The sequence below is a fragment of the Amphiura filiformis genome, chromosome 2 (genome assembly GCF_039555335.1).
Source record: "Amphiura filiformis chromosome 2, Afil_fr2py, whole genome shotgun sequence".
Classification (NCBI taxonomy): domain Eukaryota; kingdom Metazoa; phylum Echinodermata; class Ophiuroidea; order Amphilepidida; family Amphiuridae; genus Amphiura; species Amphiura filiformis.
In genome coordinates this window covers 55,207,602-55,279,690 of record NC_092629.1, presented here as the reverse complement: position 1 = coordinate 55,279,690, position 72,089 = coordinate 55,207,602, and the positions used below count along the sequence as shown (strand labels likewise).

General features: G+C 38.2%; 2 protein-coding genes and 1 long non-coding RNA gene across 3 annotated transcripts in view; 1 reads left to right on the top strand and 2 right to left on the bottom strand.

The window, feature by feature from the left end:
- LOC140136299 (uncharacterized) overlaps positions 1 to 7,435 on the bottom strand; it is an 11,667-nt gene extending 4,232 nt beyond the window's left edge. Inside the window, exons 1-2 of the mRNA XM_072158026.1 lie at positions 7,323 to 7,435; positions 1,039 to 1,136 (exon numbers count right to left, since the gene is read on the bottom strand). Of these exons, the coding sequence (XP_072014127.1) occupies positions 1,039 to 1,136; positions 7,323 to 7,397 (173 nt within the window). The 5' untranslated portion in view covers positions 7,398 to 7,435. The remainder of the gene's footprint in view (positions 1 to 1,038; positions 1,137 to 7,322) is intronic.
- A 5,835-nt stretch (positions 7,436 to 13,270) lies between these two features.
- On the bottom strand, positions 13,271 to 15,283 carry LOC140136290 (uncharacterized). The gene is made up of 3 exons (XR_011856640.1): positions 15,168 to 15,283; positions 14,278 to 14,391; positions 13,271 to 13,399 (listed from the first exon to the last, which is right to left on the bottom strand). It is a non-coding gene; the product is annotated as an uncharacterized lncRNA (long non-coding RNA).
- Positions 15,284 to 28,553: 13,270 nt separating this feature from the next.
- Positions 28,554 to 69,884, top strand: LOC140146407 (myomesin-1-like). Its single transcript, XM_072168247.1, has 6 exons — positions 28,554 to 28,769; positions 61,593 to 61,765; positions 63,269 to 63,565; positions 64,836 to 65,111; positions 65,571 to 65,716; positions 67,619 to 69,884. The coding sequence occupies exons 2-6, from the start codon at positions 61,693 to 61,695 to the stop codon at positions 68,336 to 68,338; spliced, it is 1,512 nt and encodes a 503-aa protein (XP_072024348.1). The 5' UTR covers positions 28,554 to 28,769; positions 61,593 to 61,692; the 3' UTR covers positions 68,339 to 69,884.
- Positions 69,885 to 72,089: the final 2,205 nt, after the last annotated feature.

Genomic DNA, 72,089 nt, shown 5'->3' with positions numbered 1-72,089 from the left:
ATGAAAAAAGTGTTTTAGGGTGAAGTGTTAGCTTTCGTTTGATGTAAAAAAATCTGATTGGATGAAAGGAGCACTTGAGGTTTTGACAAAAACCAATCACAGAAACCTATTTTCCACTAGATCTCTCACAGCTCTTATGATGCTGTGCACCCAACCGTGTAGTATAACACAGACTGCGTAGATACTAGACTCGCTGTGCTTGGAATTTTTTTGTGTGCTCGGGTGTATCGAGGCGGAAACTGTGCGTAGATGCATTAATAAGAGAATCGTTTTTGTAGTCAAACTTTTTCACATGGAGCGAATGGTTTATAGGGAAATGAAAAAATGGTTGGCCTCACCCCCCCCCCCAATCTATGGTCATTTTTTATGACTTTTATTACTAAAATTAGCGCAAAGGATGGATCTACGATTAGCTTAGGTCGTTTGGGCGTAAACACGTGCGTTTTTTGTGACGGATAAAACATCTTGGGCGGGGCTGCCCTTCGTAGTTCTAGGTTTAATGGTGTGAATAACCAACTACCGGTATTCTATCAGCAGTGGCTAAACATTAATGGTGGCAAAACCAACATGACATTAGTGGGCTATCATTTTCTTCGAAAGGGGGTCCCAAATATTCCAAAAGTCGGCGTCAATAAAATTGCGACTGCCCCTTATTTCGGCAACAAAAGTTTATGACACCCCCTATATAAACAGGCTAAAATTTTAAAGTGTTTTTTTAATAAAATAAACATATTATCTATTGTCATCTTGTAGGTGACTCCCTACATTTTGGTTATCAAAAATTGTATGACCCCCGTATTTTTCTTTCCAAAAACTTTTGACCCCCCCCATCCGAAGAAAATGATATGCCCCTTAATCGATAACAGGGATGTCAAAACAACACACTACACGACAATTACAAAAATCACGGTGTCCAAGATCTCGGAACAAAATGAGTAAAGTTGCATGTAGATCATTTGACTCACCCTGCACAATAATATGGGGATTATATATCTAATTTACATGTCTAATATTGGAACCGGAAATATATAAACGTACTTGATGTTACATTCATTGAGGTAATTACCAACTCCCAGTCCAAACGTTGTCCCTGCGCCTGTACAACTCACTACGATATCACTGAAAGAGTTAACACCCTGTATAATAGGAATAATAATAATAATAATAATAATAATAATAATAATAATAATAATAATAATAACAATAACAATAACAATAATAATAATAATAATGATAATAACAATAACAATAATAATAATAGACTTAGCTGTGGTCTAAGACCACGAACACAGCCTTGTTATGACCCCTTAATGACCTTTGACCTCAAAATATATGAAAGCCCCATAGACATTGGCTAATGTCAATGCATGGGTGCATGTGGCATCACTTTGCTATGTTATTTGTGCAGAAGAGGCATTTTGAAGGTTTTTCGTCTCAGACCGGAAATGACCCCTTAATGACCTTTGACCAGAAATAAAAAAATACCACATATACATTGGAAAAACATAATTCATGTGTGAACATACCATCACTCTCCTATGTTTTTCTTGGCTGATAAATTTTTTTGAAGATATTTCAATTTATACCGAAAGTGACCCCTTAATGACCTTTGACCCCAAATCTGTGTACACCACATTGGCACTGGGTAATAACAATGCATGTGTGCAAGTGGCGTCAATGTCCTACGTAATTTGTGGGAGAAGATGCATTTTAAAGGTATTTCGTTTTATACCGGAAGTGACCCCTTAATGACCTTTGACCCCAAATCTGTGTACACCACATTGGCACTGGGTAATAACAATGCATGTGTGCAAGTGGCGTCAATGTCCTACGTAATTTGTGGGAGAAGATGCATTTTAAAGGTATTTCGTTTTATACCGGAAGTGACCCCTTAATGACATTTGACCCCAAATATGTGTACACCACATTGGCACTGGGTAATAACAATGCATGTGTGCAAGTGGCGTCAATGTCCTACGTAATTTGTGGAAGAAGAAGCATTTTAAAGGTATTTCGTTTTATACCGGAAGTGACCCCTTAATGACCTTTGACCCCAAATAAAATAATACCACATATAAACTGGGTATCCACAATTCATGTGTGAACATACCGTAACTGTCCTATGTTTTTCTTAGCAAATAAAAAAAATTGAAGGTTTTTCGTTTTATACCGGAAGTGACCCCTTAATGACCTTTGACTCCAAATCTGTGTACACCCCATAGACACTGGGTAATAACAATGCATGTGTGCAAGTGGCGTCTCTGTCCTACAGAATCTGTGGAAGAAGATGCATTTTAAAGGTATTTCGTTTTATACCGGAAGTGACCCCTTAATGAGATTTGACCCCAAATAAAAAAATACCACATATACATTGGGTGACTGCAGATCACGTGTGAACATACCGTTACTGTCCCATGTTTTACTTAGCTAATAAAAATTGTTGAAGGTATTTCGTTTTATACCGGAAGTGACCCCTTAATGACCTTTGACCCCAAATCTGTGTACACCATATATACACTGGGTAATAACAATGCATGTGTGCAAGTGGCGTCTCTGTCCCACATAATTTGTGGAAGAAGATGCATTTTAAAGGTATTTCTTTTTATACCGGAAGTGACCCCTTAATGAGCTTTGACCCCAAATAAAAAAAATACCACATATACATTGGGTGACTGCAGATCATATGTGAACATACCGTTACTGTGCTTTGTTTTATTTAGCTAATAAAATTTTTTGAAGGTATTTCGTTTTATACCGGAAGTGACCCCTTAATGACCTTTGACCCCAAATCTGTGTACACCCCATATACACTGGGTAATAACAATGCATGTGTGCAAGTGGCGTCTCTGTCCCACATAATTTGTGGAAGAAGATGCATTTTAAAGGTATTTCTTTTTATACCGGAAGTGACCCCTTAATGAGCTTTGACCCCAAATAAAAAATACCACATATACATTGGGTGACTGCAGATCATATGTGAACATACCGTTACTGTGCTATGTTTTATTTAGCTAATAAAAAATTTTGAAGGTTTTTCGTTTTATACCGGAAGTGACCCCTTAATGACCTTTGACCCCAAATCTGTGTACACCACATAGACACTGGGTAATAGCAATACAAGTGTTCAAGTGGGTTGCTGTCCTACGTACGTTGTGGGAGAAGATGCATTTTTAGTTGAAATCACGTTTTTGACCCCTGTGACCCCTGCGTGACCTTTGACCCCGCGAGTTTCATGTGACATGTAGGGGCATGGTCAATGATTATTGTGACCAAGTTAGGTTAAAATCGATGTAAGCATGTGAGTGCTAGAGCAAATGTAATGGTTGACATAAGAAAGAAAGAAAGAAGAAAGAACCTGTAAGAAAAAAGACACAGCCGTGACTAACGTCACGGCTGTGTAAAGAAAGCACCTGTAAGAAAAAAGACACAGCCGTGACTAACGTCACGGCTGTGTAAAGAAAGAAAGAACTAGACTTAGCTGTGGTCTAAGACCACGAACACAGCCGTGTTGTGACCCCTTACTGACCTTTGACAACACAATATATGAAAACCCCATAGGCATTGGCTAATGTCAATGTATGCGTGCACGTGGCATTACTTTGCCATGTTATTTGTGGCAGAAGGGACATTTTGAATGTTTTTCGTCTCAGACCGGAAGTGACCCTTTAATGACCTTTGACCCCAAATCTGTGTACACCCCATGGACGCTGGGTAATAACAATGCATGTGTGTAAGTGGCATCACTGTCCTGCGTAATTTGTGGGAGAAGATGCATTTTCAAGGTATTTCGTTTTATACCGGAAATGACCCCTTAATGACCTTTGACCCCAAATAAAAATACCATATATACATTGGTTAAAAACAATTCATGTGTGAACATACCATCACTGTCCTATGTTTTTCTTAGCTGATAAAATTTTTTGAAGATATTTCGATTTATACCGGAAGTGGCCTCTTAATGACCTTTGACCCCAAATCTGTGTACACCACATTGACACTGGGTAATAACAATGCATATGTGCAAGTGGTGTCACTGCCCTACGTAATTTGTGGGAGAAGATGCATTTTAAAGGTATTTCGTTTTATTCCGGAAGTGACCCCTTAATGACCTTTGACCCCAAACAAAAAAATACAACATATACATTGGGTAACTGCAACTCATATGTGAACATACCGTTACTGTCCTATGTTTTCATTAGCTAATAAAATAATTTGAAAGTATTTCGTTTTAGACCGGATGTGACCCTTTAATGACCTTTGACCCCAAATCTGTGTACACCATATAGACACTGGATAATAACAATGGATGTGTGCAAGTGGCGTCACTGTCCTACGTAATTTGTAGGAGAAGATGTATTTTGAGTTGAAATCACGTTTTGACCCCTATGACCCTGCGTGACCTTTGACCCCACAAGTTTCATGTGACATGTAGGGGCACGGTCAATGATCATTGTGACCAAGTTAAGTCAAAATCGATGTAAGCATGTGAGTGCTAGAGCAAATGTAATGGTTGACAGAAAGAAGAAAGAAGAAGAAGAACCTGTAAGAAAAAAGACACAGCCGTGACTAACGTCACGGCTGTGTAAAGAACCTGTAAGAAAAAAGACACAGCCGTGACTAACGTCACGGCTGTGTAAGAAAGAACTAGACTTAGCTGTGGTCTAAGACCACGAACACAGCCGTGTTGTGACCCCTATTGACCTTTGACCCCAAAATATATGAAAATGCCCATAGACATTGGCTAATGTCAATGCATGGGTGCACGTGGCACCACTTTGCTATGTTACTTGTGGCAGAAGGTGCATTTTGAAGGTTTTTCGTCTCAGACCGGAAGTGACCCCTTAATGACCTTTGACCCCAAATAAAAAATACCACATATGAATTGGGTAACCACTATTCATGTGTGAACATACCGTTACTGTCTTGGCAAATAAAAATTTTTGAAGGTTTTTCGCTTTATACCGGAAGTGACCCCTTAATGACCTTTGACCCCAAATCTGTGTACACCCCGTAGACACTGGGTAATGACAATGCATGTGTGCAAGTGACGTCACTGTCCTACGTAATTTGTGGGAGAAGATGCATTTTAAAGGTATTTCGTTTTATACCGGAAGTGACCCCTTAATGACCTTTGACCCAAAATAAAAAAATACCACATATACACTGGGGTAAACCACAATTCATGTGTGAACATTCCGTTACTGTCCTATGTTTTGTTTAGCTAATCGAAATTTTTGAAGGTATTTCGTTTTATACCGGAAGTGACCCCTTAATGACCTTTAACCCCAAAGCTGTGTACACCACATAAACACTGGATAATAACAATTCATGTGTGCAAGTGGCGTCGCTGTCATACGTAAGTTGTGGTTGAAGATGCATTTTAGTTGAAATGACGTTTTTGACCCCTATGACCCCTGCGTGACCTTTGACCCCACGAGTTTCATGTGAAAACATTCCGTTACTGTCCTATGTTTTTCTTAGCAAATAAAAAATTTTGAAGGTTTTTCGTTTTATACCGGAAGTGACCCCTTAATGACCTTTGACCCCAAATCTGTGTACACCCTATAGACACTGGGTAATAACAATGCATGTGTGCAAGTGGCGTCACTGTCCTACATAATCTGTGGAAGAAGATGCATTTTAAAGGTATTTCGTTTTATACCGGAAGTGACCCTTAATGAGATTTGACCCCAAATAAAAAAATACCACATATACATTGGGTGACTGCAGATCATGTGTGGACATACCGTTACTGTGCTGTTTTACTTAGCTAATAAAAATTTTTGAAGGTATTTCGTTTTATATCGGAAGTGACCCCTTAATGACCTTTGACCCCAAATCTGTGTACACCACATAGACACTGGGTAATAACAATGCATGTGTGCAAGTGGGGTTGCTGTCCTACATAAGTTGTGGGAGAAGATGCATTTTTAGTTGAAATCATGTTTTTGACCCCTATGTAACATGTATGGCACGGTCAATGATCATTGTGACCAAGTTAGGTCAAAATCGATGTAAGCATGTGAGTGCTAGAGCAATGTAAAGATTGACAGAAGAAAGAACCTGTAAGAAAAAAGACACAGCCGTGACTAACGTCACGGCTGTGTAATAATAATAATGATAATAATAATAACAATAATAATAATAACAACACTAATAATAATATAAGTAACAGCTTTCCGGGGCTGTGGAAGTAGCTTTCTGCTCAAGCCACTCCATAAAGATATTACAAGGGGCTGAGGTGGCTACCCAGGCCCGTACGCAGGATTTCATTTGGGGGTGCTGATTTTGAAAAAGTGGACTTTTTTTTCCAAATTTTGTGAAAAGTGGACTTTCTTCCTAAAATTTTGACCTTTTTGTCCAAAAAGCGTAAAACCCTGATTTTGACTGCGCTCGCAAATTCTGATAATTTTGGACTTTTTGTATACTTTTCCAAATTTGGGGGGTGCGACCGCACCCCCCGCACCCCCCTGCGTACGGGCCTGGGGCTAACCATGGCCATGCCGAAACATTGGTGATAATTCTGACCGGGCTAGCTGAAGTACGCAACCGTAGCGAGGCAAACTTTTGTAAGTTCTATATTAATGTCATCAGTAGTGAGGAGGGTTCTGTTTTTGAGATCTTTGTCCTCTTGAAGTCTTTCTCTGAGTTTAAGAAGAGTGAGATCAATGGGAGTAATGGTAAAAAGCGACACCACATCGTGCGGGTTAAGAATCTCATCTTCCTCAAGGGTAACATCTTTGAGATTTTCCGCTAGACTTTTAGAGTTTAGAACATGGTGCTCAGATTGGCCAACTATAGGGCTCAGAATATCAGCAAGAGATTTGGCCACATTATAACCTATGGAGCCTGTAAAGTCGAAGCGAGGTACCGTCCTTGTGAGTTTTTGGACTACCATAAATTCGAGGTACATTTTCCGAGGTGGGGGTACAGAAATTGTTTGTCCGCTTTTTTGATCTTGTGTTCTGTTTCGAGCCTATGAGGGATTGAAACCAGCTCTCTTGTGTTTTGGAGTGGGGTAGCGATCTAATTTTTCATAGGTCTTAGAGTCACTGAGGAGGGTACACATTTTTGTTGGTACTCAATTTTGTCCATGACAACCGTTGCCCGTCCTTTATCAGCTCCCAGGACCATGATGGACTCCTCTTTTTGAAGCTGATTAATCGCGACTCGCTCATCTTTACTGATATTTGAGTGACAATTTACTACTATTTCTGCACGTAATTGTGCTGCTTCAGGTTTGGGAAGCTTCCAACACGCTCTCTCACACGCAACGATATGCTCATCGACAATGGACGAGTGAGGCAGAAATCAGGACTTACCACGTATCCAAGGCCGCGAGCTAACACTCTATTTTGAGCTTCTGACAGTTTGTATTTTGACAGGTTTTTACCCATCGCTTCAGTTGAGTGCCACTCAAGTCCGGTTGCGTGTGTTGTTCTTATTGGCATTATTATTCATCGCTTTCCCCTGTTTTTCCGCTAGCTCTTTCAACTTCCGGGTTTGACGGACGCGGACATATTGGAATTCGTTCTCGCGAGAGTTTTCAACATGGCGCGAGATTTGAATTGACAATTCTTTGTTTACATCGCGGGACTTTAAATCGGCGTTAAGTCGGGTTTTTTCTTCCTCTAAATACCTGATTTTGTTTGAAATTACGCGAATTTTCTCATTCAACAAAGCTTTCTCTGCTTTTTTTCACGATATCACGTGCTCGTATTGATCGGACATTTGAGCTTTAAACTGGTTAGAATCAAACCACTGTTTTGCTTGTAATGAGAATACTCTATGACATCTGAATCGCAATATTTTCTGTTCAGTGTTTTCAAGCGATCGGATGTCTCTCACTGCATTACGTCCGTAATTCTCTCTCAAATCTTTGAACAAGTTCATTTGGATTGTTAGATTTAACTGTTAACATTGTTCGTTTTATGCAAATCCAAGAAAAAATGAAGATGTTAAACTCACATTTTAGTAACGTTTCACCACTACACTAGTGGTTTCATCAGACTGGCAACTCATCACATCTGACTGCTTCCTTTTATAGACAACAGGAACCGACATAGAGGGCGTGATGAGTTGGTCAAAGATGTTGTTGAGTCAGTAGGCCCCCTCGCCAAATTGGTCGATCAAAAAAGTCAAACAAAATAGAGCCACTCCAAAAACAAAGACTACCTTAAAGAATAAAGACAGTGACAGTGAAAAGTCTAAAGGCATGGTTATAATTCCCTATGTAGAGGGCCTCAATGAGTTTTCAAAAAACATGGCTTTTCTACCGCTCGCTATGAAACCTCACCGCACCATCCGCAGTATGCTTGTTCACCGTAAGGACAAACTTCTCCCTCAACAAATCAAAAAGCAGAGGCGATATATTATGAAATCCCCTGCGGAGATTGTGCCAGTACCTACATCGGAGAAACCGGGCGCCCTTTCGGCGTTCGCCTGAAAGATCACCAAAAAGAGGTGGAGAAATTTGAAACGAAGCCCTACACTAGAGCCAGCCGCACGTCATCTATCACAGACATTCATAAGTCAGCTATCACTGATCATGTTGTATCTACTAATCATTTCATCAATTGGGAGGGCTCAAAGGTCATCGATAGAGAAGCTGACAAGACCTCTAGGTGGCTGAAAGTAGCCATCTGGATACGCCGAAAAGGAAAAGACACTCTAAACAAGGACGAGAGGGGCTACTCACTCAACAACATCTTTGACCAACTCATCACGCCCTCTATGTCGGTTGCTGTTGCCTATAAAAGGAAGCAGTCAGATGTGATGAGTTGCCACTCTGATGAAACCACTAGTGTAGTGGTGAAACGTCACTAAAATGTGAGTTTAACATCTCCAATTTTCTTGGATTTGCATAAAACGAACAATGTTAACAGTTCCACGTTTGCTATTGTTAGCAGTATCAAATTGTCAAAAATAAAACATATTTGACCATGCATTTTAAATCAAATTGTCAAAAATAAAACATATTTGACCATGCATTTTAAATAAATTAAAAGCCTCACAGCCCATCAAACATGGTTTAATTAACTGGAAGTTTGTGTTACTGTTACTGTTCCAAAAGGCAGCATTCTCCATACTTTAATTCCCGAGAAAATATAACACAACAATACCTCATTTCAGCCTCTTATTTCCCTTAATAAAAACGACTCATTTTCAGCCAGTGACTCTAGACCATTGATTTTATGCTAATGCTCTTACGTAATCATTTGTGTAATATAATTTTTCCATTCGTTGTTTGAAAGACAAAGGTACAGTGTTTATGTGATCATTGAGAAATGCCATGAAAACAATCCATATATGGCATCACAAGTCAACTCTTATTACACACTGATCGACCCTCGTATGTTTACCTGGCTCAGTAACTCGTCGAATACTTTCAAATATCCAAAGATGTACGAACTGTTGCCACCAAATTTGTATATATACACACTTTCCCCGGTGTCCTTCCTGATATATTGCAAATAATAATAATAATAAAAATAATAATAATAATAATAATAATAATTATAATAAAAATAATAATAATAATAATAATAATAATAATAATGATAATAATAGTAATAATAATAATAATAATAACACTAATAATATAAGTATTATCCCTTCCCTGCTTTAGTATCCCTGCATGCTTAGCATGAGTTGACATTTGCCGATTAGCAACAATGGCGGATTTAAGCTGTCAGCAAGTAGGCAGTATCTGACAAGCCCCCCCTTTCCTTTATTGCACTACGGGTCCCCTACCGGTATTTTTTTCCAACTTCTTATAGATAAATAAAACTGACTTTTACCAATTTTGGGCCAGATATCCAAGGTCAAGGGCTCTCAGGGGCCCAAGTGTCAAAAGAAAGGGCCGGTCGTTTCTAAGTAGTTCTTCTGACATTATTGAGCATTTCATCTTTGCATGGGTACATAAGCTCCAAAGGTCAAATATTATGGCCCCCATGGTCATTTGTTTTAAGGTACGCTGCCCCTAGGCTCAAATCAATCAGCTTCAAGGGGCCTCCACCCCTGGACCCTGCCGGGGCTTTGCCATTGGATCCCAAACGAGGCCCTAAGGTGGGCCCTTGGACCACACCCCGTATACGGCTTCGCGCCACGCAGCTCATGATTGAACCAGTTGTGTGTCTGACAGTTTACACTCCTGACAACTCAAAGAAAAACAATTATTCCTTGTTCTTAGTACTTTGGTAAACACCTTGATTTGGGTATAGAATAGAGAGATGCAAATTTTCCCGAGCAAAACCCAATGTGTATCAACTTTTACTTCAACTAGTATGAAACGGAAAATGTTCAGGCACACCACTGAATTGAACTCTTTACTATTGGCACCCGGACTATTTTGATGACAGGGCCCTTTTCCGCCACTTATTGGCAATATGCCTTATGATGTTGAAAACAATGTAGTGCTGTATTGTGTTGAAATGCGGGATTGCATGTAAAAGTTACCTTATCTTCTCCGCAAGCTGTTTTACTTTGGTCCAAACTTCTTCTTCGAAGTTTAATCCATCAATTTTTGGTATCAAATATCGATGAGCCCCGGCCATAAGTTGCAAAAGATTATTGCCCTGTTTGTTATCCTGGGGATATGGATCAGGTTAGAGCCAGAATAAAAATATATCAAAATGATAAAAACTGATGTTAATTTATGCTTTTCTCATTTCTTGACAACAAAACACTATGAACTGAGAAAAACAGTAACATCAAATCAATTTCTTTGCATCACCTGCTAATAATTAATTAATTTAGGGACCGTCCATTATTTCTACCGGAGGGGGGGCCGGGAGCAGACAGAAAGTCACTGCCGAAAACTATATGACCCCCTCTTCTCCAATAATAAAAACCATATGACCCCCTCCGAGCTACATGAAAATCATATGACCCCCCCAACAAAAAAGAAAGGGTATTGGTGTGGAGTAGTGGGGTCTTTGTAATTTTGGTTTACAGGGATGTGCCACACAGACCTTTGAATGCTGACTTCTTTGTACCATTTTTCACCATGTAGCAGTGATTTCATTTCATTAGGCACAGTAGCTAGTGGATAGACGCTTAAAAGTGCTGCCGTATGCACACAAAGTCATGTAATGATGCGCAGTAGATGCGTGCATGTCGGATCAGCTGCCTCAACGCATTACGTCACTGCCACACCCCAGGCTGAAAAATTATGCCTTTACTTCTTGCTGTTTTTGCCACCCGGCTATCAATTTTTCACAAAAAGCACCTAAATTTACCCTAATAGCAGTAATACATGTAGGGCACTTTTCCCCAAATATTGGTCTCTACTGAATAGCCACCCATCAATATACCATTATCACTGAAAAGGACCCCAAAATCATGGCACATCCTCATATACCTTCAGTTAAAACTCTTCTTTGGAGTATTCAGGAGGAAGCACTACCAAGTACCAAGTACCTTCAACCAGGTAGACAGGGGCGTAGCCAGCTTTTTTTCTTTGGTCAGGGAGGGCAAAATAAAAAATTTCGGGGGGCACAGACGAAAAAAATTACAGTTGCATCATACAATACTTACAGACTGTATGTCTTCGAGCTTTAAAACAGCTAGGCTCTATTGGGACGCGCAGAAAATTTGGTATTTTACACTATTTTCGGCCATTTTCAGGATTATGATGATGATGTTATTTTTCTATTTAATGTATTTGAATACATTGCTCTTCGTGTACATGTATGCTGGCACATGCAAACTAGTGACACATTATATAATTAGCTTACAATATAATATGCCAAGTGGGTGTAACTGTGAACTTAACACAGAAATACATCCAAATCATGTAGTTTTGGTGCAAATTTATGTCAATTGACACTGTGGCAGGTGAAAAACAAGCAGATTCCTCCGAGGCCAGACTTAAGTCCGCACTAGGACCAAAGTGTCGGCCGACATGCAAAGCGCAAATCTAATGGTCAGGGGTCCTGGGGCAATGTTCCAGATGGGGTTCAGAAGGATTTTTGAGGTGCAAAACCATCTGACCCCCCTTTCAATAACTAAAAACCATCTGACCCCCCTTTTGCCTGACCAAAACCATCTGACCCCCATGTATTCTCCCGGCCCCCCTCCGGTGGAAATAATGAACGGTCCCTTAAGCCTTCTGCAGTTTGATCTTTACAGTCATATAATTAAGACGATTGAGATATGAACAAACTGCGGATGCATTTTATTTGTTGCAATAAGAAAGAAAAGTTTACCAACCCAAAGTGTTACAATTAAACAAGACAAATAAACACAAATCCCGACCGGCACATAACTTAACTTGGACAAAAAGCAAGGGAATGTTGTCTTTGATCAATGATATGGGTGAATGGAGCGATTTTGCTGAAATGTCCAAATCATCTCGATGATATGGACACTGTCGAGTTTATATAAGAGAAATGCATGATGGAACAAAAGAAATATGCCTAGATAGATGGAGTTTATCAGATAATCACTCTTACATAAATTCTAGCCAGATTTTTGGTTTTTATCAAGGAGCTTGTATATAGATGATTTGACCTCAATGTTTATCAACAAAGGCAAGGGACTGGAATATCGATATGCTTGGGCGAACTGCATACAGCCACGACACTGTTCAATAGACGTCTTATGATGCGCGCGCATACTACCAGGCAAAAACAATGAAAATTGTGATGATGCGTACGCATACTGCCAGGCAATGACGTCAGAAGCCAACTCATCTATATAACATGGAGAAGTAATAGATTACGTAACGCATTGTTCCATTGTGCCGATTTGATTTGCTGACAAGCTATTCATCGTGTGGTACCTTTTGTTCAGGGTTCCTCCCGATAAATCGGTAACTGACATGAGAGCATATTAACGCTTTACCAGGCAGGCGAGTGCAATTCGCCGACGAAGTGACGTAATAATCGGATTAACTACCATAGCAATAGATGAAAACAATTTTTGAATATATCGCCCGGTACTACAAGCAGGTTGCACTGTTCTTTGACATCTATGGTTCAATGAATAGGTACCGCGTGAACGTTGTAGTGCAGGGCGATATATTCAAAATTGCATTCATCTATTGCTATGGTAGTTGATCCGATTAATTACGTCACTTCTACGGCGCCGGCGAATAGCTTGTCGGCAAATCAAATCGGCTCAAAGGCACAATGCGTTATGTAATCTATTGCCCCTCCGTTTTTATTAAAAATATCCTTGGATTACCATCATAGTGTTGCGCCGTACTATAGTGACACGCATTCGCCATTATTTATGTTACCTTATCAGCGTATATCACGTTGTGCGATGGCATTCCTAATGAACTAGCCATCAAAGCCAGTGTCCGCAATAAATTTGATTGAGTCGGACCAGCGCTACAAATTGCTGTGCAGCCTTGCTCTATTGCTTCTGCGAAGATGAACTCAAAACCTCTGACCTGGAAATAGTTAAAGGTTGAAAGGCGTGACTAAAATAAGCAGAAAAGGGTCATATTACTTCGTCGGCCGCATTATATACTGACGTATTTGCAAAAGACGCATTTCGACAAAATCGAAATTTGAAAATTTAGCGATTTTCATTTGCTGCCATATATTCAATGCAATTCCCTTAACACATATCATAGCATAACTTACTCTGCAGAAATCAATTTTAAATAAAATACGTCTTGCAATACGTCACTATGTGAAACAGTTCCGCAAATACGTCACTATGTGAAACGGCAAATTCTTCAAATTGCAGATACGACATACCGGGCTTGCGCAGTATAGGTGATCGGCAAATACGTCGTTATGTGATACACACATTTCAAGGTTTTGCAAATACGAGATACTTAAATTAATTCATATATTACTAATTAAGCCACTTTGTGGCATGGGTTTTGGTGAATAGGGTCAATATGAAGGATATTTTGAACATGTATCGGTTTTCTTGTGCAAAAGACACTATACTCAGTAAAATAGGCAAGCATTATAATATATTGATTAAATAATGTTGATAAAATAATTTTCAGAAGTTGCGGGTTCGAACCCTGGCGGTACCTATAGTACGCTCTCGTGGAACAATTGAGTTAGCATGAAATTCCCCTGGACAAGGAACTCAATGCTAATTTATCTCTTTGTAACCCGTACGAAACTCGGGGAGCTGATCCTGGTTGCGAAGGATATTTGTGGAATGTCTAGGGTGTGTGCTCTTGAAGCAGCAAAGTCCCTGAATTGTTGTTTCATGGTTAATGGAATGATGTAGGCCGTAGCGCACTATAAATCACTGCGGTTTTTTTTTTTTTTTTTTTGTTTTTGTTTTTTATTGAATACTAACCTTATTTCCAGAAAGCACACATCCTGTCAAATCTTCCCGTTTTATATAGACTTCGAATTCTTTAGGAATTCCTGGTAAATACCATCGCTCGATAGGGGTGTTTTCAATCGACGCCTGTTTTAAAACACAGAATTGATTTCTTTAACTGTAAATCCACGAGGTAGTGCTACAACTGTCATTTGCCACGTAGGCCTATTTTTAACATATTGTAAATAACAAAAATAGACACTAAATGTGATAAACCATGCTAATCAGCATTGTCAGCTTTCAGCATTTTAACAAGTGGTCAAATTACAATGGTTGCTACCTTTGATTTCTAGAGGTGAGAGGGAGGAAGAGAGATATAGACTGAGAGGGAGAGGGAAGAGACCGGGGGAGAGAGAAACACAGGGAAGTAAATAATACACTTTAAATCCCTAGCTGTATAACACTTTTTAACACGTTAGGCGTTTAGCCCAATTGTTATATTATTATCTACATGTACCTTTTCCAGAAAAAAAAATCAGATTTTGAAACCTATTCTCTTATACATCACAAATCCAAAATAAAATCCACAGCGTCCTTTTGGTTTACAAGATATCACAATTTGAATTTGTATCTAAACGCATCCTAAACACTTATATCCGTCCGTTCACTGTACCCACGTAGTTTCATGCCCATATGACAGTTTTTACTAATTTGACCTCAGATGACACCTGGATGACATTGGGTGACCGTGATCCACTAACCAAAACAAACTTGTTCCGTCTCATACCAAGCTGCACTCTTCCACCAAGTTTGACGACCGTACGATCCCTAGTCTCCGAGAAAAGCGCCGGACAGACACCTAAACAGACAGATTCCGGTGAATTAAGTATGGGATTGAACACGACATATAAACGAAAACTCACCTTAATCCTATGTGTAGGTATATTGCTCAGGGTTTGCATCCATTCGGGTGCGTCATATTCCACCAGTAATTCTTTCCGCGCCTTGGTATCCATCGTAACCCCTGGCTCTTTGTTTTAATTCACTACAGTGAAAATTTATAATGAGAATGCTTTCAAAAGCGGACAAGAATTAGACAAAACCAGCTAAAACTATAGGAATTGACAATTTTCTCATGTAATTTTTTATGAAACTTTCAATTTCTCATCCAAATGAATGAATGCGAGTATTTTATTTTTGGGGGACATACTGCAGTTACTGTCCGTTTTCCTATACACAATACACAGTGCTCTCACCATTGACGCGTGACCCCTACAAATGATCTACGTTGGAACATGGAAGAAAGAGATAAGAAGGAACCACAACGACTTCGATCGGCCAAGTTTTAATCCGCTTATCTATTGACGCATGAAAAGAAAAGCTATCAATGGTACTTCCTTTCATGTATGATCCATTTACCGCGATCGATGCTTGGCGAAATCATTACTGGAAAAAATTTATAACAAACCCATCCACGAACAAACAAACGCTACCCAGAAGTAAGATTATGGAATTTCACTGATGCTCTGAACATGTATAGTAGCTTTGTTTTGGGATCTACAGTCAAACTGTTTTCTTGATCGTGTTGTGTAGAAAATGTCCTATAAAACATCGAAAAGGTAATCAAAATCGGCCGTTTTTTGCTGAGTTTCATCTTTAGCAAATAAGGTAAGATTTTGGTGACTTTTTCGATGAAAAATAGATGTAAAATGTTCTTAAATAATGCACAATGTTCCGGTTGAGTCCGGTACATAAAACCTGTTTAATTTAATAGTTTATATGTGTATAATCGTAACTAGCTAACTCGTTTCAGTGCCAAAGACTGCCAACTCTGAGAAAAAAGTCATCAAAGTTCGGAAAAATTGGGCAAAATGGAAGAAAAAGATGTAGGCCATCAATGACCGATGATCACGTCACCAGAGAAAATCCTATAGGGTGCTTGCACGGAAGGTCATTACTCTGGTCATTAGTTCAAATCATCCTTCACACACGCTCCAGAAGACATGCAAATACATGGAATACAATACCAATCACCTATTTAACGCGGGGTATTGATCAAAGTAAATCCTCATGAATAACAATGTCAACTAAATGTCGGTAAAGGGAGTGGACAAAGTGAATGCGTTCGTTGTGGTTCCTTCTTATCTCTTTCTTCCATGGTTGGAAGAATGGGCACTTGGCTAGTTAACATCACTGTGTGAAAAATAACCAGCCAATATGTTAGGTATTCTCCAAACTTCTAGCAAATATATTTCTCTAACATGACCTAAAATTACAGCTAGGTTAGATGTTCAGAAATAGTCGCACTTTTGTAAAATATGAGTGAGGGCAAGGCATAGCTAGCCAACTCCCCGTGTTAATTGAATGGAGATTTTACCGAAAATATTGGTATCGGACCGCTCACTTCTGAAGGATGCCACAAAAAAACGGTACAAGCTACATTTTAACTATTCTCTGGCAATCATCATGATGAGTTTCTTATATAGTATGCCGAAATTGGGTACTGTAGGTGATTGACAAATGGTCGCACTTTTCTGATAAATAAGTGACAGTGAACATGAAATATCAGCGCCCATAAACCCAAGTTAGTAGCTAGTTAGTGGAGGCCGTCACGGGACTGATTATTGATTATTGAAGTGCCTTATTAATAGATACGCACGATTTAGGGCAAGAAAAACAAACCGGGATACTTTTGGAGACATCATCATCATCATCATCATCATCATCATCATCATCATCATCATCATCATCATCGACATCATCATCATCATCACTTTCTACATTTTTTCTAAACAACATAGGGCCTACCGTTTTAATAAGATTTTTTCTTGAAATGCATGTAACTATAATTATTGTTTAGAGCGTGATGAAATAAAACATCACGATTTTCATCACAAAACAAAGTAATAGGCCTACAAAGAAATACATTTTTCAAGAGTGATTGAATAAAACATCACGATTTTCATCACGGAACAAAGTAATACATAAGACATTGTTTGTTTGATTGCAATCAACCGCGACAGTTCGTCTCACACACATAACAATGCACTGCGATCAAATAGGTTGATGACAACATTTGATTGAATGGACTGCACTGCGCCATGATTACGTGCACCGGTTCAAATCCTTTGTTTGGAGCCAATCAATAATTTCACGTACAGCCTCTATGCAAATTAGAGTTTACACACGCTGCAGCTGGGGTAATCGACCGAAGCTTGTTGCCGTTAGTGATCGAATGCATGAGCTTATTTGCTTTACTGAATCGATTTACTGGATTAATTTCCTGTTAACTGGGTTTAATGCCCCAAAGGTCGAATCGCCTTTGCCATGGACCATGACTGCATCATGAGGGGGTTTGGGCGCGAGCCTCCCAGGGTAAAAGCAGGGTGCGGCAAAAAAAGAATGGGCAGCGGAAGAAGAAGTGGCGGCAAGAAGAGATGTTAAATAAAAAGGGCGAGGCAGAAGGGGCGGCAAGAAGAAATAATATTGAAAAAGGGCGGAGAAATTATGGAAAAGGTTCAAAAAAATTATGAAACGAATGAAACTATACCTCCAAATTTTGCTCTTGGTCGCCAGCAGCGTCGCCATTAAGGACCGTTCACAAACACTTGTCGGGGACCTGATGCAAAAAGGGGGCCCTGAAAATGTTGGACCCCCTAAGGGGGGCCCTGAAAGAAATGACCACAAATTTCCGGGGAAAATTGAGTTAATATGCGTTTCTATGGGGTTGACCCATAATGTTCATGTCAAAAAGGGGGGGGGGCCTGAAATTTTTGAGGTCTGTAAAGATGGGGGGGCCGAAATTTTTTCGCGCTGAAATTTTTTTGCATCAGGCCCCCCTAACAAGTGTTTGTGAACGGTCCCTTACAGGGAAAAATAGTAACTAATGAAAAAAAATTGTGAGAAATTTATTTTTTGAAGGTGGTGGTCTTGAGAAGCAAAATACTAATGGCATTTCAGGCTCTCATGGATTCCGCTCACACTGTTAAGAGGGGCACGCCGTTATTTTGTTTTTAAAGCCATATGCATATTGTAACATTTCCATAAAATATAGATGAGGTAAGTCTTTATTTTCCTTAAAATGTTAGCTTTTACTGTCAGATATGTCCCCTTTTAATTTTGAGCCGAACAACTGAGGTAAAGCGAAGAAAATTGGAATTTACTACCAGTACCGATGTCGCCAATGCATATCACTACGGCACACACCGACACCGCCTGGCTAATAAATATTTGGTGGAGCAGGGACATTAAAATGAATACACGGGATCGATGGATCGATACACGTGAATTGCTATGCACGATTTTGATATCAGACGAAAATCTTCGAATACTGGGTTAGAAATTGATGAATATCTCCCGCAAATGAATTTTTCTCAAGAAACCAGATGTGGTCTCATACACCTGAAAATACGTGTTGAACAGATATGATAGTCGCTAGAATGCGCTTTGAAAATTGGCCGTGCGCTTTGAACTCAAAATCTGACCATTTTATATTGCGTTGGTCCTGTAATACCCTGTATAGACTACAGCGTGTAGTACAGCTGCACTCACTGTAGGCAGTATAAAAGTCGATGACCATTGACCTCAATGGGGTATACAAGCTTATTCACGCACAACCAAGATCAATTACCCGCCTATTGTGAATAGCCTTAGTTATGTCCTCGACTAATTATTAGTTCTAAAGAGCTTTAAATGTTTGAACCAAATGGCTAATCGTGGCTGTGGATTCAACCTACCATGGCGATTCCTGCCATGAAGATATAGGGTCGATGACACTGTGCATCGTACGTTCTCAATTTTTCTCCAAAAATAGTAATCGGGAGTTTTTTCAAGAGTTTTCGTAGCCCGCTCCTACCGCGATTGTTTTCTTTTAGGCTTTCGGCTTCCCCATTGTATTACTCTAGGTTCCCACTGCATTGTTTGTACAAGTAGAGTAAGAAAAAGATTCACAATTATTATAATAATTGTGCCTGCTCTCATTGAGCTCACGATTCGCTGTGGCCGGTGCAAATAAATACCAACACAACGCAAGCTTGTATTAAAAAGTGTTTTATTGGCGGGCATTGGTGTCGTTCTTTGGGAGTATAGTGGAGAACGTACTGTGTTATCATGGTTATATGAACATCGCGTACACGTTCGATAATATTTCAATCGTAATAATTAAGGTTAAATACAATTGATTTTCAAGGCTTGATTCCAGAGGGGCGTAAGTTAATGCAGAAAAGAATGAACTCACGCGTACAATAGTGTATCGATCTGAACTAGGGCCACGGACAAACCGCGGCTCGTGTATGGCAAGCTAAAAGGCTCATTACGTATTGCGACAACGCGTTGCTTTCGAAAGCAACGCGTTGCTAAGCCAGCCAATAGATATAGAGCTTTTAGCAACACGTTGCTTTCCCCAAAGCAACGCGTTGCTTTCGCCTTCTGAAAGCAACGCGTTGCTTTCGCAAACAACACGTTGTTGTCATTATTTACGTCTTGTGGCGACAACCAATCACAGCGACTCTTACAGGATACACACACGCATGCAAGAAACTCTTTATAAGCTTATTTATTGTTCTCATAATATCTGTGAAATTTTACGCCTGAAATGGATTTCGTTTGATGATATGAACAAATTAATATTGTTGCTCAAGGAATTTCTCAGACTGAGTATTTAGGTCTACAATTGAGTGTACAATTATAGTGTGATACACGCAAAACACAAAACATGTAACAACTAGTACCACTAAGGCGGGATGGACATATAACCAACAGCTCTTCAAAGCGCCGATATGATTGGCTAATCAAAAACTCGGCTTGGGCGCCCCTGAATTGAGTATGTAAGCAACGCGTTGCTTTGGGAAAGCAACGCGTTGCTTCTGAAAGCAACGCGTTGCTAAAAGCTCTATTTCTATTGGCTGGCTTAGCAACGCGTTGCTTTCGAAAGCAACGCGTTGCTTTAGCGAAAGCAACGCGTTGTCGCAATACGTAATGGGGCTTTTGGCTTGCCATACTCGTGAGTCATACTATATGTTGTAGGGATAGGGAGGGGCGACCATGATAGAACCATATGGGCATATGGGCTGATGGGGGGGGGGGGTGATTGTGGGCAGCCGTTTTAGGCAATTTTCCTTTGGATTTTCTAAATTTTCAATTTTTAAAATCATCCTGGATGATATATGTCGTGAAATAAATTAATGCTTCTATATGCTATAATAGGCCAAGTAGGCTTATTTATACCCTGATTATGCAATAGGCCTATATATGCCTACAACCATAACTACAACAACAATAACAAAACCAACAACCAATATTTTGTTAATCTAATTTGTAAAAATATATTCATAGACCGCGCCTATTAGACTAGTAGGCCTATAGCCTAAAAATTCCTGAATTATATAATGAAAAAAAAAAACCGGGCAAAAACAATCAATCGCTGCAGTCAGAAAGAAAGAAACGAACAAGAAAAAAGAAAAAGCAAGTGAGAGAAAAATAAAATAAAATAAATGGAACAGACCACAGAGGACTCGAACACGTACCAAAGTTTTCCAGCTCAAAACTATAATATTATATAGTCGATCGTGTGTCCGGCGCGCTAACCGATTGAGCCACTGGGGGACATATGAAATTGATTGATCTCAAACGGACTATTATGGAATAGTGCATAACAGGCTCTTATGATAAACAAGCTCATTACCGCTGTAAATGTCGGAGGTATCGATGGCGAAAAACCTCGTTTTTTGCAAAAGTAGCTTAAATTTGGAGTGAAATTCAAATGGTAAAGTAGGCGACAGACATTTGAGAAATAATGTAGGCAGTTAGAAATCAAAATTAACGTTCCACAATCCAGATATCGATAATGTAACATAACAGTGTTTTGTGGTACAAGATTCTCGAAAATTGTTTCAAAAACGGGCTAATAAAATTTAATCGGTACTGTATTTGGTTCTTCCCCATGGCAACATTATTTCTTTGGTCGATTACAATACAAAAAAGGAGAAAACAATCACTCGGCGTGGTTTTATACGGGGCGAACATTTGAAAAAAACTGCATGGAACGCGTTTTTGATCTTGTGAGCATGGTGCGTAAAAATGATTTAAACGAAGGATTTTCAAACGGATTCTAAAAATTTGTATAAACACACAAAAATAATGTAAAGATACATCCATGAGCCAGCATTTGACTCACTGCGATATTTGATTGCTGAGAAAACGCGGTTTTAGAGAACAACTTTATACGTCTTTTATACGCTTTTTACGCGTATACGTTTCTTCGTGTAACCTTTACGACGGTTCCATCGTTTTATTCAAATCTCGGATTGTAACAAAACTACAGCACCTAAAGTTTTGATTTTTGCAGGGTATGTTAGTTGAATAAAGTTCATTACAAAAAAGATTAATTAGCCTTCATAAGATAAAACCACTGAGAAACGAACCTTCGTTCTCTATAGTCACGGAATCGCTGTGGATGACCCAACTAATTAGTCTGTTTTTGTCCTGATTATTAACCCATTTTGGCCAATTTTAGCGATAATTATGCAGAATTCCCTCGCGCCTCTCGCGAATCAGAAGATTCTGGTGTGAGGGCTCGAATGTAGCTTCATATTGGCCTCATGTAATGACTAAAATATTGCTCATTTTGAGGATCAAATATAACTTTAAAAATGCTTACCTTCTTTAAGTCACGCAAAAACATTTCTCGTTTGCCTGCAAATGTCAAACTACACTGAATACGTACAGTACGATTTGAATAGTACATGGCGCTATGGGTTTTGGGATTTTATTTTGCTACATCAGTGGAACCAATGTTTTTGGCATCCTTAAACGTAAAATGATACCAATTTGATTGGTTCCATTTTTTTCTATGTCCTCTGTGATGGTCCCATCATGTTGTAATGTATCTCGAATTGTTCCTCTCATCATACGGAATAAATCAAAGTTAATTGTCACATTTTTCTACGGTGCTTAGTTCAGGAGTTATATATAGGTCAAATGTCGAAAAATTTAAAAATAGTCCGATTTTATCGAAACTGGTCTCAATCTCAAACACATACTTAATTCTCAATTTGAATGAATGCTTGTATTGTCATGTCGAGCCCCCTTTAGAGTTCATGCAGCCAAAGTCCAACAGAAATATGTACAAACACAACTTTTGACCTATGATTTCATTTGATTCTGAGGTCATCTATTTCTCAAATAAATTATTTTCCTATTCCGTTTGCCGAGTGGAGTAATTTAAGACAAATTTCGATTTAATCTGTGCATTTTTAAAATTTGGCTCCTGTGCGTTAGATATTTGACATTTGACTTTATTATTTTACTCTATAACTCCCGAACTAGGCATTCTAGGGCAATATGACAATTGACTTTTTATTCCTAGCAATGTTTGTAGAGAGGGGTAATTTGAGATAAGACACGACCGAATCTGTACATTTTTGGAAAATTTGCGCTTGAGGTACTTTAAGGGGGTACTACACCCCTGCCCAATTTTGTGCCTATTTTTACATTTTTCTCAAAATTATAGCGCATTGGTGACAAGTAAGATATGTATATTATAGGGGCAAGGACTACAACTACTGTACTGGAAATTTTATTTCAGCACAGACAACAGTTGTGGAGTTACAGTCAAAAATGAGGGAAAACCAGTATTTGATCAATAAATCAATAACTACATGGCTTGAGTTGCTGAATTTTCAGTGCAGTAGTTGTAGTCCTTGCCCCTATAATATACATATCTTACTTGTCACCAATGCGCTATAATTTTTGAAAAAAATGCAAAAATATGCACAAAATTGGCCAGGGGTGTAGTACCCCCTTAACTTTAATATAACCTATAACTCCCTGTTACAAAAGACAATAATTGTCTATTCTATTCCTAGCAATGAGATAAACAATTTCAGATATATTACAACATGAACATGATAGAACAAATTTCACATTTTGGCCCTAATATGACCTTCGACTCCTCGCGCCTTGTGGTTAAGCATAGGGGACATAAAATGTTGGTTTCATACTTCCTGCCGCTTGCCGCTCAGTTGCCGTCTGAAGCATCCCTTGGAGTTGAATTCAAGTCAACTCGGAGCGGTGCCGCTCTGACGTATGACAACAAAATACGAAAGTTTTGGAGCGGTGCTGAGTCATACCGCTACCGCTCAGTGGCGTGCCGCTCCACTTACAGACAAGTGAAAGCGGCATGATGAAGCGTCACGCCGCTCAGCGCAAGCGGCAAAAAGTATGAAACCACCATAATGTAGCAAAACAAAATCAATGTCACCACATAGTGCCATATACTATAAGCTCGTATAGTATATCGATATGGTATTCTTTGGGGTGGAAAACGGTCAATTCTTTGGGGCGATAAACCCAGTCAATTGTGACATAATTGACTGGGTTTTCCGCTCCAAAGAATAAACCAAATTAAGTGCAAAATATGAAACTGGTGACCCTGAATTTGAAACTATAAAAGTATTCTATTTATCACGGTCAGACCTTTTATCAACAGTCAAAGACCGAGGCCAAAAAACTCGCCATTCAATATAGACTAGGAGCCCAGACAATTTATTCAGCTCATCAGACACAAAAGGTTTGATGGCCTGGTTATGTTAGTATAGGGCCAAGATTCAAAATTCCATATTGCTGCCGGGTCACAGCCTGTACGTTTAGCCTGGGGGTCACAAAATAGGGGGCCCAAATTGCTGTCATTGCTATAGGCATGAAAAGTATCCTCCTGGGAGTGATATCCAACAAGTTTTGTCCATGTGTCTCTTGAGCTGAATAATGCATTTTTGTCCCCATTTTCAAACCTACAGGCTGTTTGTGTCTGACTAACATAACCTGAATAAATCTGTCTGAATAAATTGTCTCCTAGTCTAATAGCACGGAAGCTCGTGGAGACCTTCCAATTAAAATTGAGTGTAGTTTTAGTGCGTTGATGCTGCTAATGGATTGCATTTTAGAAAAAGGGTGAGAAACAGACCACATCAGAAATAATCTGTGTCTTGTTATAGTATGGTTAAGCATATTAGTCGCTCGGAAGGCGAGACCCCGAAGGGTTCAAGCCTTCCGAACAATTACAAGCGAATCATACCTCAACAAGATTGCCGCGTTAGAAAAACGGCAATTTCTTCGAATTTTGCACGTACAGGTGGGTATTATCTTTTGAAACATAAATAGCCTGTGCTGGAAAGGTTTGAAATTACTGTAAAAGTAGTTACTTAGTATTTACTAAAATATATGTACATCTATATCAAAACGATGCACATGTCGGCTGCTACATGTGTCTCATTATAAATACCAGACTCATCTCAACGAAGCTTACAATACGAAAAGTAATAATATAAATTATAAAGAGATTAACATACCTATATACCTGTAGTATATTACTAATAAATCCGTTATACAGAGTTGAATACCCAAACAGATTTATCGAGGGAATGAACGATTTTAGAATACCATGCATGGATATCAAAAGAATATGTGGAAAGACTATAGAGGTCGGTAATTTAAGTGAGGCACAAAATCCTCGCACAGAAATTACACCCTAACTCGTGCCGTAGCTGTGGTTGGCTTGGCAATACTTTATATTTTTGAAATATCGTTTTGTTCCCTTTTTTCTATATAATTACGCAAAACAAATATCAAATAATTTCAAAAATTGTTATTCAATACCACTCAGAAAAAGTAGGTAATTGAATTTAGATTTCTCTAATCTATTCAAGTGGGGAATGATAATGGTCGCTAATATTGTTTTTGAGATATTGGCAAAAATAATGTTCAAATTCTTTTGTTTTATATTGTTTTCAGCCGTTGATAAATTGCTCATAACTCAGTAGCCAAATGTCCGTTGTTGATGAGGTTTGTATCAATATATAATTATATAGCATTCGTAAACTATCATGTAAAAAGCTTCTATTTGAAAATAACCGACATGTGATCTAATTCCCTTTCATCATGTCACCAATAATTCTAATCAGGGGCTATTTTACGTTCGTGCAGTGAGAATAAAAATCTGTGCAGTGAGAATTAAAAATCCGTGCTTTAAATATATTTCTATTCAGGTTTTAACCACACTAATGACCAGGAAATTAAAGCAGTTTCCCCAGCAAACACAAAAAGTTTAAATGTCGGGTTATATAGAGGGTATAAAACGTTGCAAATGTTGTTAGAACCTTTTATAACCCGACATTAACGTTTTAAAAAAATGCGTTTGCTGGGTCATCCTACAAGCAAGACTGATCGAGTCAAACAAATTCTATTCAAAAAGGTTTAATTTGTAGTAATCAGTCAACGATTCATATGTGACGAACTTTTTTCCCCGTGGTTTTGATCACTCATGGCGGAAATTCCTTGGTGAAATGTAAATGCGTGTATTTTATGCAACTTTGCAGAGTTTGCATGCGTTTTTCATATTACTTATTATCATTTGTAATTTAACTCTATATCGGTAATCCATCTGTGTACGTTCATCATCCAATTAAATGGATTGAAATTTTAAATGAAAATCTATCGTTGTAAATAAACCCAACGATTTTATTTTCTGATTAATATTTTACAGAGATTGTAATTTTATGACATTGTAGGTAATGTGTGTATTTTATGCAACTTTGCAGAGGAGTTTTCACTCGTTTTGCATTCTGATTCGCATTTTTAATCGTTAACTTGACATTAGTGAAGCAGGTGCGTACTTTAATCAGGCTGCAGCTACGTAAAAAATAATGACAGGTCAATTAAAGGGATTTACATAAATAAATAACTCCAAACAATTTCCGATTTGCATTTTATAGTTTTTATAATTTATGAAATTGTAGGCACCTGTGTCCAATTTGTACAATTATACAGATTAATCGATGTACATGTAATTTCATCGAGTTCTAGCTATACGTTAAAAATGACAACAAGTATCGGGTCATAAGTATGCACTTTCAAAATCTGTATTTTTATGTATAGCTATTTAGTTATGGCAGAAAAAATCATATCACAAAAAAGTGAGAATGTTGGTCTGACGACAAGCCGTTTGGTTAACATGTTTATTATTTGAAATAAATCTTAATCTTGTAACCAATTGAGGTGTACCCCAATGTTATACAGTACGTCAAAGAAAGACAGATATGTCATAATTGGACCAAGCAGCCAATAGCTGCAACTTTTAGCTCGAATTTTTGTTTAAATAGTTCTAGAAATAAAACACGACGATCCAAAAACCCAAGGAAGATGCCAGTTTTAAAATTGCAGTTTGCTCCATTGCATGCCCTATTGATTTGTACACAAATCGTTCGCGAACAAGAGAACGTTAAAACTAGTGTCGTGCTTTCATTGATTAGAACACAAAAGTGCAACTTTTGATTTCGTTTCTTTATTAGGTTTTAGATCGCCGTTTCTTTAATTCTCAACCAATTTCAACAAATGAAGAGCCTTGTTGCAAAAGCCCTTACATCCCGGTTACATCCACTCTTTGACTTTTTGAGAAAAACCGCTATTACTTGTTCGATTTGATTAAATTTGGGTTCAGGTAAAGTGTTTGCAACAAAATAAATTTACCCCTTTTCTAGAAACCACATTTGCAATCAAATTTGAGCCCATTTGTTTGCACTACTTTATGTAACTTGACTAATGCTTTCAAATTTAATTTAATTTTTAATTATGATTTTTAATTAAATCCGGCAAAATTACATTTTTGAGCATTTCCGAAGCTGCATACTTTTTTGCCTTGAAACTTGGTCACAGTGTTTCTAATATATTCTAATGTATATAGTAAAGCCTCCCTCTAATTTGCATAATTAATGAGTTAATTTGCATAAATGCTAATTAAATTAAATTAGGGCAGCTAGCTAATTAATTATGCATAAATATCTGAAAGTCATCCGGAACACTTTGACTAAGTTTGAAGCAATATTCTGTTAAATAAAAATGTTATGAACATGTATACATTGTTTTTAGCAAAATACAGGGTGTCCCAGAAAAAAATTACCAGGCGAACGAATTTGGACGTAAGTCGAGAAATATATATCAGAATCCCAAAATCTAAACATCAGCGTGTAGCCATTTTATTCTGCATCCTATCCGTCAATTTTATTGGAATCGGTCGACTGATAGCAAAGAAATGAGCGATTACATAACGCATGCGTCAATTCACTTCATTCCAAGTTTGAAAGAAAGATCATTCAACACAATGCGCACTATAGTGGTTAACTGTCAATGGGCTTCATGTTTTGTTCTGTGAAATACTTTTTAAACAATATGTTTCTTGCAAAACATTTAATTATGTATTGTTCAAATTTGAAAATCTGCAAGATATTGAAAATGAAATCTTGCATGTAAGATGATGCTCGGTACTTGTAAATATCTTTTTCGAATGCTGATTTGAATGTTGCATAAAAATTATTGCATAAAAGAATTCCAGCTGGCTTAAAAATTACTCACACACTTTTAAGTTTTTGGAATATTTCGTAGAAATTGTAATGGTAAGTTTAAATCTCTTAAAACTTCAACATTAATGTTGCATTGTATGAAAATTCACACGTAAACTGTAAGGACTTGATCATTGTCATTCTTGGCTCAAATGTTCTTTGGAAAGTTGAAATATAACATATTTGCACAACGTGAAGTTGGAAAGCTTCCAATTACCGAAATCAAAGTTTTCTTGGACAAACTGTTATTCAGCATGAATAACATAACACCGTCGGATTATAAAATAGATAATGTGGACTAAATTTAATGAGATACACAAACTTTAGGAAGCAGTGAGCGAGTAGGAAAAAAAGCGAATGTGATCAAACTTGGAATGAATTGCATTGATGCGCGCATTATGTAATATTTAATTTCTTCGCAACCAGTCAAATGATGCACAATAAAATATGCTATGCGCTACCTTTTTAATTTTTTGATTCTGATGTCTACTTCTCGACTTACGTTCAATTTTATTCACTCGGTATTTTTTTTCTGGGACACCCTGTTTTGGTAAAAATCACATATTAATGAGCACTTTCAAGTTACATTAGCTCATTAACTATATTGATTATTGATAAAAAACAATACAATACAAAGAATTTAACAATCAATTATTTTCTCTGATTTGAAAGAATTAAATTGCCCACCCTGTAAATTATCCTTATTTACCTCCCTTTTGTGTAGTCATGACAATTGTCTTCCTTAGCTTGACAAACATGATTTTTTTTTCAGGTGAAAATTTCATTTCCTTTAATACTAATTTAAAATACTGAGTTAGATTTTAAAGGTGAAGTTGTAAATCTGAAGTTCAATTTAATTTAGTCATTCTGCTATGTGCGGTCAGGTTCAAGTTTAACTTACACGCGTCAGTGAGCTTCAGTGATCACCAAATACATGTAGTCTGCAGTATAATTTTGCCAAACGTTTATATTATGTGCAATTTGTTAACCTTGGTAATTGTTTCTATTGTTTGGTGACATTATATTATGTTGAACTCGTCGAGTAATATACCTACACCACACATGAAGTAAATGCTAATAAATGGAGGAAATACACTGGTTATGGTACTGTTAAAGTTAACAACAGTAATAAAGGTAAGTCTCCAGGATACTGGGTTAGTTTGTGCATGTTACTGGTGACGGTATTATCACCAAGTACTGTTCAGCACTATAGGACAGAATAACACAACACAATATTGTTATACAAGAAAATACAACCATTCAGATTGTTGTGGAAAGAAGTGTGAGATTGTCTACAATGGTTTGTGTTAAAGTTTGCATGGACAACCATTATATTATGCCTTCACTAAGAGGGCATTAACGTCACCCACCTAGCTACTTACACCAGCTAAATGTTAAGTACCGCTGAAGTACTGCTTCTACTACTGTTACTGCTGCTGCTACCATGTGACTAATAATAGTTCTACAACAATCCTGGAAAGAATGGTGCATTTGTACCAAACAATTAAATGCGTGCCCTATAAGTATAAAAAGAGGAGACTGAAACATGTATTCAATATTCGGCGCAGAAGTGATGATGTAACAGTATTAACTACCGTAGGAATAAGTTAAAACAATTATTTAATATATCGCCCTACACTACAAGCAGGTTGCACTTATCACCTGTGTATGTCTGCAATTATAGATTGAATACAATACCACTATGTTTAAGATCTTACAGGTGCGAATGATCAGCATGATATGAAAAATCTATAGTATTACGATCCAGGTCTTTATCTATGGTTCAATGCTGAGGTACCGTGTGAACGTACTAGTGCAGTGTGATATATTAAAAAACTGTTTTAACCTATTACTATGGTAGTTAATCTGTTACATCATCACTTCTACGGTGAATACGTGAAGCACTGCTCCCTGTATCTCACCATTCCCCCATCTTTAGGAATAGGAGGGTATTATTCTGTATTGCCGACAACATGGCTGTTTCCAAAATGTAATTGGGGGTATCGGGCGACGGTTGTTTGATGTTATCATTCATTAATTTTTCTAACAAACATTATATAATGTTCAATTCTAGACCTGAATAATACCAACAGCTATCACACTAATAAACTGTACATACGCATATATTTTGTAGCAATTTGTTAACATAGATTTTCATTTTTTTTTTTTTTTTTTTTTGGTAATTATTATTCTCTAAATTGTACATTTGTGTGCAAATTGAGGGCGCTATTTACATATATTTCAAATTTAAATTAGCCAAATAATGTGAGTTATACCTTACATTTCATGATAAAAGGGTTTTTAAAAATCCCCATGTTATTTGTTAATCTTTTTGCTGATGTTCTAATACCATTATACAAGTGTCTACCCCCTTTTCTTAAAAATGACTCGGTTTTACATGCCATCAAACAACCGTGTGGCAGAGATATACTAAAAGACAGGCAAAGTGTGTCAACATTTTTGTCCAGGATTGTAGATGCTACTTGCTACTCTATTTGTATATTGCGTAATTGTTGCGAGGATTATATGAAAATAAATTACCGTATCGGTCCGAGTATAGTACCACCCGTTTTTAGGTGAACATTTTTCACAATTGGGGGTGGGATTATACTCGAATTTCAAAAAAAAAGAAATTGAATTTGAATGCATTTTGAAATAATTAATAGAGTATGACATGAATACAAATTATCAATTTTCATATTAAAAATACAAAACATCTTGAAAATTTTTAGATCAACCATGAATGATCCTAGCATCTAGGTCTAGGTCCAGGGACACTCCAAAACCGAAAAAACTTTTTTTTTTTTTTTTTTTTTTTTTTACAATTTCTAGAATTTTTCGAAAAGTGTGGGGGGGGGACTATACTCGAACGTGGGACTATACTCGGACGAATACTAATATTCATTAGTAATAGAGAAAAGGAAGAAAATTAAGCAGCACAGTTACTTTGATATTACCGTTAGCTACATTAGATTAATATCCCTTAGTATCAGGTTTAATTTGCTATGTAATGTTTTGTCTAAAATTACCAGTATTAGCCATGGCTTTTTAAAATATGATTCAGGGTATGACTTTTTTTAAATTTGTAAACGGAAGTAGTAATAGATTTCACCAATGTAGTTGAATTCTCTTTATTCTATTTACTTGTTTTTGTTCCGCTTTTATGGTACATGCCTCCTGTATTCAGTTTATGGTACATATTACGCGGAAGTAGTTACCAAGTCCAATCGCCTGTATTAGGCTTTTCCCGTTGAAATCCATATATAATTGAAGACATGACCTTTTATATTTTTCGATTTTTATTATTTAAATCAATATATTAATATTATTATTGATAAATAACACTTTGATGTTTTGCAAAAGTTCATTCTTTAAATCATATACATTGAAAATGTGCTTGATTTATTGTTGTTAATGAGTTATGTACATTTTACAAAAGTGTTGTTATTTCAGCACTCTTTTTAACATAACTCAAGAACCACAGGATCTACAAAAGTATATCTGTGATATTTGAATTCTTCTACACGCTCGCTATGAAATGATCAATGCAATTTTTGCCAAACCTCACTACCATTCACAACCATTGAACTACCAAATCGCAGTAGTTTACAATTAGTTGCTAACCTGTATCATTACATGACTCTATATTGGAAATATCCACCCACTGTGTAGGAGATTAAGACCATTATCTTCCACAGGGGTGTATGGATGTCATTTTGAATAGCCCATTTACTACCAATATTAGAAACTACGTTTATAGCCATTTTCCAAGGTTTAAGTCATACGTACTGAATTTAATTTCCTTCTTAAAAAGAAATATTTCTTGTATTGGGAGGATTTGCGAAATGAATTCGTCGGCCGCAACACATAGTGGCGTACGTGAAGGACAAAATACGTCTCCGAGCAAAACATTTTTGAAGGATATGCTACTATCTAACGTTAACAGCAAAAACAAACCTTGGAAGACTCATTCGATACTCTGAATAGCCCCCCTACCCCTATAAGCTCATCATCGATCAATTATCACACAAGCTCCAGCTTCCGTATGCGTTTTGGTTGGATTTATCATTACACAGCCGTGACGTTAGTCACGGCTGTGTCTTTTTTCTTACAGGTTCTTTACACAGCCGTGACGTTAGTCACAGCCGTGACGTTAGTCACGGCTGTGTCTTTTTTCTTACAGGTTCTTTCTTCTTCTTCTTCTTCTTCTTCTGCCGACCATTACATTTGCTCTAGCACTCACATGCGTACACCGATTTTGACCTAACTTGGTCACAACCATCAATGACCATGCCCCTACATGTCATATGAAACTTGTGCGGTCAAAGGTCACGCAGGGGTCATAGAGGTCAAAAACGTGATTTCAACTCAAAATGCTTCTTCTCTCACAGATTACGTAGGACAGTGACGCCACTTGCACACATGCATTGTTATTACCCAGTGTCTATGGGGTCCTCACAGATTTGGGGTCAAAGGTCATTAAGGGGTCACTTCCGGTATAAAACGAAAAACCTTCACAAATTTTTATTTGCTAACAAAAACATAGGACAGTACCGGTATGTTCACACATAACTTGTAGTTACCCTGTGCATATGTGGTATTTTTTTATTTAGGGTCAAAGGTCATTAAGGGGCCACTTCCGGTATAAAACGAAATACCTTTAAAATACTTCTTCTCCCACAAATTACGTAGGACAGTGACACCACTTGCACACATGCATTGCTATTACCCAGTGTCAATGGGGTCCTCACAGATTTGGGGTCAAAGGTCATTAAGGGGTCACTTCCGGTATAAAACGAAAAACCTTCAATATTTTTTATTTGCTAAGAAAAACATAGGACAGTAACGGTATGTTCACACATGAATTGTGGTTACCCAATTCATATGTGGTATTTTTTTATTTGGGGTCAAAGGTCATTAAGGGGCTACTTCCGGTATAAAACGAAAACCGTCAAAATTTTTATTTGCTAAGAAAAACATAGGACAGTAACGGTATGTTCACACATGAATTGTGGGTACCCAATTCATATGTGGTATTTTTTATTTGGGGTCAAATGTCATTAAGGGTCACTTCCGGTCTGAGACGAAAAACCTTCAAAATGCCCTTCTGCCACAAGTAACATAGCAAAGTGGTGCCACATGCACCCATGCATTGACTTTAGCCAATGTCTATGGCCGTTTTCATATATTTTGGGGTCAAAGGTCATTAGGGGTAACAACACGGCTGTGTTCGTGGGTTAGACCACAGCTTAGTCTAGTTACACAGCCGTGACGTTAGTCACGGCTGTGTCTTTTTTCTTGCACAGCCGCCATCGGCGCTGTGCATTGTTTTTACCGCGTTCTTCTTCTTTGCACAGCCGCCATCGGCGCTGTGCATTCTTTTTACCGCGTTCTTCTTCTGAATCTTCTGTCAACATTATGATCAGCCATCGTAGCCACATGCTTTCAGGCATGTTGACCATACTTGGTCAGTAGAACCGTTTGGTGGTGCCACAGATGTCACATGATCAACTTCCGGTCAAATGTCATCCACTTCCGGTCAATGGCCAAAACTTGGATTTTCACTAAAAATGCTTCTCCTCCCACATATTACATAGCATCGTGACGTCACTTACACACATGCATCATCTATATCCAGTGTCTAAAAGTTGTTCACAGAATTGGGATCAAAGGTCATTAAGGGTCACTTCCGGTAAAAGTCTGAAAAATTTGTAAAAATATTCAAAAAATCACTGTCTTTACCAATTACATAGCAGAGAGTCGCCATTAGCACACATGCATCGCTACTAGCTAGGGTCTTTAGGATGCCTACAGTTTTGGGGTCAAAGGTCATTAAGGGGCTACTTCCGGTCAAAAACCAAAATTATCAAAAAAGTTTAAAATTTTTTTATCTCAAAATGTAAACAGACCAGAGTAATATAATCATCATACATGAATCAGTGTTACTTGATGTATGCATGATATTTTTATTTTGGGGGTCAAAGGTCATTAAGGGGTCACTTCCTGTTTTTAGCTAAATAACTTTAAGAATTTTTATCTCGACAACTAAACAAAGTAGAATTTTTTAATTAAAATTGGAACAATGCATTTTGTCGGTGTAGCAATTTAGCAAAACAAATGTTCTAGCCCCCCCGCCACACACACACAACACGTTCCGAAAATTCTATAAACATACTCAGGTCAAGGAGTTTATGTAGATCGATGTTTAGAGCACGCAACTGTTATAAAATATTCAAAAAGTTAAAAAAATCGAAAAATAAAAATAAAACTGATTATTACTGAAAATAAAATACTCTTTAATTTCATATTCAAAATTTTCAAAATCTGGAAAAAATGTAGGCCTAATAATTTATGTTGCAAGTGAAAAGTGTGAGCGGTATATGATACGCCTAATTTTGCACTTTAACAGCATATAGGCTTAAAAAGTTTACTTTTCGACATAATTGCATAATCGCTCCCCCCCCCCCCATCCGAATAGGAAAAAAGTTGACAGTATTCTCCAATTAAATATACAAACCGGAAAAAAAAGAACATTTTTTGTATGAATTTGACCAGTTCTATATGATTCAAAAACACAAGCTGGGAAAATGTAAAAAAGAGAAGAAACAAAAAAAAATCATTTGAGAAGGCTTCGGTGGGGTTCGAACCCGGGATATACGCGTAATGAAAGAAACACGTTACTGCGCGCTAACCGATTGTGCCACGAAGGCAAAGATAAATAATTGAGGTAAAACAACAAACTTAATGAAAAAGAAGTCGAACGTTAATAAAATAATTTAAAACTCTCATCTGTGTTTTATTTGCATGATTAACAACAGAAATCAAACTTTGTCCATATTTAAGCAAACAAAATACAAAACAAAGGCAATTCAAATTCCCTTTTTTTTTTTAAATGGGGGGGTACGGAAAACGCGCCGCCACGAGGCGTTCAGAACATGATGCACTTATGGTCCATGGCAAGCCCGATTCGACCTTTGTGGCATTAAACCCAGTTAACAGGATATTAATACAGTAAATCGATTCAGTAAAGCAAATAAGCTCATGCATTCGATCACTAACGACAACCAGCTTCGGTCGATTACCCCAGCGGCAGCGTGTGTAAGCTCTAATTTGCATAGAGGCTGTACGTGAAATTATTGATTGGCTCCAAACAAAGGATTTGAACCGGTGCACCGTAATCATGTCGCAGTGCAGTCCATTCAATCAAATGTTGTCATCAACCTATTTGATCGCAGTGCATTGTTATGTGTGTGAGACGAACTGTCGCGGTTGATTGCAATCAAACAAACGATGTCTTATGTATTACTTTGTTCCGTGATGAAAATCGTGATGTTTTATTTAATCACTCTCGAAAAAAGTATTTCTTTTGTAGGCCTATTACTTTGTTTTGTGATGAAAATCGTGATGTTTTATTTCATCACGCTCTAAAACAAACGATTTCTTATGTATTACTTTGTTTCGTGATGAAAATCATGATGTTTTATTTCATCACTCACGAAAAATTGATTTCTTATGTATTACTTTGTTTCGTGATGAAAACCGTGATGTTTTATTTCATCATCACGCTCTAAAACAAACGATTTCTTATGCATTATATTTGTTTTGTGATGAAAATCGTGATGTTTTATTTCACCACGCTCTAAACAATAATTATAGTTAAATGCATTTTAAGAAAAAAATCTTATTAAAACAGTATGTTGTTTAAAAAAATGTAGAAAGTGATGATGATGATGATGATGATGATGATGATGATGATGATGATGATGATGATGATGATGATGATGTCTCCAAAAGTGTCCCGGGTTTTTTTCTTGCCCTAAATCGTGCGTATCTATTAATAAGGCACTTCAATAATCAATAATCAGTCCCGTGACGGCCTCCACTAACTAGCTACTAACTTGGGTTATGGGCGCTGAATTTCATGTTCACTGTCACTTACTCATCAGCGAAGTACGACCCTTTTTCAACCACCTACAGTACCCAATTTCGGCATACTATGTAAGAAACTCATCATGATGATCGAACAGAGAGTACTTTAAATGTAGCTTGTACCGTTTTCGTGTGGCATTCTTCAGAAGTGAGCGGTCCGTTTACCAAAATTTTCGGTCAAATCTCCATTCAATTAACACGGGACGTTGGCTAGCTATGTCTTGCCCTCACTCACTATTTTACCAAAGTACGAATATTTCTGAGCATCTAACCTAGCTGTAATTTTAGGTCATGTTAGAGGAATATATTTGCTAGAAGTTTTTGAGAGTACTTTTAATATTGGCCGGTTATTTTTCACACATTGACGTTAACTAGACAAATGCCTATTCTTCTAACATGGCACGATTTGTACAGGTCACAGCTCAATGGTGAGAGCACAGTGTATTGTGTATAGGAAAACGGACAGTAACTGCAGTATGAATACATTTGTTATTGAAACAATACGCCAAGTTTATGCACGATATATCATGTCCGACTGCCTTAGAATATTTCAACTTTTATATATTTCCCTAAAATGATGTAATACAAATATTTGTGTGGAAATACACGCATATTATGTTCATATTTAAGCTTTTAGGAACTATAATGACGTTGCACTTCCGGTCCGTTGAAAGTAATTTGCCTCCATGTGATTTGAAACGACATCAGAGGGTGTCTGACTTGATTTAAATTAATTTATCTGATGTGATTTTCTATTTTTTTAAAGCCAGTTTCTTTGGGGGGTGAATGACTTTAACTCAAGAGACAGTTTTGTTAGTGTCTATTTTCTGTGATTCTTCAAAATTTATTAATCATCACAGCAAAATACGCAGGGAATTTAACTTCAATAGGCCTATATCAAAACAAGGGAACAATGGCCTATATCAACAAAATGACTATTGGACCCATATCTACATGTGGGTCGCTCATTAGAGATAAATAACACTTGGCTTTTTCCAATATGATTTTATAATGTCGGGGTCATAACTCATTTGTCACTGCTGGCTGTGCATGCTCGCGGTCGCAGGCGAACGCAATCAGATCTCGTTGCACAGCCGCCATCGGCGCTGTGCATTCTTTTTACCGCGTTCTTCTTACCTAGCCGGGACACCGGCTAGGTCTTGAAATGCTACCGGATCTTTCTTTCTTCTTTCTGGCAACAAATTTCAAAATGCTTCTTCTCTTACATGTTACATCGTACAATGACGTCACTTGCACATATGCATCGTCTATATCCAGTGTCTATAGGGTGTTCACAGATTTGGGGTCAAAGGTCATTAAGGGGTCATTTCCGGTATAAAACCAAATATCTTCAAAATGCTTCTTCTTCCACAAATTACATGTGATGGTGACATGCTTAGGTCATGTGACTTGACTTTGGTTGGTGTCTATAGGGTGTTCACATATAAGGGGTCAAAGGTCATTAAGGGGGTCATTTCCGGTCAGAATGCTAAAAATATTCAAAAAATCACTGTCTTTACAAATTACATAGCAGAGTTTTGTCATTAGCACACATGCATTGCTACTAACCAGGGTCTTAAGGGTGTCTACAGTTTTGGGGTCAAAGGTCATTAAGGGGTCGCTTCCGGTCAAAAACCAAAAATCATCAAATATGTTCATTTTTTTAAATCTCAAAACGTGAAAAGACCAGAGTGATATAAACTTCATATATGCATTAGTGTTACCCAATGTATGCACGGTATTTTTATTTTTTTGGTCAAAGGTCATTTAGACGTCATTTCCGGTTTTAAGCTAAATAACTTCAAGAATTCTTTTCTCCATAGCTAAGCATAGTAGATTTTTTTAATTTAAACTGTAACAATGCATTTTCTCGGTGTACATAAGGTTTTTTTTATATTGGGGTCAAAGGTCATTAAGGAGGTCAAAACGTCAAATTTGCCAATTTTTTTTTTTTAATTACGGAAAAGTAGCTGTATCTCAGCCTATGGAAGACGGATAAAGCCCCTACATGCTACAGTGATGCTCCATTATGTGAGATGTCCATAATAGCCGGTCAAAGGTCAAACTTTAAGTTAAGACTGGCATTTCCGGCCCCGGCTAGGTCCAGATCTGTGACCAGATCTAGTTTCTTCTTCTTCTGTCAACACTATGATCAGCCATCGTAGCCACATGCTTTCAGGCATGTTGACCATACTTGGTCAGTATAACCGTTTGGTGGTGCCACAGATGTCACATGATCAACTTCCGGTCAAATGTCATCCACTTCCGGTCAATGACCAAAACTTGGATTTTCACTCAAAATGCTTCTCCTTCCACATATTACATAGCACCGTGACGTCACTTGCACACATGCATCATCTATATCCAGTGTCTAAAAGTTGTTCACAGAATTGGGATCAAAGGTCATTAAGGGGTCACTTCCGGTAAAAGTCTGAAAATTTTGTAAAAAATATTCAAAAAATCACTGTCTTTACAAATTACATAGCAGAGAGTCGCCATTAGCACACATGCATCGCTACTAGCTAAGGTCTTTAGGATGCCTACAGTTTTGGGGTCAAAGGTCATTAAGGGGTTACTTCCGGTCAAAAATCAAAATTATCAAAAAAGTTTTAAAAATTTTATCTCAAAATGTAAACAGACCAGAGTAATATAATCATCACACATGAATCAGTGTTACCTGATGTATGCATGATATTTTTATTTTGGGGGTCAAAGGTCATTAAGGGGTCAGTTCCTGTTTTTAGCTAAATAACTTTAAGAATTTTTATCTCGACAACTAAACAAAGTAGAATTTTAAAATTAAAATTGTAACAATACATTTTGTCGGTGTACATAAGGTTTTTTTTCATTGAGGTCAAAGGTCACTAAGGGGGTCAAAAAGTCAATCATAAATTTAAAAAAAATTCAAAATCCATGTATAAGTTCCGATTAAGCTGTAATTCACCAGGAATATTCCTTATGACATCCTAAGCACTATGTAATATTTTTGCGGGGTCAAAGATAATTAAGGGATCACTTCCGGTTCTCACAGATTCGGGGTCATAACTCATTTGTCACTGCTGGCTGTGCATGCTCGCGGTCGCAGGCGAACGCAATCAGATCTCGTTTCTTCTTCTGTCAACCACGTTCGTGCCTCTAGCTCCGCAAGGCATTGGCAGATTTCAACCATACTTGACCCAAATGACCACTGGGCTTGCGCAAAACTTCCATTTGACTTTGACCTGGCTGTGACCTTTGACCTAGCTACAATGGTCAAAAACGTGATTTTTTTTGCTTTTTCTTAGCAAAACGTGACATTTTGCGTGATTTGCCACGTTTCGCCCTAGCTCTGCTATGCTTTGACCGATTTTGACCATGCTTGGTCACAAACACCACTGACCATGTCCCCACATGTTACATGACATTGAACTCCATTTGACCTTTGACCTGCTCACAATGGCTAAAATGCGATTTTTACTATAAAATGTATCTTCTTCCACAAATAACATGTGATGGTGACATGCTTAGGTCGTGTGACTTGACTTTGGTCGGTGTCTATAGGGTGTTCACAGATAAGGGGTCAAAGGTCATTAAGGGGGTCATTTCCGGTCTGAAAGCTAAAAATATTCAAAATATCACTGTTTTTACAAATTACATAGCAGAGTGTTGCCATTAGCACACATGCATTGCTACCAACCAGGGTCTTTAAGGTGTCTACAGTTTTGGGGTCAAAGGTCATTAAGGGGTCGCTTCCGGTTACAAACCAAAAATCATCAAATATTTTTATTTTTTTAAATCTCAAAACGTAGAGTGACATAAACTTCATATATGCATTAGTGTTACCCGATGTATGCACGGTATTTTTATTTTTTTGGTCAAAGGTCATTTAGACGTCATTTCCGGTTTTAATCTAAATAACTTCAAGAATTTTTATCTCCATAACTAAGCATAGTACATTTTTTAAATTTAAACTGTAACAATGCATTTTCTCGGTGTAGATGAGGTTTTTTTAATATTGGGGTCAAAGGTCATTAAGGGGGTCAAAACGTCAAATTTGTCAAAACATTTTTAAAATTACGGAAAAGTGGCTATATCTCAGCCTATGGAAGACGGATTAAGCCCCTATATGCTACAGTGATGCACCATTAATGGTGGGGGAAGTCTATAATAGCCTCGGCCCAAATGGTCAAAGTTTAAGGTCAAAAAGTTGAAAATCCATTTTCGGGCCGTCTTGTGTGCTATGTCGCGGCATGGCTGGTGGTCTAGTTCTTTCTGTCGACCACATTCGTACGTATAACTCAGTCACGGGTTGACGTATTTTAACTGAACGTTGTCAGAAGGACCGTTGGCATTGCCCGCACATGTCATATGACTTTGACTTGCATCTGACCTTTGACCTAGCTACAATGGTCAAAAACGTGATTTTTTTTGCTTTTTCTTTGCGTGATTTGCCACGTTTCGCCCTAGCTCTGCTATGCTTTGACCGATTTTGATCATACTTGGTCACAAACACCACTGACCATGTCCCCACATGTTACATGACATTGAACTCCATTTGATCTTTGACCTGCTCACAATGGCTAAAATGCGATTTTTACTATAAAATGTATCTTCTTCCACAAATAACATGTGATGGTGACATGCTTAGGTCATGTGACTTGACTTTGGTCGGTGTCTATAGGATGTTCACAGATAAGGGGTCAAAGGTCATTAAAGGGTCATTTCCGGTCTGAAAGCTAAAAATAATTCAAAAAATCACTGTCTTTACAAATTACATAGCAGAGAGTCGCCATTAGCACACATGCATCGCTACTAGCCAGGGTCTTTAGGATGCCTACAGTTTTGGGGTCAAATGTCATTAAGGGGTCACTTCCGGTCAAAAACCAAAATTATCAAAAATTTTCAAAAAAATTTTATCTCAAAAGATAAACAGACCAGAATAATATAACCATCATACATGAATCAGTGTTCCTTGATGTATGCATGGTATTTTTATTTTGGGGGTCAAAGGTCATTAAGGGGTCACTTTCTGTTTTTAGCTGAATAACTTCAAGAATTTTTATCTCGAGAACTAAACATGCTAGAATTTTTTAATTAAAATTGGAACAATACATTTTATCGGTGTACGTAAGGTTTTTTTTCGATTGAAGTCAAAGGTCATTAAGGGGGTCAACAGGTCAATCAAATATTTAAAAAAAATCAAAATCCATGTATAAGTTCCGATTAAGCTGAAATTCACCAGGAATCTTTCTTATGACATCCTAAGCACAATGCAAGAGCAGTTGACCCCATCCGTGACCCAAGGGTCAAGTTATAGGGGGTCAAAGGTCAAATTTCGAAATTGGTCCAATCGAGCTCAAATTCAACAGGAATTATTCTTACGACATTCTAAACATGTTAAAATATTTATGACTCCAAAGGTCAAAGTTTAGGGGTCAAAGGTCAAATTTCTAAATTGCTCAAACTTGACCCATTAACAGGTCGGCTTGTGTGTCATGTCTCGCATGACTTTCTATATAGCTCTTGTTTCTTCTTTCTTCTTTACACAGCCGTGACGTAGTCACGGCTGTGTCTTTTTTCTTACAGGTTCTTTACACAGCCGTGACGTTAGTCACGGCTGTGTCTTTTTTCTTACAGGTTCTTACACAGCCGTGACGTTAGTCACGGCTGTGTCTTTTTTCTTACAGGATCTTCTTCTTCTTCTTCTGTCAACCATTACATTTGCTCTAGCACTCACATGCTTACATCGATTTTGACCTAACTTGGTCACAATGATCATTGACCATGACCCTACATGTCATATGAAACTCGCGGGGTCAAAGGTCACGCAGGGGTCACAAACGTGATTTCAACTAAAAATGCATCTTCTCCTACAACTTACGTAGGACAGCGACCCCACTTGCACACATGCATTGCTATTACCCAGTGTCTATGTGGTGTACACAGATTTGTGGTCAAAGGTCATTAAGGGGTCACTTAAGGTATAAAACGAAAAACCTTCCAAATTTTTTATTAGCTAAATAAAACATAGCACAGTAACGGTATGTTCACATATGATCTGCATTCACCCAATGTATATGTGGTATTTTTTTATTTGGGGTCAAAGCTCATTAAGGGGTCACTTCCGGTATAAAACGAAATACCTTTAAAATGCATCTTCTTCCACAGATTCTGTAGGACAGTGACGCCACTTGCATACATGCATTGTTATTACCCAGTGTCTATGGGGTGTACACAGATTTGGGGTCAAAGGTCATTAGGGGTCACTTCCGGTATAAAACGAAATAACTTCAAAAATTTGTATTAGCTAAGAAATACATAGGAGATTGATGGTGTGCTCACACATGAATTGTGTTTACCCAATGTATATATGGTATTTTTTTATTTGGGGTCAAAGGTCATTAAGGGGTCATTTCCAGTATAAAACGAAATACCTTTAAAATGCATCTTCTCCCACAAATTACGTAGGACAGTGATGCCACTTGCACACATGCATTGTTATTACTCAGTGTCTATGGGGTGTACACAGATTTGGGGTCAAAGGTCATTAAGGGGTCACTTCCGGTATAAAACGAAATAACTTCAAAAAAAATTATCAGCCAAACAAAAACATAGCACAGATACGGTACATTCACACATGAATTGATGTTACTCAGTGTATACGTGGTATTTTTTATTTGCGGTGAAAGGTTATTTCCGGTCTGAGACAAAAACACTTCAAAATGCCCTTCTGTTACAAATAACATGGCAAAGTGATGCCATGTGCACACATACATTGACATTAGCCAATGTCTATGGGGTTTTCATATATTTTGGGGTCAAAGGTCATTAAGGGGCCACAACACGGCTGTGTTCGTGGTCTTAGACCACAGCTAAGTCTAGTTTCTTTCTTTACCTAGCCGGGACTGCGGCTAGGTCTTGAAATGCTATCGGTCGGTTTTTCTGGCAACAAATATACACATTTTTTGCTCCAGCTCGGACATGCTTTGACCGATTTTGACCTAACTTGGTCACAATCATCATTGACTACGACTATACATGTCACATTACTTTTAATGGGTTAAAGGTCACAGAGGGGTCAAATGAGCCAAAAATGTGATTTTAGCTAAAAATGCTTTTCTTCCTACATAAAACATCCTACAATAACGTCACTTGCACATAAGGATCGGCTATATCTTGTGTCTATAGGGTTAACACAGAATTGGGGTCAAAGGTCATTAAGGGGGTATTTCCGGTATAAAACCAAATATCTTCAAAATGCTTCTTCTGCCACAAATTACATAGTACGATGACGTCACTTCCACATATGCATCGGCTATATCTAGTGCCTAGAGGGTGTTCACAGAATTTGGGTCAAAGGTCATTAAGGGGTCATTTCCGGTCCGAGTCTAAAAAAGCTTTTAAAAATTATATCTGCTACATGCAACATAGTACGTTGATGCCATCTGCACTGACAGCATGGTCATTACCCATTGCTTGGAGTCAAGGGTTAAATTTTGAAATAGCCACAATATTTGAAGTAATTTATCCGTTTTTGCCTACAAATTTTTAGAAAAAGCACACCTTGTAGATATGTTCCTCCGATTTTACGAAACTAAAAATAAGTGGGACATACTGTAATAATTGGGTAATCCATAATTTTGCCTGTCAATTAGTGCCTGTCAATCATGAGATAAAATACTTGAGTAGCAGGGTACTCGAGAATCGTGACGCGTGAGAGATTAAGGTGGCGATTGGTTCACAGTAATTATTTGGAATTTTAAAGAGGAGGAGAGATTATGTGAAACGGAGTGGGTGGGTGGGGGGCAGTAAGAGAGGAACTTGGGAGGTAAGGGGAGAGACAAATGGCGGGAGGGTGAGAGAAAGAAGGAATAAGGTAGAGCCTATTATGGTTATGATGATGATGATGATGATATGATGATGATATGATGATCATGATGATGAATCATCATCATCATCATCATCATCATCATAAGGTAGAACCGATCTCATCATCATCATCATCATCATCATCATCATCATCATCATACCATCACCATCATCATCATCACCATCATCATCATCATCATCATCATCATCATCATCATCATCATCATGATAGGGAATGATGACGACCATGATGATCATGCATGTATACATATTAATGTTTAGCGTTCAATTTCCAATTTTTATGAACTTTTCCTAGACCATGACATAAACCAGAATCGAGACATACAATAATTGGAAAGCGATACCGTTTGGGTGACGTGCGTGCCATGTGAGCAGTCATGTAAACATACACGCACTGCACTTTGAGATTCACCGCCTACTACCCACTCAACGTGTGCTGATCATGCTCATGATACTTTGAACATAAAGTGAAGTCATTTAATTATTTGGAATTCAAGAGAGGGGAAAGAAGAGATTGAGAGCCATAAATTATTTGGAATTTAAGAGAGGGGGAAGTGGAGATTGAGAGAAATGATGGAAAGGGGAGTCGTGGAGGGAAGTAATAGATAAACTTGGAAGGTAAGGGGAGAAACAAATGGGGGAGGGTAAGAAAAGGAGCAAGGTAGAGAGGGGTTTTTAAAGTTACCCAGCAAAAGTCGCAATTTTATTTTAATAAACCTGAATACAATTAAGAGCAATTATTTGGAATATAAGAGGGAGAGGGGAAGGAGAGATTAAGAAGGCGATTAGTACAAAACAGTAAGTATTTGGAATTTAAGAGAGGGAGGAGAGATCATGAGAAACGGAGGGTGGGGCCCGGGGTGGGGTGGGGAAGTAATAGAGGAACTTGGGATAGGGAGACAAATGGCGGGAGGGTGAGAGAAAGAAGGAGTAAGGGAGAAAGAGGGGATCTTTAAATTACCCAGGAAAAGTCGCATTTTATTCTAATAAACCTTATAAATACAATAAAGACTAATTATTTGGAATTATAGAGAGGGGAGAGAGGGGAAGGAGAGATTAAGGTGGCGATTAGTACAAAACACAGTATTTATTTGGAATTTAAGAGAGGGAGGGAGGGATCATGAGAAACGAAGGGGTGGGGTAGGGGAAGTAATAGAGGAACATGGGAGGGGGAGACAAATGGAGGGAGGGTGAGAGAAAGAAGAACTAAGAGAGTGAGAGAGGGGATCTTTAAATTACCCAGGAAAAGTCGCATTTTTATGTTAACAAACCTTATCAATAGGCCTACAATAAAGAGTAATTATTTGGAATTTAAGAGAGAGAGGGGGAAGCAGAGATTAAGGTGGCGATTGTTACAAAAAAAGTAATTATTTGGAATTGAAGAGAGGGAGGGAGAAACGGAGGGGTGGGTGGGGAAGTAATAAAGGAACTTGGGAGGGGGAGATAAATGGCGGGATGGTGAGAGAAAGAAGGAGTAAGGTAGATGGGGTCTTTAAAGTTACTCAGCAAAAGTCGCATTTTTATTTTAATAATACAATAAAGATTATTTGGGGAAGAAGAGATTAAGATGGCGATTGGTACTAAACAGAGTAATAATAGTATTTGGAGTATTGAGAGGGGGAGATTATGAAAAACGGAGGGGTGGGGTAGGGGAAATAATAGAGGAACTTGGGAGGTAAGGGACAGCTGGCGGGAGGGTGAGAGAAAGGAGTAATGTAGAGGGGTGGGGTTGGGGTCTTTAAAGTTACCCAGCAAAAGTCGCATTATTTTAATAAACCTTAATACAATAAAGAGTAATGATTTGAAATTTAAGAGAGAGGGAGGGGGAGAGGAGCGATTAAGGTGCCGATTGGTACAAAACAGAGTAATTATTTGAAATTTAAGAGAGGGAGGGGGAGATCATGAGAAACGGAGGGTTGAGTTGGGGGAAGGGGGGGAGAAAGAAGGAGGGATTAAGGTGGTGATACAGGAATGATTATTACGACATTCTAAACATGAAAAAAATTATGACCCCAAAGGTCTAGGGGTCAAATGTTAAGTTTAAGATGAAAGGTCAAAGTTTAGCGTTTAAAGATCAAACTTTAAGACTGGCATTTCCGGCCCCGGCTAGGTCCAGATCTGTAGCCAGATCTAGTTACACAGCCGTGACGTTAGTCACGGCTGTGTCTTTTTTCTTACAGGTTCTTCTTTCTTTCTTTCTTCTTTCTTTCTTCTTTCTTCTTTCTGTCAACCATTACATTTGCTCTAGCACTCACATGCTTACATCGATTTTGACCTAACTTGGTCACAATGATCATTGACCGTGCCCCTACATGTCACATGAAACTTGTGGGGTCAAAGGTCACGCAGGGGTCATAGGGGTCAAAAACGTGATTTCGACTCAAAATGCATCTTCTCCTACAAATTACGTAGAACAGTGACGTCACTTACACACATGCATTGTAATTGCCCAGTGTCTATAAGGTGTACACAGATTTGAGGTCAAAGGTCATTAAGGGGTCACTTCCGGTATAAAACGGAATACCTTCAAAAAATTTTATTATGTAAGGAAAACATAGGACAATAACGGTATGTTCACATATGAGTTGCAGTTATCCAATGTATATGTGGTATTTTTTTATTTGGGGTCAAAAGGTCATTAAGGGGTCACTTCCGGTATAAAACGAAATACCTTTAAAATGCATCTTCTCCCACAAATTACGTAGGACAGTGACACCACTTGCACACATGCATTGTTATTAACCAGTGTCAATGTGGTGTACACAGATTTGGGGTCAAAGGCCATTAAGGGGTCACTTCCGGTATAAATCGAATTATTTTCAAAAAAATTATTAGCTAAGAAAAACATAGGAGAGTGATGGTATGTTCACACATGAATTGTGTTTTCCCAATGTATATATGGCATTTTTTTATTTGGGGTCATAGGTCATTAAGGGGTCATTTCCGGTTTGAGACAAAAAACTTTCAAAATGCCCCTTCTGCCACAAATAACATCGCAAAGTGATGCCACGTACACACATACATTGACATTAGCCAATGTCTATGGGGTTTTCATATATTTTGTGGTCAAAGGTCATTAAGGGGTAACAACACGGCTGTGTTCGTGGTCTTAGACCACAGCTAAGTCTAGTCTTTCTTCTTTCTGTCAACCATTACATTTGCTCTAGCACTCACATGCTTACATAGATTTTGACCTAACTTGGTCACAATGATCATTGACCGTGCCCCTACATGTCACATGAAACTTGTGGGGTCAAAGGTCACACAGGGTCATAGGGGTCAAAAACGTGATTTCGACTCAAAATGCATCTTCTCCTACAAATTACGTAGAACAGTGACGCCACTTGCACACATGCATTGTAATTACCAAGTGTCTATAAGGTGTACACAGATTTGGGGTCAAAGGTCATTAAGGGGTCACTTCCGGTATAAAACGGAATACCTTCAAAATTTGTTATTATCTAAGGAAAACATAGGACAATAATGGTATGTTCACATATGAGTTGCAGTTATCCAATGTATATGTGGTATTTTTTTTTTATTTGGGGTCAAAGGTCATTAAGGGGTCATTTCCGGTATAAAACGAAATACCTTTAAAATGCATCTTCTCCCACAAATTACGTAGGACAGTGACACCACTTGCACACATGCATTGTTATTACCCAGTGTCAATGTGGTGTACACAGATTTGGGGTCAAAGGTCATTAAGGGGTCACTTCCGGTATAAATTGAAATATTTTCAAAAAATTTTATTAGCTAAGAAAAACATAGGAGAGTGATGGTATGTTCACACATGAATTGTGTTTTCCCAATGTATATATGGTTTTTTTTTTTATTTGGGGTCATAGGTCATTAAGGGGTCATTTCCGGTTTGAGACAAAAAACTTTCAAAATGCCCCTTCTGCCACAAATAACATGGCAAAGTGATGCCACGTACACACATACATTGACATTAGCCAATGTCTATGGGGTTTTCATATATTTTGTGGTCAAATGTCATTAAGGGGTAACAACACGGCTGTGTTCGTGGTCTTAGACCACAGCTAAGTCTAGTTCTTTCTTTCTTTCTTCTGTCAACCTTTACATTTGCTCTAGCACTCACATGCTTACATCGATTTTGACCTAACTTGGTCACAATGATCATTGACCGTGCTCCTACATGTCACATGAAACTCGTGGGGTCAAAGGTCACGCAGGGGTCATAGGGGTCAAAAACGTGATTTCAACTAAAAATGCATCTTCTCCGACAACTTAGGTAGGATAGCAACCCCACTTGCACACATGCATTGTTATTACCCAGTGTATATGTGGTGTACACAGATTTGGGGTCAAAGGTCATTAAGGGGTCACTTCCGGTATAAAACGAAAAACCTTCAAAAAATGTTATTAGCTAAGTAAAACATAGCACAGTAATAGTACGTTCACATATGATCCGCAGTCACCAAATGTATATGTGGTATTTTTTTATTTGAGGTCAAAGCTCATTAAGGGGTCACTTCCGGTATAAAAAGAAATACCTTTAAAATGCATCTTCTTTCACAAATTATGTGGGACAGAGACGCCACTTGCACACATGCATTGTTATTACCCAGTGTCTATGGGGTGTACACAGATTTGGGGTCAAAGGTCATTAAGGGGTCACTTCCGGTATAAAACGAAATACCTTCAAAAATTGTTATTAGCTAAGTAAAACATGGGACAGTAACGGTATGTTCACACATGAATTGTGGTTACCCAATTCATATGTGGTATTTTTTTATTTGGGGTCAAATGTCATTAAGGGTCTGAGACGAAAAACCTTCAAAATGCCCCTTCTGCCACAAGTAACATGGCAAAGTGATGCCACGTGCACACATGCGTTGACATTAGCCAATGTCTATGGGCGTTTTCATATATTTTTGGGTCAAAGGTCATTAAGGGGTCACAACACGGCTGTGTTCGTGGTCTTAGACCACAGCTAAGTCTAGTTCTTTCTTTCTTTACACAGCCGTGACTAACGTCACGGCTGTGTCTTTTTTCTTACAGGTTCTTTCTTCTTTCTTTCTTTACACAGCCGTGACGTTAGTCACGGCTGTGTCTTTTTTCTTACAGGTTCTTCTTTACCTAGCCGGGACACCGGCTAGGTCTTGTGATGCTATCGGATCTTTCTTACCTAGCCGGGACACCGGCTAGGTCTTGTGATGCTATCGGATCTTTCTTTCTTCTGGCAACACGTGACATTTTGCGTGACTTGCCACGTTTCGTCCTAGCTCTGTTATGCTTTGACTGATTTTGACCATACTTGGTCACAAACACCACTGACCAAGTCCCCACATGTGACATGAAATTGAACTCCATTTGACCTTTGACCTGCTCACAATGGCAAAAATGCGATTTTACTCTAAAATGCTTCTTCGTCCACAAATAACATGTGATGGTGACATGCTTAGGTCATGTGACTTGACTTTGGTCGGTGCCTATAGGGTGTTCACAGATAAGGGGTCAAAAGGTCATTAAGGGGTCATTTCCGGTCTGAAAGCTAAAAATATTCAAAAAATCACTGTTTTTACAAATTACATAGCAGAGTGTTGTCATTAGCACACATGTATTGCTACTAACCAGGGTCTTTGGGGTGTCTATAGTTTTGGGGTCAAAGGTCATTAAGGGGTCGCTTCCGGTCAAAAACCAAAAATCATCAAATATGTTCATTTTTTTTTATCTCAAAACGTAACCAGACCAGAGTGACATAAACTTCATATATGCATTAGTGTTACCCGATGTATGCACGGTATTTTTATTTTTTGGTCAAAGGTCATTTAGACGTCATTTCCGGTTTTAAGCTAAATAACTTAAGAATTTTTATCTCCATAACTAAGCATAGTAGAATTATTTAATTTAAACTGTAACAATGCATTTTCCCGGTGTATATGAGGTTTTTTTTGTATTGGGGTCAAAGGTCATTAAGGAGGTCAAAACGTCACAGTTGCAAAAAATGTTTAAAATTACGGAAAAGTAGCTGTATCTCAGCCTATGGAAGACGGATAAAGCCCCTACATGCTACAGTGATACACCATTAATGGTGTGAGATATCCATAATAGCCGGTCAAAGGTCAAACTTTAAGACTGGCATTTCCGGCCCCGGCTAGGTCCAGATCTGTAGCCAGATCTAGTTCTTTACCTAGCCGGGACACCGGCTAGGTCTTGTGATGCTATCGGATCTTTCTTCTTTCTTCTTCTTTCTTCTTCTTCTGGCAACAAATTTCAAAATGCTTCTTCTCTTACATGTTACATCCTACAATGACGTCACTTGCACATATGCATCGGCTATATCCAGTGTCTATAGGGTGTTCACAGATTTGGGGTCAAAGGTCATTAAGGGGTCATTTCCGGTATAAAACCAAATATGTTCAAAATGCTTCTTCTTCCACAAATTACATGTGATGGTAACATGCTTAGGACATGTGACTTGACTTTGAACGGTGTCTATAGGGTGTTCACAGATATGGTGTCAAAGGTCATTAAAGGGTCATTTCCGGTCTGAAAGCTAAAAATATTCAAAAATCACTGTTTTTACAAATTACATAGCAGAGTGTTGTCATTAGCACACATGCATTGCTACTAACCAGGGTCTTTGGGGTGTCTACAGTTTTGGGGTCAAAGGTCATTAAGGGGTCACTTCCGGTCAAAAACCAAAAATCGTCAAATATGTTCTTTTTTTTTATCTCAAAACGTAACCAGACCAGAGTGACATAAACTTCATATATGCATTAGTGTTACTCGATGTATGCACGGTATTTTTATTATTTTGGTCAAAGGTCATTTAGACGTCATTTCCGGTTTGAAGCTAAATAACTTCAAGAATTTTTATCTCCATAACTAAGCATAGTAGATTTTTTAATTTAAACTGTAACAATGCATTTTCTCGGTGTATATGAGGTTTTTTTTTATATTGGGGTCAAAGGTCATTAAGAAGGTCAAAACATCAAATTTGCAAAAAAAAATGTTTAAAATTACGGAAAAGTAGCTGTATCTCAGCCTATGGAAGACGGATAAAGCCCTACATGCTACAGTGATGCACCATTAATGGTGTGAGATGTCCATAATATCAATCACTGACATCAAATAATAGCCGGTCAAAGGTCAAACTTTAAGACTGGCATTTCCGGCCCCGGCTAGGTCCAGATCTGTAGCCAGATCTAGTTCTTCTTCTGCTTCTTTCTTCTGGCAACAAATTTCAAAATGCTTCTTCTCTTACATGTTACATCCTACAATGACGTCACTTGCACATATGCATCGGCTATATCCAGTGTCTATAGGATATTCACAAATTTGGGGTCAAAGGTCATTAAGGGGTCATTTCGGTATAAAACCAAATATCTTCAAAATGCTTCTTCTCCTACATGTTACATCATATAATGACGTCACTTTCACATATGCATCGGCTATATCCAGTGCCTATAAATTATTCACAGAATTTGGGTCAAAGGTCATTAAGGGGTCATTTCCGGTCTGAAAGCTAAAAATATTCAAAAATCACTGTCTTTACAAATTACATAGCAGAGTGTTGTCATTAGCACACATGCATTGCTACCAACCAGGGTCTTTGGGGTGTCTACAGTTTTGGGGTCAAAGGTCATTAAGGGGTCGCTTCCGGTCAAAAACCAAAAATCATCAAATATGTTCATTTTTTTATATCTCAAAACGTAACTAGACCAGAGTAACATAAATTTCATATATGTATTAGTGATACCTGATGTATGCACGGTATTTTTATTTTTTGGTCAAAGGTCATTTAGACGTCATTTCCGGTTTTAAGCTAAATAACTTCAAGAATTTTTATCTCCATAACTAAGCATAGTAGATTTTTTAATTTAAACTGTAACAATGCATTTTCTCGGTGTATATGAGGTTTTTTTTTATATTGGGGTCAAAGGTCATTAAGGAGGTCAAAACGTCAAATTTGCAAAAAATGTTTAAAATTACGGAAAAGTAGCTGTATCTCAGCCTATGGAAAACGGATAAAGCCCCTACATGCTACAGTGATGCACCATTAATGGTGTGAGATGTCCATAATAGCCGGTCAAAGGTCAAACTTTAAGTTAAGACTGGCATTTCCGGCCCAGCTAGGTCCAGATCTGTAACCAGATCTAGTTCTTTCTTTCTTCTTCTTCTGTCAACCATTACATTTGCTCTAGCACTCACATGCTTACATCGATTTTGACCTAACTTAGTCACAATGATCATTGACCATGCCCCTACATGTCACATGAAACTCGCGGGGTCAAAGGTCACGCAGGGGTCACAGGGGTCAAAAACGTGATTTCAACTCAAAATGCATCTTCTCCTACAAATTACGTAGGACAGTGACGCCACTTGCACACATGCATTGTAATTATCTAGTGTCTATGTTGTGTACACAGATTTGGGGTCAAAGGTCATTAAGGGGTCACTTCCGGTATAAAACGAAAAACCTTCAAAATTTTTTATTAGCTAAGTAAAACATAGCACAGTAACGGTATGTTCACATATGATCTGCAGTCACCCAATGTATATGTGGTATTTTTTTTATTTGGGGTCAAAGCTCATTAAGGGTCACTTCCGGTATAAAACAAAATACCTTTAAAATGCATCTTCTTCCACAGATTCTGTAGGACAGTGACGCCACTTGCACACATGCATTGTCATTACCCAGTGTCTATGTGGTGTACACAGATTTGGGGTCAAAGGTCATTAAGGGGTCACTTCCGGTATAAAATGAAAAACCTTCAAAATTTTTATTTGCTAAGAAAAACATAGGACAGTAACCGTATGCTCACACATGAATTGTGGTTACCCAGTTTATATGTAGTATTATTTTATTTGGGGTCAAAGGTCATTAAGGTTCACTTCCGGTATACAACGAAATACCTTTAAAATGCTTCTTCTTCCACAAATTACGTAGGACAGTGACGCCACTTGCACACATGCATTGTTATAACACAGTGTCTATATGGTGTACACACATTTGGGGTCAAAGGTCAGTAAGGGTCACTTCCGGTATAAAACGATATACCTTCAAAATGCCCCTTCTGCCACAAAAAGCATAGCAAAGTGATGCCACATGGACACGTGCATTGACATTAGCCAATGTCTATGGGGTTTTCATATATTTTGGGGTCAAAGGTGATTAAAGGGTCATAACACGGCTGTGTTCGTGGTCTTAGACCACAGCTAAGTCTAGTTCTTTCTTCTTCTGTCAACCATTACATTTGCTCTAGCACTCACACGCTTACATCGATTTTGACCTAACTTGGTCACAATGATCATTGACCATGCCCCTACATGTCACATGAAACTCGTGGGGTCAAAGGTCACGCAGAGGTCACAGGGGTCAAAAACGTGATTTCAACTAAACATGCATCTTCTCCTACAACTTACGTAGGACAGCGACCCCACTTGCACACATGCATTGTTATTACCCAGTGTCTATGTGGTGTACACAGCTTTGGGGTCAAAGGTCATTACGGGTCACTTCCGGTATAAAACGAAAAACCTTCAAAAATTTTTATTAGCTAAGTAAAACATAGCACAGTAACGGCATGTTCACATATGATCTGCAGTCACCCAATGTATATGTGGTATTTTTTTTACTTGGGGTCAAAGCTCATTAAGGGGTCACTTCCGGTATAAAAAGAAATACCTTTAAAATGCATCTTCTTCCACAAATTATGTGGGACAGAGACGCCACTTGCACACATGTATTGCTATTACCCAGTGTCTATGGGGTGTACACAGATTTGAGGTCAAAGGTCATTAAGGGGTCACTTCCGGTAAAAAACGAAATATCTTAAAAAAATTTTATAAGCTAAGTAAAACATGGGACAGTAACGGTATGTTCACATGTGATCTGCAGTCACCCAATGTATATGTGGTATTTTTTATTTGGGGTCAAATCTCATTAAGGGGTCACTTCCGGTATAAAACGAAATACCTTTAAAATACATCTTCTTCCACAGATTATGTAGGACAGTGACGCCACTTGCACACATGCATTGTTATTACCCAGTGTCTATGGGGTGTACACAGATTTGGGGTCAAAGGTCATTAAGGGGTCACTTTCGGTATAAAACGAAAAACCTTCAAAAATTTTTATTTGCTAAGAAAAACATAGGACAGTAACGGTATGTTCACACATGAATTGTGGTTACCCAATTCATATGTGGTATTTTTTTATTTGGGGTCAAATGTCATTAAGGGGTCACTTCCGGTCTGAGACGAAAAACCTTCAAAATGCCCTTCTGCCACAAGTAACATGGCAAAGTGATGCCACGTGCACACATGCGTTGACATTAGCCAATGTCTATGGGCGTTTTCATATATTTTGGGGTCAAAGGTCATTAAGGGGTTACAACACGGCTGTGTTCGTGGTCTTAGACCACAGCTAATTCTTTCTTTCTTCTGTCAACCATTACATTTGCTCTAGCACTCACACACTTACATCTATTTTGACCTAACTTGGTCACAATGATCATTGACCATGCCCCTACATGTCACATGAAACTTGTGGGGTCAAATGTCACGCAGGGGTCATAGGGGTCAAAAACGTGATTTCAACTAAAAATGCATCTTCTCCCACAACTTACGTAGGACAGTGACGCCACTAGCACACATGCATTGTTATCATCCAGTGTCTATATGGTGTACACAGATTTGGGGTCAAAGGTCATTAAGGGGTCACTTCCGGTATAAAACGAAATACCTTCAAAATTTTTATTAGCTAAACAAAATATAGGGCAGTAACGGTATGTTCACACCTGATTTGCAGTTACCTAGTGTATATGTGATATTTGTTCTATATGGGTCAAAGGTCATTAAGGGGTCACTTCCGGTATAAAACGAAATAACCTTTAAAATGCATCTTCCCCCACAAATTACGTAGGACAGTGACGCCACTTGCACACATGTATTGTAATTACCTAGTGTCTATAGGGTGTACACAGATTTGGGGTCAAAGGTCATTAAGGGTCCACTTCCGGTATAAAACGAAATATATTCAAACATTTTTATTAGCTAAGAAAAACGTAGGACAGTAACGGTATATGCACACATAAATTGTGGTTGCCCAGTGTATATGTGGTATTTTTTAATTTGGGGTCAAAGGTCATTAAGGGGTCACTTCCGGTATAAAACGAAATAGTTATAAAATGCATCTTCTTCCACAAATTACGTAGGACAGTGATACCACTTGCACACATGCATTGGTGTTACCCAGTGTATATGGTGTGTACACAGATTTGGGGTCAAAGGTCATTAAGGGGTCACTTCCGGTATAAAACGAAATACCTTCAAAAATTTTTTATTAGCTAAGAAAAACAAAGGACAGTAACGGTATGTTCATATATGAATTGTGGTTACCCAGTGTAAATGTGGTATTTTTTTATTTTGGGTCAAAGGTCATCAAGGGGTCACTTCCGGTCTGAGACGAAAAACCTTCAAAATGCCCCTTCAGCCACAAGTAACATGGTATAGTGATGCCACATGCAAATGTACATTGACACTAGCCAATGTCTATGGGACTTTCATATATTTTGGGGTCAAAGGTCAATAAGGGGTCACAACACGGCTGTGTTCGTGGTCTTAGACCACAGCTAAGTCTAGTTCTTCTTCTTTCTTCTGTCAACCATTACATTTGCTCTAGCACTCACATGCTTACATCGATTTTGACCTAACTTGGTCACAATGATCATTGACCGTGCCCCTACATGTCACATGAAACTTGTGGGGTCAAAGGTCACGCAGGGGTCACAGGGGTCAAAAACGTGATTTCAACTCAAAATGCATCTTCTCCTACAAATTACGTAGGACAGTGACGCCACTTGCACACATGCATTGTAATTATCCAGTGTCTATGTTGTGTACACAGATTTGGGGTCAAAGGTCATTAAGGGTCACTTCCGGTTTAAAACGAAAAACCTTCAAAAATTTTTATTAGCTAAGTAAAACATAGCACAGTAACGGTATGTTCACATATGATCTGCAGTCACCCATTGTATATGTGGTATTTATTTTATTTGGGGTCAAAGCTCATTAAGGGGTCACTTCCGGTATAAAACAAAATACCTTTAAAATGCATCTTCTTCCACAGATTCTGTAGGACAGTGACGCCACTTGCACACATGCATTGTCATTACCCAGTGTCTATGGGGTGTACACAGATTTGGGGTCAAAGGTCATTAAGGGGTCACTTCCGGTATAAAATGAAAACCTTCAAAAATTTTATTTGCTAAGAAAAACATAGGACAGTAACTGTATGTTCACACATGAATTGTGGTTACCCAGTTTATATGTAGTATTTTTTTTTATTTGGGGTCAAAGGTCATTAAGGGTCACTTCCGGTATAAAACGAAATACCTTTAAAATGCTTCTTCTTCCACAAATTACGTAGGACAGTGACGCCACTTGCACACATGCATTGTTATAACACAGTGTCTATATGGTGTACACACATTTGGGGTCAAAGGTCAGTAAGGGGTCACTTCCGGTATAAAACGATATACCTTCAAAATGCCCCTTCTGCCACAAAAAGCATAGCAAAGTGATGCCACATGGACACGTGCATTGACATTAGCAAATGTCTATGGGGTTTTCATATATTTTGGGGTCAAAGGTGATTAAAGGGTCATAACACGGCTGTGTTCGTGGTCTTAGACCACAGCTAAGTCTAGTTCTTCTTTCTGTCAACATCATAATCAGCCATCGTAGCCACATGCTTTCAGGCATGATGACCATACTTGGTCAGTAGAACCGTTTGGTGGTGCCACAGATGTCACATGATCAACTTCCGGTCAAATGTCATCCACTTCCGGTCAATGGCCAAAACTTGGATTTTCACTAAAAATGCTACTCCTCCCACATATTACATAGCACCGTGACGTCACTTACACACATGCATCATCTATAGTCAGTGTCTAAAAGTCCTTCACAGAATTGGGATCAAAGGTCATTAAGGGTCACTTCCGGTCAAAAACCTAAATAACTTCAAGAATTTTTATCTCGACAACTAAACATAGTAGAATTTTTAATTAAAATTGGAACAATGCATTTTGTCAGTGTACATCAGGTTTTTTTTTTCATTGAGGTCATAGGTCATTAAGGGGTCAAAAGGTCAATCATAAATTTTAAAAAATCAAAATTCATGTATAAGTTCCGATTAAGCTGAAATTCACCAGGAATATTCCTTATGACATCCTAAGCACTATGCAATATTTTTGCGGGGTCAAATGTAATTAAAGGATCACTTCCGGTTCTCACAGATTCGGGGTCATAACTCATTTGTCACTGCTGGCTGTGCATACTCGCGGTCGCAGGCGAACGCAATCAGATCTCGTTACAGGTTCTTTCTTTCTGCCGACCACTACATTTGCTCTAGCACTTACATGCTCACACCGATTTTAACCTAACTTGGTCACAACCATCATTGACCATGCCCCTACATGTCATATGAAACTCGTGGGGTCAAAGGTCACGCAGGGGTCATAGGGGTCAAAAACGTGATTTCAACTAAAAATGCTTCTTCTCTCACAGATTACGTAGGACAGTGACACCACTTGCACACATGCATTGTTATTACCCAGTGTCTATAGGGTCCTCACAGATTTGGGATCAAAGGTCATTAAGGGGTCACTTCCGGTATAAAACGAAAAACTTTCAAAAATTTTTATTTGCTAAGAAAAACATAGGACAGTAACGGTATGTTCACACATAAATTGTAGTTACCCTGTGTATATGTGGTATTTTTTTATTTAGGGTCAAAGGTCATTAAGGGCCACTTCCGGTATAAAACGAAATACCTTTTAAAATGCTTCTTCTCCCACAAATTACGTAGGACAGTGACACCACTTGCACACATGCATTGTTATTACCCAGTGTCTATGGGGTCCTCACAGATTTGGGGTCAAAGGTCATTAAGGGGTCACTTCCGGTATAAAACGAAAAACCTTCAAAATGTCTTATTTGCTAAGAAAAACATAGGACAGTAACGGTATGTTCACACATGAATTGTGGTTACCCAATTCATATGTGGTTTTTTTTATTTCGGGTCAAAGGTCATTAAGGGGTCACTTCCGGCCTGAGACGAAAAACCTTCAAAATGCCGCTTCTGCCACAAATAACATAGCAAAGTGATGCCACGTGCACCCATGCATTGACATTAGCCAATGTCTATGGGATTTTCATTTATTTTGGGGTCAAAGGTCATTGGGGGTTACAACACGGCTGTGTTCGTGGTCTTAGACCACAGCTAAGTCTAGTTACATTAGTACACAGCCGTGACGTTAGTCACGGCTGTGTCTTTTTCTTACAGGTTCTTTCTGCCGACCACTACATTTGCTCTAGCACTCACATGCTTACACCGATTTGGACCTAACTTGGTCACAACCATCATTGACCATGCCCCTACATGTCACATGAAACTCGTGGGGTCAAAGGTTACGCTGGGGTCATAGGGGTCAAAAACGTGATTTCAACTCAAAATGCTTCTTCTCCTACAGATTACGTATGACGGTGACCCCACTTGCACACATGCATTGCTATTACCCAGTGTCTATGGGGTCCTCACAGATTTGGGGTCAAGGGTCATTAAGGGGTCACTTCCGGTATAAAACGAAAAACCTTCAAAAAATTGTATTTGCTAAGAAAAACATAGGACAGTAACGGTATGTTCACACATAAATTATAATTACCCTGTGTATATGTCGTATTTTTTTATTTAGGGTCAAAGGTCATTAAGGGCCACTTCCGGTACAAAACGAAATACCTTTAAAATGCTTCTTCTCCCACAAATTACGTAGGACAGTAACACCACTTGCATACATGCATTGTTATTACCTAGTGTCTATGGGGTCCTCACATATTTGGGGTCAAAGGTCATTAAGGGGTCACTTCCGGTATAAAACGAAAAACCTTCACATGTTTTTATTTGCTAAGAAAAACATAGGACAGTAACGGTATGTTCACACATGAATTGTGGATGCCCAATTCATATGTGGTATTTTTTGGGGGTCAAATGTCATTAAGGGGTCACTTCCGGTATAAAACGAAAAACCGTCAAATTTTTTTATTTGCTAAGAAAAACATAGGACAGTAACGGAGATGTTCACACATGAATTGTGGGTACCCAATTCATATGTGGTATTTTTTATTTGGGGTCAAATGTCATTAAGGGGTCACTTCCGGTCTGAGACGAAAAACCTTCAAAATGCCCCTTCTGCCACAAGTAACATAGCAAAGTGGTTCCACATGCCCCCATGCATTGACATTAGCCAATATCTATGGCCGTTTTCATATATTTTGGGGTCAAAGGTCATTAGGGGTAACAACACGGCTGTGTTCGTGGGTTAGACCACAGCTTAGTCTAGTTCTTCTTAAGTTAGGCGTGCAGCCTAACTTATTTTTTTCTTGCCATTTCTTTCTTTCCTCTTCTTCTTCTTCTTTCTCACAATTTGCTACTACTCCCACATCCTTGATCGGATTTCGACCAAACTCAGTCACAAGCAGTATTGGGTAGCTGGCTACAAAAGTTATGGATTTGTTTAACGTCCGAGGTCATCCAGGGGTCACAGGGTCAAATAAGGTCATTTTAACCGAAAATGCTCCGATTTTGCTGAAATTTAAATGCAATGATCCTTATGACATTCTAACCATGTTTAAAACATGTTTAAATTTATTTAAGGTCATTAAGGGGCCATAAAGAGGTCAAAGGTCAAGTTCTTCAAAATGCTCCAATTGAGCTGAAATTTAAATGCAATGATCCTTATGACATTCTAAACATTTAAAAAAAAAATTTAAGATTCATTTAATGTCATTAAGGGGTCATAAAGGGGTCAAAGGTCAAGTTTTTAAAATGCTCCAATTGAGCTGAAATTTATATGCAATGATCCTTATGACATTCTAAACATTTTAAAAACATTTTAAGATTTATTTAAGGTCATTAAGGGGTCATGAAGGGGTCAAAGGTCAAGTTTTCCAAAATGCCCTGATTGAGCTGAAATTTAAATGCAATTAGCCTTATGACATTCTAAACATGTTGAAAATATTTTAAAATTCATTTCAGGTCATTAAGGGGCAATAAAGGGGTCAAAGGTCAAGTTTTCAAAATGCTTCAATTGAGCTGAAATTTAAATGCAATGATCCTTATGACATTCTTAACATGTTTTAAATATTTTGAAATTCATTTAAGGTCATTAAGGGGTCAAAGGTCAAGTTTTCAAAATACCAGCTTTCCACGATCAAGGTACATTAAAATGGCAATTAATGAAACAGTCTTATTAAAATTAATACTATCCAGCACAGTAGGCCTATTGCTGCTTTATCAGATCGTCACAATCATCCGCCTAACTTACCTCGTGCCCTTGCAAAGGGCACAGTTGCTCTAGTTTCTTTCTTCTTTCTTTCTGCCGACCACTACATTTGCTCTAGCACTTACATACGTGCACCGATTTTGACCTAACTTGGTCACAACCATCATTGACCATGCCCCTACATGTCGTATGAAACTCGTGGGGTCAAAGGTCACGCAGGGGTCATAGGGGTCAAAAACGTGATTTCAACTCAAAATGCTTCTTCTCTCACAGATTACGTAGGACCGTGACACCACTTGCACACATGCATTGTTATTATCCAGTGTCTATGGGGTCCTCACAGATTTGGGGTCAAAGGTCATTAAGGGGCCACTTCCGGTATAAAACGAAAAACCTTCAAAATGTTTTATTTGCTAAGAAAAACATAGGACAGTAACGGTATGTTCACACATAAATTGCAGTTACCCTGTGTATATATGGTATTTTTTAATTTAGGGTCAAAGGTCATTAAGGGGCCACTTCCGGTATAAAACGAAATACCTTTAAAATGCTTCTACTCCCACAAATTACGTAGGACAGTGACACCACTTGCACACATGCATTGTTATTACCCAGTGTTTATGGGGTCCTCATAGATTTGGGGTCAAAGGTCATTAAGGGGTCACTTCCGGTATACAACGAAAAACCTTCAAACATTTTTATATGCTAAGAAAAACATAGGACAGTAACGGTATGTGCACACATGAATTGTGGTTACCCAATTCATATGTGGTATTTTTTGATTTGGGGTCAAATGTCATTAAGGGGTCACTTCCGGTCTGAGACGAAAAACCTTCAAAATGTCCCTTCTGCCACAAGTAACATAGCAAAATGGTTCCACGTGCACCCATGCATTGACATTGGCCAATGTCTATCGGCATTTTCATATATTTTGGGGTCAAATGTCATTAGGGGTCACAACACGGCTGTGTTCGTGGGTTAGACCACAGCTAAGTCTAGTTATGTTTGTAAACAGTGACGTTGCCAGCACTTTGTCAGAGGGTGTGCAAAGGGGAGGGGAGCGAAAGGCAACTTTCAAGGGAGGGAAGTTAAAAAGTACAAAAAAATGCATCCCACAAGTTAAGGGGAAAAGACATCTTACAGGGGGCAGCAGTCCCCCTTTGCACCCCAAAGCTACGCCACTATGTGTAAAAGGAAGTAAATGAATAAATCCTTTACCTAAATAGCAGGACTAGAATATTTGGTCATTTTGAAAAGGCAATGTAAAGTGGGAAATGACTGAAAGATTCCTTTATCCAAATAGTAGGACTAAAATGATGAGACCACAGACTACTACAGACCATGTATCAGCAGTCAAAGTCCCCGTGCATTGTATGCTGTGAATTCTCGCATATTCATGAGGGCAGATTGTTCGTGCCGTGTCTAACAACCACGCCAGCGTTGTGTGCCTTCGCGTAAAAGCGTTAGGCGCGATTACCTGATAGACCGTAAAATACGTGGTAAGTGCGTAGCAGTTTTGCCTGTCGCATTACATGGAACAATCGGCCCTCATTATCAGGTGATGCTGAGACTTTGACTGCTTATACGCGGTCTATTTTCTTTTGAAAAGGCAATGTAAAGTGGGAACTTTACCCCTACAGCGATTATGATGAAATATAGCCATGATATCGTTCCCGTGCTCATAAGAACATTGAATGTTGGGGAAGGTGCTGTTTGGAGCTTAGATGCAGACACTCTATACTTATAGCGCTATAAAAGAACATAGATGCAGGTGCCTTTATAGACACAAAAATGTCATTAATAATTAACTGATAATCCAATGCTTTAATTGATTTTATTGTAGATTAAGGACAAGCGAACAACATCATAGTACCATTACAAAGGTGTGGTCCGACTTTACGCAGGGAGTCAATAAAACCTATTGTTGTCACAGCACTTGAATAATGGAGACTAGCTCAAAGAAGGATGATATGAAAAATCACGAACCCCGGTTTACACTAGAATTCAAAGAAACAGGTGAAGTACAAACTTTTGGGGAAATTTCTGATAATCTTTCACTGAATAACACCATTTTTGTATTATTTTTCTTACAATTTTGAAAAAAAAATTGAAAAAATGTTCAAATTTTTGAAAATTTGTATCAAATTTTATATACCCAAATATTTTCCCAGTGTCACTGAAAGACCCCCTTTTTTGGTCAGATTTTCCCCAGTGTTAAGGAAAGACCCCTTTTTGTGGACCTTCTCACTGAAAGCCCCCCCCCCCTCTTTCGGTGTCTAGGCTCTCAACGAAAGACCCGTAGTTTCGAACTGTTGTCCGCACATCCCCGTCACTTCCGAAATCAAGTGCCCCCCCCCCCGGCCTTGCAGGTCTTGCAATGCATAAGGCAAAACATTCCTTAGAAGGTATTAAACTACCGTATCCTTCAGAAGGACCGTTAGGCCTCGTATCCATAGGCTGTTCCCTTGTGGCGTGTGCCCTTGTTCCGTGTTTACTTTTTCCCATGTGACCTACCACACAGACAACGAACCTTTGTTTTGCTTAGTGGCCGTATCCATAGGTTGTCTGTGTGGCAGGTCACATGGGGAAAAAGTAAACACGGAACAAGGGCACACGCCACAAGGGAACAGCCTATGGATACGAGGCCTTAGATATGCTGAGCTTCTTCTAAGCGTGTCCAAGCGCAGGGTCAAATGCGCCCGAGCCAATAGCTGACGCAGAATCGCTGAATTCAGCTAGGTCCTCATGTGTGCAGTATTTGTGTGCAGACCAGCAGGTGTTCCATAGTCTGTGGAACAGTTCCACACTCACAGGTAGTGTTATGTCCTTCTGGTAGTTAGCACCATTTCTGCAAAGCCAACTTGCACCTTCCGGCCCCTGATCTTAGTCTGTTGAGGCACCGCCACTCAGGCCACGTGTAATCAGCTCAAGGTGGTAGCTGCTCACTGGGTTGCAGTCCCATTGCTGGTAAATTGGGAGTCTTTTCACTTCCTTGGAGACTGTCCCAAGAGGATGAACTTTGCTTAGGAAGCTTCCTCTGGATCTAAGGCGTTCGGGTGCAGCAGCCTGGTTGAACATGGCGTGCTTCATATCTGTGGTCTGACGCTCACGCTCTTGCATGCTAGTCACTTGTCGTTGTACATCTGAAGGGGCTATAGCAGCTTAAGTGTAGAGACTCTCCGTTGGTGATGATCGCAGGCATCCAGTGATAAATCGACAGCGTGAGTTGAATTGTTCAATTGTTAGTCGAGAGTAAATTTTGAAAGAGTTCCTGGAACCTTAAACTGAATACTAGAATATTGTCACCTTATATAATTGGAGACTGATTTAAAAATACTAGTTTGCGTATGACGTCCTGTCAACCAGACCAAAAATTCCGTACTGGGCAGGTCAGCAACCAATCACGTCACACCTTTGCTCTGACGTCAAATATTAGCCTTTTTAATTCGGTCTTCAATTATAATATGAAAAAAGGAAATGTGTGAATAAAGAAGTCGTAATCGCTTTAATTCAATGTAGCACCTGGCCCTCCTGGAGTACCTGATATATCTGACATCAAAACCACATCTTTGTTAGTCACGTGGGAACCACCGGCAAATGACGGAGGAAGTCAGGTCAAAGGTTATATGCTGGAGAAAAGAGACCCCGCAATAGGAAGATGGCTCCTAGTCCAAGATGGCATCAAAGAGGCTTCAAAAGTCGTATCAGCACTGAAAGCGGATTCTACTTATGAGTATCGTGTATTTGCAAAGAATGATGTTGGAAGAGGACGACCAAGTGGTGTATCGAAGCAATGCAAAACAGGAAAACCTACTGGTAAGATCACTACGGACCACAATGGCCTCATCTCAATGGCATGGTTCAATAACCTCAATTAAACAATAATAGTGCAAAATTTGACCTCAAGTTTCAGAGTATGAGTTTTTGTACTCAAATTGTCAAAGGTCATTCAATGAATGTGCAAATGTATTGGGGTTAAAGAACTGTGCCTTGATAGATGAGCTTGTTGTGGATCCTAGTGGAAAATATTCTACATTACGTGGACAGTGCCTTCAAAATCAAAGCAGAAAGACCCGTGTAAAAAAACCAAAATCACTGGTCGTATATTCGTCATCCTAATCGTTCACCTGTTTTAACTAGTAAATCATGTCAATAGTACAATAAGGCTTGGTGCTATTGTGTTAGCAACTGCTTAAAACAGGTGACGATTAGGACAACGAATATATGATAAGTCATTTGGGTTATTTCATGAGTCTTTCTGATTTGATTTTGTTTAAAAGCACAGTCCTACGTAGATAGTATAATTATTTTGGAACCAGATTATTTTCATGCTATCTGCAAAAAAAGCATCCCTTGATCAATTAAAGGCTTTTAACACCAAAAACGTATTGACATGAGAAAGAAAGAACAGTTTACCAAGCCAAAGTATTACAATTAAACAAGACAACAAATAAACACAAATCCCAACCGGCACACAGCCCTACTTGAGAAAAAGCAAGGGAATGTGCCGGCATGGGATTCGAACCCACGACCGTGCTTCCGATCACTAGACGGACGCTCTATATATTAGGCTACCAGCTCCCATTGATATAATTGATGCCTAACTTAAGCTATTCCAGTTGAAATCCATGCACCCCTGTTGCCACATGAATCACCAGATGGGACATTCTACTGTTAAATGTATCAGTCCGAAAAGCTACAAACCCTGTCAGCTCACAGCTCAACCCTGCCCGAAAAAGTAGTGGGGTGACTGAACTACGTAGCGTATTAATTTCATCAGGGCTCAGGGCTGTCAACACTCACGCATTTGGGCACTTTCTCACGGTCTCACGCCAAGGTAATATAATCTCACGCCAAGGTAATATAATCTCATGCCAAGGATCGATGTAAGTAAATCTCACGCATCGTAAAAATAAAGAGAACAAACATTGTATTTTGTAGTCGGCAAACAAGAATTCCGTCCCGGTACGCCAGTGTTCGACAGTCTCACACGCGCTAAGCAATTCCAAAAAAGTTGACAGCCCTGCGGCCCTGTGGCCTTTACGTGTTTCATACTAATAGCCACAAACTTTATGTTTACGTACAGTTCCAGGATGTCCTGTTGACGTCAATGTATCAGATGTTGGCACGACTTCTCTGACGTTATCTTGGGAACCACCAGCATCGGATGGAGGCACTCCAATAATTGGTTATATAATCGAACACAAGGACACCAACAACGACCGTTGGATGCGATCACAAACTAATCTGATGTCAGAGACCACGTTTACGGTAAAAGGACTCAACTGGATGGACGATTATCACTTCCGGGTCACTGCTGAGAATATGGCGGGAAAAGGTCCGGCGAATGTTTTACCACAAGGTATGTAAGAGCGTGTCTATTCGATTGTTTGGATTCTCCTCCTCCATGGGCTAATGAACAAAATTCTAATTGCCAATCTGAACTAACTAAACGATTAGCATTTAGCGATGTTTCATTTGGCACGTGTGGCCGAGTGGATAAGGCGCCCGACTCATAATCCATAGGTTGCGAGTTCGAACCCCGCTCGTGCCAACGTGTTGTGTCCTTGGGCAAGGCACTTTATCCTCATTGCCTACTGGGGGATGGGGTTGGGTTGGATTGGATGTTTGTATAGTTGTTTGTTTCAATGTTGCAATATTGGCGCTGATTAAGCTGCTGCCTGCAAAATTGCATTGTGTCTGTTTTAGTTGTGTTTAATGTACAATTGTAGCAATTTGACCTGCGGGTCACCATAAGAGTTTGAAATATAACCTTCTTTTTTTCATTTATGCAAAAATTGTATTGTATTTTTCTTTTCAGAATATAGATGTGCCGTAGGTAAATGGGAACAAACACGGCAGTTTGGTGACCGAGGTAAAAATCAGTTGAAATCAGCAGATGGGATAACTATGTGTTGTAATGAGAGAGATGTAGCTGTGGCTGACTCGGACTCAGCATCCATTAAGGTATGTATGGCTTATTCCTGATTCCACTGAGAAAAATACAGTAGGCTACAGTAAGTTTCACTGCCTAAACTGAATTGAACATGTCCCACCAAATCGACCGTAATAAACTCTCATAGTAGGGATATCACAGTGGCTGCACAATAATTCTGCCACACTGTGCATGCAAGCATAACAGTGAATTGAAAAGCGCGGGCTTCAAAGTTGGTCAATTTTAGAAAACATCCATGTCGAAAAATGAATTTCCTCATATGCTTCATTTATCTCAACTGTTTGAATTTTTAATATATGGTGTGTGAAGCCTTTCCTGGGCTACAATCGAGTCCGACAAAATTAAATATTGCTTTGTTTAAGAGATACTGCCTGTTTTTTGGATTTTTGAAGATCGCTCATAAATCAGTAAATATAGGCCTATTGAAATAGTCTGACCTACCACCATTTAGCTGAAATACTAATCTTTTTTAGCATGTAAATTATTTCAGTCGACAACGAATGAAGCACTTGAGGAAAAATGCTTGAAACAAAACATTATCAAAAATATTTCGCAGGGAGTAGTAATTGCTGTAAGCCATTGTGTGTGCCCAAGGCCACGCTATTTTTGTATACGCGGTACAGCGTAATCGCGGTTGCTTTTACCGATTGTCCTCCCATGTTAATCCAGATAACAAAATGTTAATTTAAAGTCTCATTGCAACTGAATTTTTATTTTTACTTTTCGGATTTAGCTTTGAGTAATGGTGACACATACCATGTTTACAGTAAAAATAAAAATTCTATTCCAGACACCGTCAAAATGTCAAACTTTGTATTTTTTTGTATTATTTTTAAGTAATTAACTGCAGTTCATTTATTCAATCTTATAACAGGTTCATACATGACAAATTTATGATGAATGAATAGACGTTCATTAAATATTGAAAAAACAAAAAATTACTCATTTCTAATTTGCATAATAATATCATGAATACATAATTAGCTGTAATTACCTAATTTGCATAATTAATTACTTTTGTGTATTTTTTGTTATCAATTGAAACAACTTTGTATACATATGTGTGGGAAAAAACCTCACCTTTATATCATGTACGGTTTTCTATTGGCATCAATTTTGCATATTAATTAGCTGAACTTAGTCATTATTTCAGGTTTAATTTGTGTGCAGATTGGCTGAAATTGCTAAAATTGTATATTTGGTTAATTTATTATAATTATTCAGTGATATATTTTTTAATTTTGTTTTCTTTATTGAAGTCAGGAAAGATAGGCATTTAACATGTGATATTTAAATTAACGCTGCTTTTTCAAGCAAGCATCCAAATAAACCTTCAAAATCTCGAAATGTGCCAATTTTGTCATTACAGCCATTTGTGGCAGGATTTCATTCCATCTACGAGCATCTTTAAATTGACACTACATCACAATGCAATTCTGTTTTCGGATTTTTGATGCTTTAATAAAGCCCAATAATGTAGAATCATTATATAACGTGTTTCTGCTGCGCTTATATTTAAGGTGATATGCCTACTCATAGTGAGCTGACAACATTTGACTACAAATGTCCTCAGGGAAACCTCACTTCCTCTCATGGGAACTAAACAAGGTCATTTATATAACTCATTGACCCATCTATATAATACCTACTGCTTCTAGCTAAAATGAAAGATTTGCTGGTGATCAATGTTGGTGAGCCTTTACCATTTACTCATGGAGCAATCGGAAGACTTTCATTTTGTTGATATAGACGGTTTCAAGTAAACTTAAGACGGTTGCATTAAGGTATGCAGTGACCGGCATGTTCAAACGTGAAAATTTGGTTGGTACTCTTTCAAGTATCTTGTTCTACGAACTTATTGACCGCCCCTCGTATTATTATATAGTCTTATTATTATATTTTACCGTTATTAGGTGTACGACAAAAACGGAAAGTTCAAGATGGCCTTGGATACCAATCAGGATTTGGAAGCATGGCAAAGTTCACGACCTAGACAGGTTAAGGTCAACTTCACCGGAAATTACTTCATAACAGATTCAACTTCCCATGTGAGGGTTTTCGATGAAAATGGTACATATGAGCGCAAATTTGTCGCACTCTCGCCAGAAAAGATCCCATCTGATTCTCACAGAGGAACCAAACTATATGGACTTGCATTAGATAACAAAGGTCGTCTTTATGTTGGCGTTGCACCGTATGACAACATACCATACATAAGTAAACATGCCCAAGATGGCTCTCATCTCGGCAGCTTCAATGTTGACACGGAACCACACTATATCGCAGTGACCTTTCAAGATACAATTATCTTTAGTTCAGAGAATCCATCATGCACTGCGAAAATCGTAGACCAGACTGGTAACATCTTACACACCATTACTCCTACCGCTGGTGTAGTAGACTGGGTTCCCAAAGGAATCGTTTGCTGCAGAGACACCATATTCCTTTCCAACAATGCATTTCGTGGTATGTCTGGTATATATTGTTATTCACTTACAGGCGAGTATATTGGATCCATCACAGAAACACTACCATCGTCTAGCGACTTGGTGGTAACTGAAGATGGAAATGGAATTATGGTGACGAATGCTGATAAAGTTACAGTTTTCGAAAGGGCAATACGTGAAAAATAAATTTAAAAATTAAACAAATTCGGAATTATGCATTGTCGTGACCATATTTAGCATCAGCATGAAAAACACATTAAAATGAGTACAAACAAGGCTAGTATTGGTTCAGATGTTCTTAAAATAGCTCTTGATATTTTGAGATGACTTTTATGTTGAAGCCTATGGCCATCAACAATACACTACCATCGTTTGGTGACTACTGAAGATGGAAACGGAATTCTAGTGACGAATATGTTGACAAAGTTACAGTTTTCGAAAGGACAGTTTGTAAAAAGTAACTTCGGATATTTTCATTGGTTTTAAGATATTCATTACCGTACAAATTACGGAAAAACCTCACATGTAGGCCCTAAGTTGTAAAGGTCAAATGCAATAGGCCTAATTGTACATAAAGTGGATCCCAGTATAAAGTGGATCCCAGTACATAAACCTCATATGTGAGCTTATGTACAATTTTGGAAACAACAATTGTGCGTCAACGTGAGAAAATCAAACTTTCTGATACTTATCTCATATATAGTTGTAAACTGCATTTGTGGTTTCTGTAAATTAAAATGACCAATATCATTTTCTATGTAAATCCTCTTAATTTTGAACATTTTTTTTGTGTCTCGTGCAATATGTAATTTGAGTTTTTGACTTCTGAGGTTAAATTTACACGATTTTCTTCCTGGCCAGCGACGGCTTGTGACATACCCTAAGTAATGTACGTCCTAAATGACTATACAATGTTATGATGACTCATCTGGGACATGTACTACATCGCTGAGCGATAGCGATTGGTTTTTAGCCAATGAGGTGGAGCGCTTAGGAAAAACTTTGTTGTGTTAGGAAAAGCGAGCTACTTCATTGGTCAAATACCAATCGCTCGTCGCTTAGCTTAAAAGAACACTGTGAAATGAGAAATGTTTTGAAGGCAGAGGTAATGTAATGGGCTATTCCAGTTGAAATCCACACACCCCCTATAAAAGACATGACCTTAATCTTCCACACAGGGAGTGCGAATTTCAAATGGGGTTACCTGAATCGGTGACTCCGTTTGAAATCTACACCCCTGTGTGGCAGATTAAGGTAACCGTTATGTCAGAGGGTGTATGGATTTCAACTGGAATAGAGCAATGTATTGGAAAGGGTAGACTCTCTACAGACGCGCGCTAGCCGTTATATAATGATGAATTTCTTATGCGGTATAATTGAAGACCGAATTAAAAAGACTAGTTTGCGTCTGACATCCTGTCAACCAGACCAAAAATGCCGTACTGCGCAGGTCAGCAACCAATCACACCGCGCTGCCCTGACGTCAGACGCAAACTAGTCTTTTTAATTCGGTCTTCAACTATAGTGCTTGGTTTTGCTTCATAGAAGAACATTATTCCATATTCGCCACTAACAGTTAAAGTGTTAATCAGACCAAAGTAGCAATAATGCAATATAGATATGCAAAATTGAGGAACAAAAACACAATAAAAACATAAGAAAACGTTTATAACTTTGCAACCAAGAATGTCAAGGATGTGTGATGTTCAACGTCAGTAAGCATACACTTTTAAAAATATATAGTTTACTGTGAGTAAAAAGGTCATAACTCAACAAATAATTGAGTAAAAAAGTACTCAAATTGAGTAAATAATACCCAACATTGAGCTCATATTAATAAATAATACCCTCCAAATCAGCTCAATTATGTGAGTAAATTTAACTCATTTTGTTGAGTTGTGATCTTTTTTGAGTAAAATTAGCAGTGGGCTATATCGAAGCCAAAATAACTTTTTTGGTTATTTTTGTTTCTAAACAGTTTTTTCTTGTTCTATATAATCTATGTCAACATGAAATGACAAAATTTTTGGAAAGGTGTCCGAGAAAAAAGTGTGCAGCGCCCTCTTGTGTCACCATACCTTATCATTGTGGAGGGAGTGGGTTCGAGTACAAAATCCTTCAATGTAGTCCTTTTATAGCATGTTGCTCTGATTTTGGTGTCTAAATATATGTAAATGAGCTCAAAATACCTAATTTTGAAAGTTGCATGAAAATCGGACATTGCGTTTTCTTAAAAAATGACATTTTTGGGTCACAATTGAGACATTTCATTTCATTTTTTTTCATTTTTCATTTATTATTTTTCACTCATCAAATTACAAAAAGCTAGAATACATACAAAATCATAAAATAAGTGAGAGTGAAGGAATCACAGGAAAGGCCAAGGAGAGGCCTGAAAATCTGTGATCCCTTGATTGGTTAATTCATCATTTGACATGGCAGCAGACTGTCACTTCAATGAAGTAACAGTAAGCTGTCATATCTTGATATGAATTAACCTAAATACATTTTTAAAAAAATAACAGTTAACAATAGTAAATAAGAAAATGCACAACACAAATAAGTAATATAAAATATAAATATCCAATGTGGTCATATAAACCAGATACAATAGGAGTTAATAGTAACTTTGCATAAGATGTTTTTGAATACATGGCGGAATTGATTAATTGATGGTGAACTTTTAAGGCTGTTATCAACATTATTCCATAACTTAGTAGCTGCATATTTGATGGATTTTTCACAGAAAGCTCTTTTGATAAAAGGAAGCCTCAGACGATCTTTATTTCTGGTGTTTAAGTCATGGATTTTAGACTGTTTTACAAACAAATCATCAAAAACACTTGGTAAAAATCCATTTTCATGCTTGTACATAAATAAACCAAGTTCAAATGTATACATATCCCTGACACTTAAAGTATTATACCTAATCAGTAAGGGATTAGTGCTACTTCTATAATCACTTGCACTTATAATACGAAGTGCCATCTTTTGAATTTTAAAAAGATCATTTATGTATGATGAACATGCACATCCCCAAGCTAAAATACCATAGTTGATATACGGTAATATCAACGAACAATACAATGTATATAACGCCTCATGTGGGAGGAAGTTTTTTAATTTATTAATGATACCGACATTTCTTGAACATGTTTTTACAATATTATCAATATGTTCTCTCCAAGTGATATTCTGGTCAATTTGTAGACCTAGAAACTTAGTGCTTGGCACTCTTTCAAGCGGTGTTCTTGCTGTAGAGTGCCTGTCAGAATCAAGAAAGAGTAACAAGTTGTACTCGGGTTTTGTGTTCTTCTTGGTACCGAGTAACATATAATTAGTTTTTTTAGCATTGACAGATAATTTATTTACCTGGAACCATCTATTCACATTAATAAGCTCTTTGTTGAAAACCTCCTCCACAACATTAAACTGATTGTGAGAGTAAAATAAATTGGTGTCATCAGCAAATGAAATCACATCAAGTGAATCAGTAACTAAGTGAATATCGTTAACGTATATGATGAAAAGCAGTGGACCCAGTATTGAACCCTGTGGCACACCGCAAGTAAGATTTTGCTGTTGAGATGAAACACCATTATAATAAACATATTGCTTTCTATTACTCAAATAATCCTCAAACCATTTGTGTGTAATACCTCTAAAACCATAGTGATAGAGTTTATCAAGCAATATTGTATGGTCTATAGTATCAAATGCTTTTGATAAATCTAAAAAGACACCTGCTGTAAAATTGTCATTGTCAACAGCTTCAGTAATTTTGTTAACCAAGTCAATCACTGCCATATATGTGCTGTGGTTTTTTCTAAAACCATACTGACGTTTGTATAAAATGCGATGATGATCTAAATATGACATGCACCTGTTAAAGACAAGTCGTTCCAGAATCTTTGAGAAAATTGGTAAAACAGATACT

What these genes read in the sequence shown, in the direction of transcription:
- LOC140146407 (XM_072168247.1), top strand. Translation starts at nt 61,693, where the DNA reads ATGGAGACTAGCTCAAAGAAGGATGATATGAAAAATCACGAACCCCGG. An exon ending in ACTAGAATTCAAAGAAACAG is followed by an intron (nt 61,766 to 63,268) that starts GTGAAGTACAAA and finishes AATTCAATGTAG; the next exon opens with CACCTGGCCCTCCTGGAGTA. An exon ending in GGCGAATGTTTTACCACAAG is followed by an intron (nt 65,112 to 65,570) that starts GTATGTAAGAGC and finishes TTTTCTTTTCAG; the next exon opens with AATATAGATGTGCCGTAGGT.